The sequence below is a fragment of the Harpia harpyja genome, chromosome 5 (genome assembly GCF_026419915.1).
Source record: "Harpia harpyja isolate bHarHar1 chromosome 5, bHarHar1 primary haplotype, whole genome shotgun sequence".
In the NCBI taxonomy this organism is placed as follows: domain Eukaryota; kingdom Metazoa; phylum Chordata; class Aves; order Accipitriformes; family Accipitridae; genus Harpia; species Harpia harpyja.
This window is the reverse complement of record NC_068944.1, coordinates 27,402,234-27,463,181: the sequence shown is the minus strand read 5'-3', so window position 1 is coordinate 27,463,181 and position 60,948 is coordinate 27,402,234. Positions and strand designations below refer to the sequence as shown.

The 60,948-nt window shown below is 37.3% G+C and overlaps 1 protein-coding gene across 2 annotated transcripts; it reads right to left on the bottom strand.

Annotated features, from left to right (window-relative positions):
• Positions 1-1,324: 1,324 nt before the first annotated feature.
• RBBP8 (RB binding protein 8, endonuclease) lies at positions 1,325-40,501 on the bottom strand. Of its 2 annotated transcripts, none has more exons than XM_052788323.1 (19): positions 40,004-40,501; positions 36,415-36,639; positions 31,157-31,199; positions 26,462-26,557; positions 24,397-24,509; positions 22,554-22,629; positions 19,267-19,436; positions 17,748-17,849; positions 16,579-16,676; positions 15,801-15,928; positions 13,971-14,856; positions 13,760-13,886; positions 12,545-12,642; positions 11,624-11,738; positions 10,552-10,722; positions 9,863-9,932; positions 8,769-8,865; positions 4,513-4,654; positions 1,325-1,944 (listed from the first exon to the last, which is right to left on the bottom strand). In XM_052788323.1, exons 2-19 carry the CDS (start codon positions 36,524-36,526, stop codon positions 1,862-1,864), a joined length of 2,727 nt encoding a protein of 908 aa, XP_052644283.1. In that variant the 5' UTR covers positions 36,527-36,639; positions 40,004-40,501; the 3' UTR covers positions 1,325-1,861. The 2 variants fall into 2 exon arrangements, with proteins under 2 accessions (XP_052644283.1, XP_052644282.1); XM_052788322.1 differs by having other exon boundaries at positions 1,325-1,924.
• Between the last annotated feature and the right edge of the window lie 20,447 nt (positions 40,502-60,948).

The following is a 60,948-nucleotide window of genomic DNA, read 5'->3' as shown; positions in this document are numbered from 1 at the left end:
GTAAAGGTTCTCCCTAGTTAAAAGCAACCTCCTACCTTTCTTTGTCAAAACCTTTTTTTTTGATGGATAAATATTTATTCAGAGCATGTAATAGTTGTCTTAAAATGATTTCCAAGATACTTACAAGAATTCCACCTTTTTGGCAGCACCTGTTAATTTTCTTCAAAGTTTTCTAATTTTCAGGAAACTAGGCTTACCTTGGCATGGATTCTTTGACTACCTGCTCCAAGAAATGAAGGTTTACAGTGTGTAAACATTTATTGACAGCATGTGTTAGTATATATGGGAATGACTAAAGATTTCCATTGTTATTTAGCTTTATGCCTTTGCTATATCCCTGTGAAATGCTAAAGCAAATCAAACAACTAAGCAGGTAGGATGAGGACAGTGCCTAGTGATACACCTTCTTCTATATTTCTGCAAGCCTGTGATTTCAACCTAAGAGGATTTTGTGTTACTTAGTTTTACAGTTAAATTAATCAATTTTTTTTAGTTTTTTTTTTAGGCATATGCCATAACCTCTCCACCAGCAGAACCCACCACCACTCCTATATAACTACACCTGGAGTTAAACGGTCCTATCCACCAAGTTTTTAAATACGTACTTTTTTATACACACACACACACACATATAAAATACAAGAATAGAAAGTACAGATACTTTTTTTATAGATCTAAAAATATAAATATATAAAAATGTATGTATATAAATATTGTATATAAAATATTTTTTTATATATATAAGAAAGTATTTGTACTTTCTATTCTTTTATTTTGGTTTAAGGCATTTAGATAATTGCTTGCTTTATGATCCCCTTTTAAAGAGAATTCTCACTGCTTGAGCCTAATTCAGACTGTACACTGTCTGAACATTTTATTCTATTCTAGAATGCTACTTTACTCCTAAGTATCTTATAGTGATCTTTGGCCTGCCTACCTATGTAAAAGCATTACCCTGTCTCTGTGATACTGTATGCCCTTACTCTCCAAGCGCAAGTATGAAACTATATCCCCTGCTACAAAAAATTAATTTAAAATATCTCTGGAGAATCCTTCATAATCTAGTGAAGAGCAATGGTCATCACCTAGGAGAACTCTGTGCATAGCTGTCATTCAAATTGAGAAATAACAATGTCTATCTCATTATCAATAAATGAGGCATAGATATATAAACAGATCCAAATTAAGAAAAAAAAAAAGAAATATTGGATATTCTTATTTAAATGCTGAGGAAAATGTGGTGCTATACATTTAACACCAAAATTTAAGAAAGACACTTAGACTACATGGTTTTCATACCTCCAAACTATTAACAGTAGATATGTTTCACATTTAATACAGCTTTATTACAATTAGATATAACTATTATTGCCAAAAGAGAAAGGCTATGTAAAAAAATCCAGTGCAAAATAGAAGCACCCTACAAAATCTGCATTTCTGATCCCACTGACAGGCATTTAGACCTTGCAAGAACAACTGATTTCAGTGACTTCAAAGCAGTTACTCACCAACACAAAGCTTAGACAGGATTTGCTGGAATTTTAGCTGTGGACTTCAAAGAAAAAAAATGGGAGACTCATTGTCTGACAGGTGCAAAAATTAATACAAAATGTATTAACACAATATGAAACAAACATACATTAAATAGTTTTGTTTCCTGGTACATCAGATTTTCAAATGAATTTTATAAAATTTACATATTTAATGAAACTATCTATCATTGTGGAAAACACAGTTCTTTATTTCAAGTTTATATTATATTAACTATAAATATCTAAGAACAGGAAAGATACTCTTCAAGTTGGTGTGCCTTACTTCCCCATCCTTTATGTCTTCTGCTCTTTGCCTTTTGGAGAAAACATTACAGCATAAGGCTGCCGTCTTTTTGGACGCTGACAGGGAGCAAGGTCCTCTTTAATATATCCTTAGAAGAATAAGAAAAATCTGAGGTAAGAAATACAATACAAAGACATGCATACCTTTAGTTTCATTTTTGTTTACCCTCAAAAAAAAAAACTTCTGAATTTTTTTGCCTTTCATGGCAACTGGCTCTCTACTTGACAAAAAGTTAGAGATCCCAGGGCACAATATCATTCATGAAAACAATCAGCTGCTTTCTAGTAGATGACTGCATAGTAATGCAATTCAGACAGATAATACTGAAGAGGAGAATGGAAACTATGAATTGTTCAATCTATTCAAAACAAAATTGCATTTTTCATTGTCTTTTCTACAGAAGATTTTACATAAGAGTAACAAAGTATGTAAGTACTGCAGTTTCAGTTGACAAATAAAAATAACTTTAAAAATTTTATTTCCTAGTCATACAGAAGGAACTTCAGGCACATGTGCTTTGTGGGTCTAAATAGTACAACCCTCTGTTTTGATGGCATTCTTAAAGACTCGTCCATCTGGAAAAAAGCCAAACATGAACCTATGGATCAAACACACCTTGAAAGCTCTCTGATAAAAAAAGTGTATACAAAATTTCTGTAACATGCTCAACTTAGCTAACACTGATAATAAGCAGACATTTTATGCAAATCAGTTACAGCACCTGGCTTTTGTCAAACCCTTACTGTTTATCAGCACTAACATCCACTGAAGTGAGAGTATTAGGTTCCTACTTTATAGTTGGAAAATGCTGTCTATGCGACTCAGTTATTTAAAAAACCCAACATGAATCACAATTGGTTCAAGATACCAATAAGAAGTAGAAAATACATCCTTTGTACCCCACTACTTCGGAGTGATAGCTGCAATTGCTCATCATGGGAACTCTCGTGTTTTGGTGTTGTTGCTGCGCTCTTGTATAATATAGCTTTTTACCAAGGGCTGATCTAAAGTCTGCCTCTGATATGCTGCTGAGGACTATTAACAACTGAACAGCTCTTACTCTAGCAGAACAAGGAGATAGCCAAGAAGCTAATTTTAATGAGGTTCCAAGCAGATTCCAAATGGGTAGTTACAGACAATCTCCCTAACAGGATATCTTGATCACCTGAAGTTATAAATGGACATGCCTAGTTTAGCCCAGCTTTCTCATTGGCTGGAACATGTAAGAGGCAACCAGGCTGGAAGAGGAAGGACTATGATTTGTTCATCTGAAAGATAATGATGAAGAACCAAAGGCGGTTCTAGAGTGGCAAGAACTCTCTCTCATTACTTAAGGTAAAGGAGGAATGGACTAGCCTCAGCCAAGCCCTGTCTAACTGGATACACAAGAGAGGAAAGAGAGTACTCACAAAGGAAGCGGTGATTCAGCAGCATTCCTGAGGTGCTGGCTAGCTGGACTGAGAGATTCACTTTTCCTTAAGTGATACCAGAGAAAAATTGATGGACCCCCCCACCTCCATCTTCCTGCAGCCTAACCAAGCCCAAGGAAGCTTAACAGCCTGCAAATTCTGTGACTAGCTTAACCCTTTGCAGTGGATATTTAAGAAGGGGGAACTTGACTAGGGCTTCAAGAGCAAATTTGACATTTGTCCCCTGCAATGGGAGGAAGCTTAAAGTTCTGAACACCATGTTTGAAATACACACATTTCTTGGAAATACAGCTTCAAATTTAAATGAATTCGACTCAGTGTATCTTGATTAAGCAGTATGATTTGCACTACAGAAGTTATGTAAGTCCCTAAAAATCAAGGCTCCCTGTTCTGAAATATTAAGGATAATAGTGCAACACTATCACACAAGAACACATACACATCTCTGGCTACGTTTTCCTATGCCTGACCTGAAACTGTTACAAGAACAGATAAAAATAAATGAACATTAATGCTTCACAGCTAATAACATATGCACAAATAAAGATCTAAGAGAGTTCATATAGGGCTCCTTACCTCAGTTTTACCACTTCTGAAAAAATGTACATATAGTACACTACAAACTCACCATGTTTTAACATCATTAGTAAAAACTCATTTTTATACCAAGCTCTGGGATTTAGAAGAATTATTTAGGAAAGAACAATCTTCTGTGTGAAGAGAAATAAAAAAAAAAACCCCCAAACCAGCTTTTGAGTGTCACTAACAAGTAGGGTATAGGTATTAAAAAACTATTTAATCACGCCCTCAACATTTCCATTATCATGTGGTATTATGGAGCTCTAAAGATGCAGACAAAGGACATCAACAGTTCTGCCTGTCTCTCCTCAGTAAGTACAATCTCTCAGCCTTTGCCTCTGAAAATGTTGACCCAATTCTTGCTTTGGTTCAAAGACATGTAGGGTTTTAATTAAGTTCTATGAAAATCCCCATTATTTCTGCCTTCTTTACCTAGGCTCTAAGAAAGTTTCCATATATTCCCTTCTTAGTAGTACAGGAGCTGCTAAAAGACAATATTTATTCAAAATAGTGGCTGCTGCTAAGTAAACAGACCTCAACAAGACTGGGTGAGAAAGGTTGCTTTATGAACTAGAGATAATTTCATGGAACCATTTCGGGGCGGGGGGGGGGTGGTGGGGTGGAAATCAGCTTTAAAAAGTGCTTTGTAAGCCTTATTTGCACAAACCTCTTTCCACACAAGTTTGGGTGGAAGGAAATCCAACCTCCCAGAAATTTTCAGGAGTCTTTGGAGGAATGTAGCGAAATCTGTGTCTTGAACAGGAAGCTAGTTTCTTTTCTCGCTCTTCTTCTGGAATGTCTGCATAATACTGTATGTTAGGAAAAACAATAAAAAATACAAGTTAACAAATTCATTCATATAGAGCAACTGCTTTACACAATGACATTGTCAATCACTGTTTATTAACACAGTTGTCTAAAAATAATGGTAAGGATAACTAAGAGTAGAAATTTGTTATCCAAATGACAAACACCTGGCTATTACCCTAAAAGCTTACTGAATTTACAGATTAAGTATAACATTATGGTGGCAAATTTGTTAGCTTTATATCTTTTAACATACCATAGGTACAAGGTTTAGGCATGTGTACAATTACTTATGTCAACAGTTTTACTGACTGATTTTACAAAGCTAAGTAACACAGGTGTTGAAATAGATGGGAATTTTCTAATAAACTAAGTTTCAGCTTGTATTTACAAACAAAATAGAAAAGTGAAAAAACACTACAAAATCCATGCTGCAGAATTATTTGCAGTGTCTAAATTTACAGCAGTAACAGCAAACAAGTCAAAATGCTTCCTACTTTATTACCCTCAAATTAGGAGTAAATAAAGAGCTAGTCCAACTAGCTTACTGACACGGGGACTCCAGAAACTATCTGACAGCTGGGCATTCTCTAGACTATACAGTAAATTGGCTAGCTACTCTTTCATCACTGTCAGCTGTACTGGAGGCTGCAACAAGAAAAGTATATACACTCTCCAAACTTTTTTGCTGGGTGTTCCCATGTGCAGCATCATAGAAAGATAGGGTTTTTTCATGCAGTTTTCTACTCTTTTAGTTTGTGATTCTAGTTAGCGTCTCCTAAAAATAGCAATCTGACAGATATCACGAGTGTCAAAATATTTTCAAAGTGAATGTACTGTTTGGTTCAAGTGGCAAGCCAACAGTCAGTCTGGATTGCACAAGAAACCTGACCTTCATAAAACTGGTAAAACAATTCTGCTGAAACGATAGTGTTACAATTCAAACAGGCAAACTAAAGCTTAAAACCTCATTCAATCAGCTGGAAAGTGATCTAGACTGGGGAAATCAGGAAATGAACAGAATACCTCTGTCAATAGAGATTACTTCCTGTCCCCATCTACTGGTAGGATTTCACAAAACCTACTTACTTGGAATCATAAAGTACACTAATAAATTCCTTTTTTCCTACTAGAAGGCAGAAAAAGTATAAAATAGGCATAAAAATCCTCCTCAAAAAAATAATGAGATATAAATATTGATTGTACAGAAAAGAATAATCACAGCTCTGAAAACGTCAGTGACAAAACTGCATGAACTAGGAAAAGTAGACTTGTTTCATTTTGTGATTCTGTAGTCTGTGGGAACTGCAACTCTGCCTGAAACTGAGGTACATTTTCTCCCACCTCCCCAAATCGATTCAGATTTCTTGCTGTTCTATAAAGTGTGACCCCAGAACATATTTTGCTCTCAAAGCCCTTATTAGTACAGGAATCTGATCTAGTAACGTCGGTCTTCTGGTCAAGAACAGAGATTCAGGTTGTTAGCACTTGTACCCAAAATTCCAGATTACTGGTCTGTCTACTACAAAGTCCTGGTACACAGGATAGAATAAAGCGCTAGTTCCATAGATAATATTCAGGAGTGGTTATGAGCCCCTAGTAAAAGGTTCTTCAAAACATATTGTGTATAAGACCAGGATACACCCACACTCTTGACAGCAGAACCCCTTTCAGTCACTGATTTTGGAGACACTTAGTTTGAAAATGTTTGCCACTGTTTTATACAATATCCCTTAAACAGGAAAAAACCTATGCCAAGACCAGAATGTAAGTGGATATCAGTAGCTTGGCGATTGAGTCAGGTAGAGTAGGGCCACTTATGCAGCTGGACTTCAGAGACCCAGCTGGAAAAATGGTCTGTGTCATTCGGTTAAAGATCTAGAGACTGATGAAGGAAGAGGAACAGGTAATTATCAACTAGCACACATAATTTTCACTGATAAAAGTTAAGAAATGACATGGTGTTTTAAGTCAACAAAATTAATTATAAGAATTCTACAGTATCTGTGTAAACCAAATAGATTAATAGCTGAGTCTTATTTTGGGATAATTAGCAGTGCACCTGACGTTTGTCCTTTAAATAGCTTGGAATTTTAGAAATCAACCTACTAAAAGTTTGCAGTGTGCTGCATTTTTTTTTGGAATTAAAATGTTTATGATTGGTGAGGAATATTTATGGATCAAAATGATCCATAAAAACAGTAGTTTTGTAGGAACAGAAAATAAAACCACCAATCAATAATCAAGCTAAGTATGTATTCAAAAGAAATTAGAAAGTAATTTTTTTTAATTTTGTCTTGTTTAGAAATCTATTAGGGTTGACAAAAAAATGAGAAAGTTACATATATGTCTGCTAAACAGCAAAAAGAACTCAGCTGTTTTCTAGATTGATCTCACTATCCATAGCATTTTCAACCCACACAAAACATTCAAACTAGGCTTTTCCATGTGTGAAAAGATATGCAAAATCTCGTCCTGCAGTGTCTTCACTGTAAAACAATTGTTTACAGAACTCTACAATTTCCAGTTTCAAAAAGAGAACAAACCCTTAAAATGTTCCTCTCATTAGTTTAGCATGAAGTTACTTACAGAGTAATTTCTGTAATCTAAACGTATAGAAAAACATCTGACTGATTCTCCTACTTACCTAAAGTGTAGCTGGACTTAATAACCACACTAACAAACGTTACTTTTACAAACTACCAGTAACTCCTGCATACAAGCTTTCTTTGATGGCATTGTGAAGTCGTAACAAACCAAAACAAGACCTCTTATCAAATGTTCTACACTGTAAAGTGAATGAGATAGTTCCACAAAGTTTTAAGATAAGGACTTATAAAGGACTTCAATATCAGTCTGCTACAGCATGTGCACAAGTTAAATCTCACATCTTCTCAGAAAAACAGGTAACTCTCCCCACTCATACTGCTTGCAGCACATGGCCAGAAACAATTTACTGATTTCTACCCATTCCCTAAATATTTCCTTAGACTTTGGGGAATATTCAAACCCATATGACTAATAAGTAAGCCAAGACTTTTTAAAAAAAAGCATCATTTATGCTTTGTGTAATACTCCCTTCTTCCATAGGCATTTCATTCAAAGCTAGTTTTATTATGGTGCAATGACACAGCCAAGCATTCCAAGACACTCATCTCTAGTGGCATAGACTTAAAAAAAACCCCAAACCAAAACCAACAACAACCCCAAACTTTTCTCAAGTTTAATGTAGAAACCTAATATTGTAAAATTGGAGCTGTAAATGTTTCCAAACACCATAGTTACCCCTCTAACTTGGCAGAGAGTAGCAAGAACTGAATTTGCTGAGAGAAGATCTGTAGCTTACAGAGACAGGAAACTAAAACACTTAACACATGGCTTTTGGGCCAAGAAATAGACTGAAGGTTTGTGTTTTCTTGGTTTTGTTTTTTTTCCCCAACATCTTGTTTTCTTTCAAACTCTAAGTCAAACATATTTTTGAAAATGATATTTATAGTTGACTGTAAAACTTAATTATTTGTATTTAATGAGTTTTACCAAAGCTATTTTTCAGGAATGTCTTTTTGTTAAAAATATACTGTAATAAATTTCTACAGCTAAGTAAATGTGACTTGACTATAAAGTGAATAGCAGGAGAATCTATGAAAAATGTTGGTTCTATATAGGTGTGGAAATTAAGTGAAAAGGTTCCAGAGAATCCATCATTATTCAGTCATTAATCCACACTTCTGGTGAGTCATAATATATTAGATCATCACCTAATTAACTCCAGCCTGAAAGTCTATTAATGACCAAATGAAATATTTTCTTATTACACATGTAATTACTTCAATATTTTATCTCTATACCAAGTATCTGAAAGCAGTTCAGTAATTGAAAAGGGAGGAAAAAACGTGTAACGTGAAACCTAAAATTTCATACTTTTTAACCTGATAACGTAAACATTTTTGCATGCATTTGCACATATATACACATTGGCACCTACGCTGGTACAATTATCTGAAAACGCAGACACCCCAGAAAATGAAAAAAAACCAAACCCCAAATCAAGAGATTTTAGAGAGAGATACACACACGTATATACAGATACACACTAGATTTTAAAGCACTACTTACTATTTCACATTCCTTACAAGTATGGCCAGGCAATTTTCTTCTTTCTTCTTTTTTTCGAATAACCTCAATATGAGGAAAATCTAACACAGTACTCTTTCTGAAAAACAAAAATGTTTTCACACGATAGTATATTTATTTCTTCTACATGTCTGGAAATTTCCAGATTTTAGAACACAATGTAGGAGAGTCTCAAGAAAAGAAAAAGTATCAGAAAATGCCTGCAAAACCCAATCATACTGCATTTCATAGCTGAATAGGACATTTTTGTAACTGAACCAGTTCAAGAATTTTTAAAATGTAATATGATCTTTTACATAACCAGAGATGTGCATCTCATTATTATGGCTTTTCACAGTGTGAAAGTAATTACTAGATCAATACTACTCAAATATAGATCTTCTGTACAATATTTATTTTGTCCGAGACAGTTGTGCTTGCACCGATTTCTGCAAGAAGAACATATGCTGGGGTTCAAGAATAAAACAGATTCCTTTCAACTTATTTGTTCACAAAACACTAAACAAGTTTTATTCTACAAAGAAAACATATGCTGAGGTAAAAAATAAGCTAACAACTATTTAACTGAAGGGCTTGGTATCATTATGAAATGAAGATTCAGACTACCAATGATGACTACACAGAAAGGCAATAGAGGAAGCACCAAGAGGTACAGTTGTTAAACATTACTCATTTATTGCCTAGAGGAAGGGGCAAAAACAGCAGAGAAGGAAAGGTTTTTATTTGTACAAGCAACCCATAGGCTCTTTGCTCATAAACTCATGCATGACCACATGCCTATAAGAAAAACAACATGGATTACAAAATACTGCATTCAATAAATTTATAAAAAGCAGAAGAGGCAATCCCTTCTCTTCCGCAAATGTGATAGATGGGCATCTCAATGTGTTTATCTTTTTTTACCCCCTACCCCAGCTTTTATCTAAGGCTTTTATCTAATTTAGTAGATCTTTTACCTGTGCATCTTCAGCCGCTAGGATGTTATGCACAAGCACACTTATTTTATGCAAGAACAAGTTCCCTATAGGGAGGATATAAAGAGCCTTAAAATGCCTATACAAAACAAACTAAATTACCTTTCATCACTTTTGAAATATGGCTCCACAAAAGCCTTCTGCTTGGCTTTATCTTGTTTATCCTCATGTTCTGTAAATATATCCATAAAATGAAAAATTACATGTCATATAACGTTAACAGACTGCCTGGAGAAACATCTGTGAAATTATTAGCCAGCTATTAAGAAACACAAAAATGCCATGTACATTCAGTCTGAGACAACAGATTCAAACAGATACTAAAAATAATATAGAATTGATTGAACCAGTGATTAAAAAGCATTACTGGAATAGAAGGAAAACAGCAGCGAGACAAGTAAAAAAAATAAGCAGAATAGCAAAGAAAAGGTTGCTTAAAATACAAAATACTGCGAAATCTTTGATAGAACCTAGGATAGGGAGAAGAAAGGAAGCACATAATCTGCAGCCAAAAACTGGTGTTTCCTCTAAGAGTGACTTTGCTGTACAGCTCCTATGCCAACTTCCATTACACATCCCATATTTGTGTGGTGGCTATATAAATGAACTACCAAAATAATTTTCATATTGGTTTATGTTATGTCCTTACAATGAATAAATTTTCCCATGAATTTATGAAAAATGAACTGATGGTTTATTTGGCATATTTGTTCCTAGAGAGCAGAGCTTGATTTCAAATCAACTTTTGTAGTTTAAACAGGCTAATAAAGACAAAACAGATTATATCCCACTCTTTAGTTTCTTGCTTGCTGCTGTTATTCCCTTATCCTGCTCTTCATCATGAAGAGTTTCTTTTTCAGCACATGCAGAAGGACTATCTTCTGGTAGGCAGGATTCATATTCTTCATGGGTTGTCCGATCAAACATCTCTGTTAAGGTATCATTAATTGTTTTTTCTCCTCCTATTATAAAAAGCATAATGAACATCCAAATCAGTCTCTCAACAGTTCAAGTCAAGAAAGTGCTCTTTGACTGAATGTGTATCAAAAGAACTAACATTTACTTCCTGCTCCAGTACCGATTAACTCAACAGCAGCTATACATTTATTCTTTCTGCAACCTCTCTGTCAGTCTTTCAAATGTGGCCAATGCTCATTTATTTATCATAAAAGATACCTTGATCTCATTTCTAAAATTTGATTAATTGCTAAATCACTTTGATGTACCTCTAATGTTAATACTGGACACATGAAATTTTTGTTCTTGTAATTATGGAGTTACCCAAGCAAAAGGAAATACTTTCTGCGGGTAGGAGATAAACTACGGAAATGTGATCAAGTTGCAACAGCTTAAAAAAATAAACCACACTGTTAAAAGTCACTGCCCTGCAGCCATGATTCACCACATACCATACATTAAATATGATATAAACACATTTGGATTTATTTTAAATATACTAGTTCTATTTATACGTCATTAAAAATGAAATTAGTCTTCCCATAGAAAGTCTGATATGATTACAGAGCAAACTTTCAGAGCTGTTTGTTATAAGAGTGATTGTTGCAGGTGAGATCAGAACTATTATATGGTTAAGTCTTTAACTTTTTAAGCACTGTAAAAGCATAGCTACTGGTTCTATCTCAACACAAATCCTACAATTTTCTTAATCTAAATTAAAAAAAACCTCAACAACAACCACTGATTCTACTAGGAGACAGACTGATCTTTGTAACCTACAAAAATACATCAGTGCTTTTTTATTGCAAACCATTTTCTACCATCTATTCATACAGGGAAAAAAAATGCCCTTTACTCTTTCTTCCCCCCCCCCCCCAAAAGCAAACCATGGGGGGGGGAACTTACTTGGACTGCTTTCCTGATTTTGCTCTTGATTTTTCATTTTTAATAGCACACTTTCACCAACATATGTATAATCTGTATCAACAACTTCTCCTCCAACTCTTGACTGAGCACCACCCTAAATAGAAAAAGCAAACATGACAATTGGACTCAGAAGCAACTGGTGTAGTCAGTGTCATTGCTGTATATCTGAAACACTTTCACAACAGTTACTGGCATCTTTTTGGACATTTTCTGTCATTATTTTTTTCTGCAGTAAAGTCTGCATGATAAAAATGTAAAATCTAGGTAAGAGAATAACTTGTTTTGAAATTCAAATGTGGAGCATTTATGTGGTGGATTACAGTACTTGATGGGCAAGAAATGCCTTGAAAGTTTTCATGTTAAATTCTACAAAGATAAAAAGTAACAATGAAACATACAGAAATTAAAAACTGGTCAAATTCATAGATTTTAAGATAGTGTTTAAGTGAGACATAGACTTCAGGAAAATTCTCAGAGATCCTAATAACCAACCTGCATCCAACTCAAAGAAAGCTAACAGTCATTATCTGCACATTTTCCATTACTTAACATAAAGAGATATCACAGTGAACATTTTTACAGGAAAAATTATGATATTTAGAACAATTTTTTTTTTGTCTTAAAAGAAACCCAAAACCACCCCCAAAACACATCAGTTTCATACTGAGTAGCCACCTGGCTGAATTTATCAAATGCAACTAGACGGTGGAAATGTTTTAGGATGACTGTAGTATACTATGCATAAATAAACATTTCAGGAGCACAAACAAATATCAAATGAGCTGAATTTAGATTTTTGTTAGAAAATTGTTTTGGTCTGCCCAGAATAAAGTTCATGATACTACCTTTGTAGGCTTTTTTCAGTACCATAGAACATGCAGACTTGCTATACAAGTTTACCTTTGTATCAATCACAGTAATGTCCATTTTGTACTGTGAAAGGTCAGCTCCTGGGTCTATACTCCACTGAAGGTTTTCTAAAGCTTTATCTTTCAGTTCTGGATGCAGAGAATATAAGAAAAAAGACAAATAATCAGAATCAAATTCTCCTAACAGCATCCTATAGTGTGTAAATTACAAGCCAGCTTTCCTTTCATCAATTCATCTTTGGGATTAGGGATTGATTTTTCTCAAACAATAAACATGCTCATTTGGCGTAAAGCATATTTTGTCTGAAGAGTTAGAAATAGATCTTTAAGTTTTTTGTCATATTCAGGGAGCACACCACTCCTTTGTGTTTGTATGAGGTATGCAACACATAAAATACTCTTGCAGGTAAAATCTCTGTACTGTGTAAATCAGGTAGTATTAATACTGGATAGAAGACATCAGACCGACAAGAATACAAAAGTCAGGCCTTAGAATACAAAAGAGTACAAAAGCGTCCAGTCATTGTTCCAGACATGCCTCTTGATTTATCTGTGAAGTAGAGGTTTAGATTCCAAGCTACATGGCCACACCAACTACAGATATTTTTATAAATTCATAATACGAGTATTTCTAAATGCAGCGTGACAACTCAGCTAAGGAGCACAGAAGCAGTGATTCTACAATCCCAGTTAAAAAAAAAAATGTCTTCAAACTGGGACCACTTAATAGGAAAGAAGATATAACTTCTAGGAGAGTATTTGGCAGCATCTGTTCATTACCATTAAAGGCACAAATTTCTTAAACAGGTCATCAGGAATAATGAAAAATATTAACAAAATGGTTTATTCTTACACTAAAGTACAGTTTTCAAGCATTTGATATAGATAGTTTAAACTCACACTTCCTGAGATTTTATTTCAGTATCTGTTATTCACATGCAGCAGTAAACAACAATGCTAAATAAATGAAAAAGAACAAGATTCCTTGCCTGTTGAGTTTACAGCTGAATGCCAATGATATATTTCTTATATAGCGGCAAAAGAATGTCAGGAAGATACAGACTGAAAATGGGGGAGAAGGGCAGGGGTAATCTTTAGAAGTCCTGAATAGAATGAGACTGAGTTAGAAGCAGAACAGAGAAAGTGATTAAAGTGGGAGAAAAGAAGATATGAAAAATTCTATTCAACCATAGCACAGGCTGGGGGGAGTAGCGGGGCAATAAAAGGAACATTTTAATCAAGTTACCTTGCTCATTTTGCAGTGCTTTATTTTTTGATAGTCTACAAGGGTTTGGTTGAAGTACAGATGCTGGTTCAGACTCTCCATGTCCTGTCCTTGTTTTCTTTCTATTTGGTACATGGCCACTGGCAATCTAACAACATATTGCAATTTTACTATTTTCCAAAACTTAAATATAATATTTTAAAGGAGAAGAAAAAAAGTCAGAAAAGCATACCTTCACATCATCAAAAAGTTGCTCTGTCTCTGCAGAACTTGGCAGTGGTGCAATTTTGAAGGGAGGAACTTCTTCTTTCATTTGGATATGGTTTTTCTTATCTGGGAATGTTTTTCCCAGCATTGCCTCTTGTACATAGGATTCCTCTTGTAAATCTCTGCCAAACAAACAGCTCTCATTGTTGGCATTTTGAATGGATGATGAACTTTCAGGAATGGGCTTCCCTAGCTGTGAAAAAATGTCATGCAGTGTCACCTGTTTCAGTCTATTTTTACAGGTCTCCTCACTTCCTTGTTTTTTCTCTTGACAACGAACTCCAGAGAAGCGATCAGACAGATCCAAGGGCTTATCAACTGTATGCTCCCCATTAGTATGCTGAACATCTGATCGAAATGGCATTGAGTTCTCTTTGTTGAAGGATGTTTTTTCACAGCTAATTGCATGCTCATCTTCAGCTTTCTTTCTCTTAGCACACCTGCCTTCTAGCTGCTTCTGGTGTACGAGAAGGAAATCACTCTTGATCACTTCATTTTTAGCTGCACAAGTGTTTCCAACACAGGTTACAGACTCATTAGTATTCTTTTTCACAACCATTTGCCTATTGATAGAGGCCTGGCTAATAACTGAGTTGATTTCCGTTCCAAGATTCAGTGGTGCAACAAAAGCAACATCTTCAGATTTTGATCTACTTTTATGAGATCTGGAACTGGAAGGATTGTTGAAGAGGTTAGTTTTGAGATTAGGCTTCAATCCTGAATCTAAAATACAAGGGGCATGACTTGTACTTGAGTTGTTCTTCATACTGCTAGAAGCTCCAAAAATGGGAGAAGCTACCCTAGAATCCCAGTCAACATGTGGTGGAGTGTTCCGAGATGGATCTGAAAGACTGAATACAATGAGAGATGAGATATTTTTCTGGTGTGCACAGGGGGCTGGGAGGAAAGAAAGGGATATACAAAAATTATGTTTCCTACCAGTTATCTGCTTTAAAGCTGTCAGAATTGCTAGTATTAACTCAAAACAGAAGGAAAAAGAAAAGGAAAATTTTTGGTCTAGGAGTAACTACTGTTGCACTTAGAGCTGTAAAAGGCAAACAAAACACAGACCTCATTCTTCCCTTTAGTATGGTGTGAAATTCATATTCAACTGAGAACCAAGGACAGAACTAAGCCTACCTAGGAATCTCTTCTACCAAAGGACTCCCCACCTTTCAGTGCAGTGAAATGGAAGCGAGAATGGTTGCGATAGCAGTCTATCTAGGTTCTTGCATAGATCTCATAACCATGATAACAGATTCTCAAAGCTTCTGCAAGTGAAGGAAAAATGTGCAAGCTTCTTTCAGGTACTCTGTTTTTTACTTGTCACCAATAAAACATACATTTAAGATGACAAAAAGGGGCAAAAAAAAATTCAGTTTAGACCACAACATCCTGAGGAGAGTGGGAAGGGCAACAGTCAATCGGTATGACATCTAGTCAGCAGAAATGGTTTATGATCATTTTCCTACCCCAGCTCCTGGCCCCTTACGCCTAGGTTTATGGGCCTCAGAAGATACCTTGCAATAACAAGTTATCAGTGAGGGAAGGACTGTGTACATAGAAAGCCCAAATCAGAAGCTGGAGAATGAAGTAAAAGTCCACAGTTTTGCATTCTATCAGTTCCTTTGCTTCTAATGTTATTTACTTGAAAGAAACCCATATAATATGAAAATATTTATTTCTGTGTCTGTACCTTCAAAGCAAACTGCTGTAAGGTTTTAAATTCTACTAAAACCAGAACTTCATATAAGCCTGCTTAAAACAATATTATTACAACCAAGTGGAAACACACCCTAAATTGTTGTCATCATTTCTTGATTCAGAAGCTGGATGTTTTCTTGAGTCTTCAGACTGCATGCTCTCTGGGGCCTGGCTCATAACAGTATTGGTACGGGGAGGACTCAGTACACTCTGGGACTCCTTGCAAGCGGTGAAGGAAAACAGAGGAAGTGTGAGAAGCTGTTAGAATTCAAAATCAGAAATATGCTAGGTTTGCACATGAATACTTTGAAAACCCATTCAAACTGAACCACTCAAAACTCTGAAAAATAATAAAAGTTAAAAGAGAGATGAAATTTTGACCAGCAACTTTAAAGAAAGCATACGGAAATTAAAAAATTTCATCATTCAAATGCACACGCAAAAAAAATTGTCTGCACACTATCATTTTCACTGTAGTTACCAAGTAAAAACATCAAATAATCTCACGTGAGTCACCAAACAGGCTCATCACCAAATAATCTTTTTTAGCATATTAGACTTGATTACTCCACAAAGCGAGTCTTGGCAGACCCAAGAATTTAGTCCACTGTCTTAGTCAAACTTGAAAGATGTATACACAGCAGGAACTGTGCCCCTACCCTCCTCCCCAACCCCCCAGACAGGTCAGCAGAGTTATATCTCTTCTTGCTAGTGCAATTCTGTAATGAGTAAGCAAAAGCAAACCAAAGTGAGCTTACTGGAACTCGGAATACTTTCGCAGAACTTTAATTCAAAAGAGAAAAATACTGTTTTCGAAAACAATGGGCACAAAAAGCTGATTATGTAAGAAATTTGTGAATACTACTTACAGATTCCTCTTGAACAGCAAGTCCAATTGTTTCTGCCACGACTGCAGCCAAGTTAAAAGATGGCTTTGGAACAGGATAGCCTCCCATCCTTGGTTTATCTTTATGAGTAGAAAGAAGCTCATAATAAGTTACATATACATTATAGTATCTTACTCCACTCACACAGAACTAAAAAGATCACAAATTAAAACTGGTAATTATGGAAATAATTTGACCTGTGTCAGATAAAAATCCTATCTAGAAGTGGTAAGTGGAGAAGGGGGGCAAGAGAAGAATTTCTGATAAGAGCAATTGCTGTACCATCACAGAGAAATATGTTTCCAATTTGAATACAGTTCCCCAAAATTAAAATACAAAGACAAGTCAATGTAAAAGTTGATTTTCAAACTCCCAGTCCAGGGCATGAATAGCCTGAGAAAAGCATGTAGAACAGTGATGTCTATTTATAGTAAAATGCTTGTGTTGCATATTTCCTAGGTGACACTTATTCTTCCTGTGTCTTTATTAGGAAAACAAATAGATGAGTTTCCCTTCTTTCAGGGGTTTAACATTACTCAGTTGATTGAACTGGGCCAAGGTAGTATGATGGGAAAGTACAAGAATTACAACCACCACAACCCTGACTTGCACAAATGATTCCAAGATACGGATTCTCACAGTCATTTATAGTTAAATACTTCACAGAAAAAAAATCAAGGACACAGAAAGTTCTTGTCAAAGAACTGTTTATGGAGAAGGACTTAAGACTTAAAGACTTGTAGCAATTCACAATTGCAAAAAAGGGAATAATTAACAGAAGCACTTCTAAATGTTACATATTCATGTCGGACAGGAAGTGCAATTCTCAGAATATTTTATCTCCTGTACAGTTGGAAAACCAGATATAAGACAATTGGATAAGTTGCCTAAACTATAAGATACCTGCCGTAAGAGCTGCACTGAGCTTCTTTCTATTTCTTGACTCTAAGCCCTGATGCTAGGCTTAGAATCAGGCAGACAGGCATTACAAGATAGGCATTTCAGTAGCTATTATGTGATTAAACATAATATCATTTTTCTGGCTCCTTTGTTTAAAGAGATGAACCCTCAGTTGTTGATGAACCCTCAGTTTTACAATATTTTTGCCTTATTTTGAATGGAATTAGAACTAAATCTATTAATACACTTACTTAGTACAGGGGACAGCTGTGGATCACAGGTGTCTGCCACTAGTATCTCTTCTCCGTGGTGACTGTTCACTTGTGTGGAATACAGTGGAATTTTTCCAAAGTCTAGATGTAGAAACATTTTCACATGGTGAAATCAGGTATCCCGTTGTGATAATTTTGTGTAGATACAGACCATGATCTGATATTAAAAGCACTTGAACGTGAGTTTCAATATGTCAGAAGATCCAGTAATCTAAGCACATCTGATTATTTTTATTCTGAGATATCACTGTGACAAATTAGTCACAAATATTTCATATTAATCCTTTCTCTCACAAATATGAGCCCAGCCAGTCAGCCGTAAAACAATACTGACACATAATTACATCACTTTCTACACTGACCACAGAAAAAGTATGTATTCAACCTATATTTGACCTGTTAATATGGCAACAAAACTATTAAAGAGTAAAGCATGCAAGGGGATAATTTTCTGCATCAGCTAAGGTAATGAAAAGGTGAAAAACCTGAGATTTGAATCATGACCAACTTTGTGCCATGTAGTCCTTTCTACACCATTTCTTACATATTTAACTTTGGTTTAATTTAGTAGCTCAATTTTTTTATTCAGAAAATGGAGAGAAGTAGGTATGTTTAGAAAGGAAAAACTATCCACAGCACTAAGATTACATATGCAAAATAAAGGGTGTGAATAACCAACCCACCCTCTTCACCCCACAGTTGTGCTATTTTTATTCTTGGGAAGAGGCTTTTTAGTCAAGACTCAAAATTTAGATATATTCATATATTATTTAAAATACATTTTTTTTATTCCACAAGATAAATTAACACATTAAGAGCACCTGGATTGTTTATCATATTTCCTGTGTATCATTAAAATACAAGCACAAAGTCCCTTATTTCACAAAAATATTTTTTATAGTTAAATTACATTAGAGCTATTTCTATGACATTACAGAACAAAGTTTGGAAACTAAATGCGTGCAATACTTTTGGACTTAGACACAAAACAAATGCAAACAGTGAGTGTATCAGTACTAGAAAAAGGAACATCATGTAGCTGCTAGAATTAGATATCAATCGGTTTCAGTAATATTACTTTAATTGCAGAGTAATTGCTGAATGTGGCAAAACATTTATTTCACTCTCCACTAGGTGGTGACATAGCTGTATGCACAAGTCAAACCCTAACGTTTCTCAGTTTGTTTGCAGTTACAGAAGAGATATGGGTTGGAAAACTGTGCATTTGCATGTGTATGTGGATGAAGAAAAGTAGGAGGTTGAGATAAGCTTTGAGCATATCACTGATATAACAGTTACTGCTAAAGACATTTTTCCCCTGATAAGTATTATGGCATAAATGGAAAAAAGCCAAACCAGAAAACCCACAAGACTTTTTTTTTTTTTTTTTTTTTTTAGTTTTCAGCCTTTGCAATCAAACTTATACATCACCTTTTTCTTTAGCCCTTAAAAATATATTTTAAAATTAATTTTAAAAAATAAAATACAATACTCTTACCACTGTTGCTTTCCGCAAGTTCCAAATCTGGGTGTGTATGTTCCGTGTATCGGATATGCCTATTCTCTTTTTTTCTTCTCAGACGATTAACCACAGAAAATGAAGAAGTCAGAACCGGAGAATCTGGAATGACTCCTTCTTCTAATTCCAATGCTTGTTGCTTTTGCTCCCTGGAGACCAAATTAGGTGGTCAAATAAAACCCCAAGTCAGCAAGATGAAGAGCTTTCATTTCAGCAAGCAGGACAATCAGATGGTTCAAGAAAGTAATAATTTAGAAAATACAGCCATCTCAATAACATCACAGTGTAAAAAAAGTAATACTAGAACCTAGTTTTTAGATACATCTAGCAACAAATTCACAATTGCTCCATCAAGCCTCAGAACCGCATACAAACCTAGCTCTTCACATTTGAAGTCAACATTTAACTACTGCACTATGGAAGACTTTTCCCCTGGAAGAAACTAGAGACTGTAGAGTTCTAGCTTGTCCTTTAAAGCATGTGCTACTTGAATGAAAGAATGCTGAAATGGATGGACTAGTGTCTCTCTCCCTGTATGGAAGTCCCTGCATACCCCAAGAATTCTCTCTTAAATACAGAACAAAAGGTTTTGGACAATTTAAATAGTAATGATCAGCATTACATTCAAAGCAATCCCTCTCCAGAGCATTGGATGTTACCTCTTATTCACCTCACAAAGGTCTTCAGAGAGGAGTGTAAAAAGCAATGTAAACCATGTAAAACAAGTAATGCAAAACACAACATGAGTTATGAAGTTTATTTTCTCTCACACTGTCAGCTCTAACAGCATGTTGCAGAGTCAGCATATAAAAATTAGTGTAACAAATAACCATGCCTTTTCTCTGTGAAAACTCTATCTAGACATAGCAAGGAAAAACCAACAAAAAAGCATTAATTTCAGTTCTTTTAACTTAAATACGGTTTGTTTAGTACTTAATGAGGACATTGCTACCTGTCATATGGTGATGGTAGTGAGAAATGGAAGAGGCAGTAAAAGAAAAACACAATGAAATCTAACTTGGCCTGCTTGGTCATCTTTCTGCAGTAGCACTTTTCCTTATGACTCTCAAGAGAAAACATGGACCAAAAGATCATTTCCTAACTACAAAGAGAAGGATGTAAGGTTTTGATCTAAGGGAGGAAGAGGAAATATGGATATATTTCTGCTTGCACTGAAATGAACCACAAGATCTTATATAAACTTATATAAAATAAGTTAATGGAAAACTGTAGAAAGCTGCCTGGCTTGAGACAACAAGCATTTTTGCAGTTAGGCTTTTTACCATGACTAACTTTGAACACTTAATGACAAACATTGATGCACTGATGCTCTGAAGTCTTGATGAATCTTATTGTGTGACTCTCTTCTAGCACATTTACAAAGAAAGCACCATAACTGGAAAACTGTGTCATGTACAAACAATATCTTAAGAAACAAATCAAAACAAACAGCAAAACAATATGTTCATCCAGTTACATGGCACATGTGGTCTTGTATGACAAATGAGCCAACTATAACTATATTTTTCTGTACCTTACTTCTATACAAACCAAGAGGTAGTTCCTACATACCACCACAAGAAACTATCAAATGAAGAAGCTGCTATATATACTATACATCATAAATAGGCAATAAATAATTTCTGAACCATGGAAACATTTATCTGAGACTCTGGAAAAGGTTTTTGCAGAAATTTCCTTGCTGTTTCCATACACAGATAATGAAATCCTAATCTAATAAAGGATCAGTTAATACAGTTCTTCCAAAATTTCATTGATTTCACTTTTATAGAGGATTCTTAGATTTTTTCCGAAAATATTAAACCTTGGTAACTAAACACAGAACATTACAAAAAAATTAATTTCATGTCATGCACCAGAAACAATCTGTTACCTTGCACCTATGCAATGATGTTATATTGATCTAAGTTGTTCATTCTAAATAAAGTAACATGACTGCAGTTCAACTGAAACAACCAAATGCAGTGGCTATATTACAAACAGCAGGACCATCCTTGTTAATTACTGTTTATCCACTCAACTCTGCATTCATTTAAACGACCACCTAACATGCAGAGCAAATAACTTAGTGTTACATTGGTCATTCTCAACTTTCCCACAGTGGCCAGAGATTTTTACTGGAAGCTAAATTGCAAGACTGGGGATCAAACTAATAAATTTGGATGGATCTGTCTGGTGTCAATTTTTTTAATGTCACTTCCTAATTTCTGTCAAGCTGCATAGGAGGACCATTATTGAGAAGCAATTATACATAGGGAAGCATATAGAAATTTGTTATTACTTGGTATTAAAAAGGAGTACTCCTAGGGTCATGAAATATGTTACTCTGAGAAGATGAAATGCATACAGAAAAAGAAAGGATGATTAAGGTGCAAATGATGGGAGACAAACCAAGAAATACAAAGCAATAGGACCACAGACATTTTGAACTGAACTCTAAGTTGTTTTACTCCTCTAACAAAGTTACTTTCTGACAAAGACAAGAAAAAATTACATGCAGAAAAAGCCTACACAAGTCCACACAACCTGTCCCATTCCCCCCATGCATGTACTTGTTCACAGATAGGCAAAACTGAGGTAAGCTTCAGATGATGTCAGACCATAGCTATACAAGCAAGGAATACTATCTCTGCCTTGCACAGTACACCATATTTGCATATTAACCACAACATTATATGGCACATTCTTGCTATCATATCAGATTACAATTTGACAGTCAATTTGTAGCTCATTATTTTTATGGTTTTCTTTTGAAATTGATTATGTTTTTGTCTTTTAAAAACTGTAAAATTATCATAAATTTATTTAAAAAATTTACTGCAAGATCCTGAGACTTTTTGACTAGCTGAGAAACTGCTTTCCTAAAGTCTTAACCTAGGAGGAAAGAATTGGTAAAGAGTCAACAGAGGAATAAAAGAATGAGACTTAAGACTTTGCTACGCACTGTTACCAGAATAATCTTGAACACTCATGAAGTCAAACAGAATTTATATGACAAATTTATCTCTCTCAGTTTAAAAAAAGAAAGATGCACACAGTTAAAAGAAAGTAAAAAATCTGCACAATAAAAAAATGCTAGTTTTATGTTGTTGTAGTGGCAGTAGACTATCTTTTCACACTCTATTAAAGAAGAGGAAACTCAAGTTTAAAGACTTAAAAGCTGATATTTATATTCCCAGACATTACTACTGAGGAACTGGGGGGGGGGGGGGGGGGAAGAATATCCAAAAAACCTCAAAACTTACTCCAACTCCTTCTGTAATTGCTGAAACTGTTCAGTTATCTTTTTATTTTCATCCTGCAAGTTGTTTTTTTCATTCACTGCAATATATAGGGGAAAAAAAAGACAGAAAAAAAAAATCAATGCATACATATTAACATCATATCAAATTTTGTCAGGTCCTTTAAGGAAACAGAACCAATTCTAAAACATAATACCATAGACCCTTTCTGTAGCTTACCAAAATGAATTTTCAAGCTAGTCATTAAAAAAGTTGTAAAATGATGTTAGAAAAGGCAAAGGTGTCACAATTACTGGATCATAATATTAGCTTTACACAATCATTAATTACTTTTGTCCATGTACATACAAGTGAAACTGTGTTGTAAAGATGAATGAACTGCTCACTCAGCTCCATGGACAAAATTGCTTCCTTAGGTTGAAGGCAGCTTATGAAGTATAAAGTAATTAGAATTCAGTTTTAGCCACCGAAGCGAGCAGCTAATTCGAGAGAACGGAAAAAAACCCAATTTCTTAAAAATCAGTTAAATATTTGGGAATTTAAGAGAGACCAGTCAGAAATTTTTGATTTTACTTTTCTTAATTTCCAATTCATTCTGCCTGTACTTCACACAAGTTTACTGCATCACCTTCAGCCTTTTTTCCACGCTGCCTCAAACTAATGTAGTGATAGCTCCCAACTTTTCTGTTCACCTTTAGTTTTTATTTTCTTGTTCTTATTTTTTTGTTGTATATTTTACCTCTGGATTATTCTTCACTGACCTTTTTTGCTGGTTGCAGGAAACACATGAATTGTCGTATAGACCTCAATCCAAACCCATGGAAGACTACTGTTCTGTCAGATAATGTTCAAGAAGATTTGTACCTAATAGGTCTCACCTTGATTTTGAAGGCTCAGAGCTTTATTTAAAGATTGGTTGTACCCTGTTGTTTATCACTAAACTGAAGGATTCAGAATATTTTTATATAAATATCCAATATTAAAAGTCCTTGAAAAATTGATTTATTTTATATTAGTACAGAATCTAATATTTCTATAATTTAATTAAGCACTGAAAAGCTACTTTTTGTGTCTGGCATTTCCCAGATTTTAAATGTCACTGAATGTCTGCTTATTCTTGATCAAGCAAGACAACTAAATGAAACAAAATAATTATTAATGGTAAAGATACCATTAACATTTGAAAATCCTGTCCTGTATTATTTAGCATTTTATACAACCAATCTTTCCAAACTCTCTTTATGAAGAGATTTGTTGTGTCCTGCCTTCATGTCACATAGAACAAACAGTTTATTTTTCCTGTCCCATATGTACTACTTCCTGATTTCAAAATGAACTGGCTACAAGCTGCCTGGTGTAAAGCAATTCGTTTGTGGCTTCAGAGGGTTATGTGAAGGTTATGGGCTCACTGCAGTTAAAAACTCCAAGACCAGCTAGAGGACACAAGCTGGACCCAGGTAACTTCTGTCTGAACTTGCTACTTTGTTATCACCAGTTACTTTTGAAGTCAGGGTTTCCTTAGGAAAGCTGGCAATCAGTCCTTCTGTGCCTTAGCTGTAGGAATAAACAGAAGCAGCCACATTTTATCTAACATAGCTACTTCACACTGTAAGATTTTCCACCTCAGTTCACTTTCAGCATCAGCACTTAAATCTAAGAAGGTGGGTCAAATGACTAGTAATTCGTATGTTACATATTTTCAGACTGTAGAGTTGAGTATCCCCCAACTTAACTTCTTGGGCTTACTAAACACACCATATATAAATTATATCAAGTTACAGGAAGTCATGAAGAACTAGTTTACAAAATAGTATGTTTTGTCTTCAGACTTGTGGATAAAACTCACTAAGCTCAGTGATAAGTTTAAGATTCTGCTGCCGGATATTTTCAAACTCTTGCTGCTTCTTTCTCATATGTTCTTCAGTTACAGCACAACGATCACATAATCCTGCTCTTAATCTACAACAGAAGTAAGAGAAAAAAGTCCCTCTGTTAAGAAAATATTGCCATACATGAAGGAGATATCCATACTTAACTGGTCTTTTGAACAATGAAAACCAGAAAATTTCTGACAACTATGCAGAACACCACTAAGTACTGTGGTTCTATATGTTGACATAGCAACATTTTGAGATTTCTGAACAATCTAATACCACACGTACTAACGTTTGTATAAATGACTGTAGGTACTGGATACTTCTAAAGTAACATGCATTACTTAATAAAGTGGAGCATGCTACGCACCTTGCCACTGAAAGCCTTTGTGAGGTATCGTACTAAGAACGCTGTCAGATATAAATTGCCATTCGTTATGAGTAAAGTTCATTCAAGCAAACACTAATAAGCAAATCATTTCGGTAAATACAATTACTACTTCATCTAAGAAGGATATATCATTGTCATTGAGCAAAGCAATCAAATAAAAAGGACAAACAGTGAGTTCGCTCTGTAACAAATACCAAGCAAATGTGAAATCCTTTATCTTTACCTAGACATGCATAATTAGAAGTGGATCCAAAAGTCCACGTGAGGCACTGCCTCCACTGTCCCTAATGGTTTAAATCAGCTGTTTAAAGCATATCTGCTGTCAGAAAAAGACTTGTTATGATAACTCCATCTTACTTGACACATTCATTCATGCAATGAAATGTGTGTTCATTTTACCGATGATAACTGAAGTGTATTTATTTCTGGTACACAGCAAAAAGCTAACAGTATTACCAAAGTGAAAACCAGACTCTCTTTTGCCTGCTAAATAAGAGACCAATTAGTTAAGAGCTCTGCATTGCTGCTGCTTGCACATTAAGTATTAAACATACACCTAAGTTTCTAATTCCACAGTTGAATATTGGAAGTAAAATCCATTTTGGTTTATGGGTATTTTAATATTGTGGAATGATGGAAAGAGTAAAATACTGAAATGCCTCTTCATACTACCTTATCTGACTGTGTAATAAACACAGTATTAAACCACTTTAAATAGCTTTTTTGTTTTCCGCAGTGTGAGTACTTCATCTGCTAAAGGATTAGAAAAGTCGATGCACTCTGCAAATGTGTCTCTACCTACGTGGTGTGAAAGTGTATTACCTGCACAGTTACAAGTTTATCCCTAATGTCTTTCACACAGAAAGAGTTGAAAGCAAAATTTGAGTATCATAGTTCTAAAATTTGAGGTAACAAAGGAATGTGGGAAAATAATTTACTACTTAATGATCTCCTGTTACTAGAAAGCTTCTGAGAGCCTATTAGCAGCAAATTTAACATACACTTTCCAAAAGAGCTATCATTTTTAAAGAAAAATAATGCACTGTAATTTCATGTCCATTGGTTTTGTTTTGCTATACCAGATCAAACAGGAACAAATAAGGGAAGGCAGAATGGGTCAAAAGGTGATCAGAATGTCTAAGTCCAAAAGAAGGTAAAAAGACAGAACCTGTGATTAAATTTAGGTAAAATGGACAACTGGTAAAAAAAGATCCCCTCAAATCTGAAATATATCTTAGTGAGTTATTTCATGAGTTTCAAAGTATATTATATAGTTTGCCCTTGGTTTTTGTACTTGTATGACGTCTCAATTGATACCAAATTTACCTCTACAAAAATGGATGGAAAAGAATGTGCTTTAAAATGGCTGTCTGCCTCCCAAGCTGATCTATTTAACTTCTATTTATTTTAACTGAACTAAGCAAGCTAAGCATTTAAAAAAAACCAAAATACAAAAATTTAACTCAGAAGAATCTAAATTCTACACTTTTCTTTAAAACACACTATTTGTGTTGTATTAGAAAAGGACTGGTTTACTAAAAAAAAATAAAAATGAACCAACAAAAAACCCCAACTTGCAAAGTATCCAGAGCTACTCTGTAAGAGCAAAACACAGCAAACCCAAAAGCTAAAAGACACTACTTCACCTGTCTTCTAAAACCTTGATAGTGTCATGAAGTGCTTTTTGCTGTTCTCTGAGCTGTTGGTTCTTGGTATAAAACTCTTCAAGCCTCTCCGCATCCCTAAAATCAAATAGAGAAAAAATCAGTTCTAGCTTTAAATTACAGCTATTAGTTTTTCAATAGAGAATTCTCTCTGGCATGTTTCTTTCATATTCTTGGGAAATGTGATTATCATCAGCACAAATATTAAGTTGAAGATAAATGAAGCAAGTGTTTCTGACGAATGGTAATTTAGAAATGTCTGAGTTAGGAAAGGAGCAGTTAGTTTCTAATTCATATTACAGTTGAGCTTCTGTTGATAAATCTGGTTTTTGCTCAGGACAAAAATTAGAGTTGATGACAGTCAAGGCATAAAAGCTAGTAGTATTCAAGCAACAATTTCAGGGAACATAAGCTCAAGCATTTCTCTTATTTTACTGTGTTGCCAAGCTGTTGGGAACCTAATTGGGGGCTTTCACAATCAGGTCATTTTGGTCTTGTCATAGTGCTTCTGGCAGTGTGGCAAACCACATTAGGTTTGTAAAGCTCTGACCCATTAGAGGTTTAGTTCCTCAAGAAGTAATTCTGAGAGTCTATATAACATGGATTCCCATAATATGAATACAAAGAGAACAGAACTCTCTTCCCCAAAACCTCAGAAACAGAAGATCTTGGGGAAAATACCTTCTCTAAAAGCCAGGACTATTTAATTAACAAAGAACATTTCCACCTCAAAAGAGCTAAGGAAAAGCAGTGACATTAACTTCCCAGTTTTAGCTCCCTCTTCAAGATGCAAACAAGGTATGAGGAACAAGCACACAATTTTTTTCTACAAGGAAATTTACTTTCAGTAAAAGCTAAGCAGCTGAATCTATGTAACATGACAACGACTAACTTCTGAGAATTCATTCCCAGCTCTTCTCTTTACCATGGAATCCTTTGTATATTTCATGAAAGCAGGTGTTTGTTTTCAGTTTGCCTGAGATGGATTATTTGAGGAAGCCATGAAATTGGCTCACAAAAAGCTGCTAAGCACACACACAACAGGAAATGAAAACATATGTACTAACTTGTTGATACAATTCTTCTACACAGACACACTTTTAAATTGGCACTATCCCTTTAAGATATGTTAGTCAAACACATTTTCGTATTGCTGGTAGTAGAGTAATACAACAATCATGGGTCATAAAGTGAATGGGACAGCCGGAAGCTTCCGCAGTGTACAATCACAGACATATTTTGTTAATTCTGAAATTTAAGTACAGATATTTTATTTTTCTATACTACCATCCAGACCAATGTTGTCCTTTTCAGCTGCAAATACAACATATAAAACAGTTACATGGAAACAGTATGAGGGACCATTTAAGACTTGTACCTTCACTTGGGGAGGACAAAGTGTTAAATTTCTGTTACCTCAGTTCAGTAAAAAAATACAGCCAGGCCATGGCAAAAGTCTGACAAAAGCAGTCCGTATTTTTCTGATGTTTATGGAATAAAAAAATCTCATTGTTTTCAGTTTATGCAACTTACAGAAGGCCTAAACCATCAAATTTTAAAATCTTTTCTCAAGCTACCTTTAAGTCATTCTATGGCATTATTTGTTAAAAAAAAAAAAAAAAAAAAAAATAAAGACGACATTAATACACACTAATACTCCATGCCTTCCACCTAAACCCTGTAAAACGTCACACTAAGATGTGACAGAAGGAACTAGGCTTTTTTTTTTTTTTTTTTTTTTAAGAATTCCAGTGCACCTGATAAAACATGACAGACATTTTTGGCTATGAAGGCACTCTGCATAATGAACAGTCTCTGACTTAGCATTTACAAGTCATTAGCTCCAATGCTGAAGTGGGATACAAAATAAGGCACTCATTGTCAGTTGATTACCAAGTCTGAAACACTAAACCTCAGGTATTCAGATGTACCAAGGAGAACAAGACCTCCTATGTAAGATTACTGTATCTACAATGTGGTAATTGTAGAAAGATTCCAACAAACAATAATCAAACCATTCGGTATGCGTTCAGTCACATCACTAGTAATACTCATCATCTAGAAAATTAACCAATCAATTTAAGATTTCAGAACATGGAAGCAACTCATGATACACCAGGTTAAGTTAACAATAACTTAATTTCATCCTTTTAGATTAAAAATGAAATAACTACTTAATTTGTGAATTATACATAAGAAATAACAAAATGTTAAATTGATTTTTTTCCAGGAAAGAAAGTGGAAAGCCATCCAATAACCTAATATAATGTCACCTACTAACATAAATATATTCCTCGTGATACTGCAGTATCAATCTTAACATTCAGAAAGCATATATTTAAAGTATGAACAACACACATGCTATTTGGATTTTAATGAAAGATATGACAACATTCCATGATGCAACCTGAACTCAAAATCTTGATAAAGGTCATATGAATTTGTGTCTCCAATTGACTAAAAATTCACTGACAGACCAAATAAGCAACTGGACTCTATTGCCACTTTTTTTTTTTTTTTAATAATTTGTGAACTCTTAGACACAATTAAACAGCAGCTGCAAATAGTATATACTGTGTTCTACTAGTGTTGGAGATTGAACAAGAAGCCCTATAAAAGCTGACAAATCTTGATCCTGAGGAGCAGGTGCATATGCCGGGGAACAGGGAGTTAGCCACACAGGTACTCTTGGGACTGTAAACCCTGCTGCAGGTTTGGTGAATTGCTTGGTAAATGCAGGGAATCCTGATGGTACCAGAATAAGGTGGATGCTGTTGCGGAAGTGATTAATCCTTCCCCTTGTGATTCTGTCCTGAACTGTTCCTTCAGCTGCCACTGCTATCTTCTAGCAGCTTCTCTGCAGCCTTTAATCCTCAGAAAGTGCAAAGAAAACACTTGCACCTGCTCTGCAAGCACCAGAGTGACATCGTGCAGACAAAAGTCAAAACCATAGACAATTATCTATAGCCTTCAGAGATGAGATCTGTATGAGTGCAGCTGAAATGTGAGAAAACACAATGCTGCACAGGCTCAAAGTGCTACTGTGGATTATCAAATGCCAGCAGGATGGGCAATATTTAACTGAAATAAGCAAACCAAAAGTTCAGAGGATGGTTGAGCACTACAAAGGATAAACAAAATCCAAAAAGATATCTAGGGAAGAGAGCATCACACAACTGAAGGCAATTTCTTCCAAAAGCCTAGTGAAAAGAAACAAGAATGATCTTCCTGGAAGTGAGACACAGTTATAATTACAGAAGAACAGTTATAATAAAAGTAGACAGCAAGTTAAGTATGTATTGTAGTACAATCAAATTATACTAGAAAAGCCAGTATCGTTATAAGATGCATTTACATACCTCATGTTACAGGAAAAGGAAAGATGGATTCCACTAGAGGGAATTTACTCCTATGGAAAGAACACCTTTGTTTCCCTCCCAACCAGAAATATAAGCACATCAGGGAGTTTAGACAATAACTGTCAAAAATGCTTGAGAGTTGCTTGAGTTCCTTACTATTGTACAAAAAAGCACATAATGACCTAACTTTTCTAGACTAGGGGAGGGTTATTTCCTGCTTATGCAATTTGAAAAATGCAACTAAAAAAGAGAAAACTAAAAAACTTAACAGGAATTAATGAGGAAGAAAACTGACTAGATGATGATACAAATGTTAATTCTGAAGAAAGCACAAACTATGCTGGAGAGCACTGGGGCTACACTTTAAAACTAAGATTGTATATCTTTGACTTCAGATTGAAATGCTGGGAATGCAAATATGGAGTATTTTTGCTAATTTTAAGGAGAGTTTGATTTCTTTAACATATCTAATACAATTATATGTTTTCCAAAGTGGAAGAAGAACAAGTAATTTATTTTTATTCCTCCTACACAGCACTTTATAAAGTGCAACTCATAATACAGGTCATATGTAATATTAACATAATATTAGTGTAATTAAACCTGAAGTAAAAATTTAAATAATCACATTAGCATATCTCATAATTTAATTAAATATGGCTTTAGTCAGCAGAAGGAAAATAAAAGCTGATTTAATGCTGTAAATATATATTGTGATTCTACTGTACATGTAAATCAGATTTTTTCCCCAAATTGCTTCTAATGAACAGAACTAAAAATTAGTAGCAAATAATGACTGCAAAAGAAGTTACATATGTCTTAAAATATAAGAATTGAGTGAAAATTAGCAAGTTTATTACCAGAATCTTTACTGAATGATTGAAAGCTGAGTTAAGGCACAACACCTGATACTAAAGGCAAACATGCAGCAAAAAAAAAAAATTCTAAAAAAAGTTGGCATGTTGTTTTGTCACTTACTTCTCTTTTACAGATTTGACCTCAATTTTAAAATGTCTCCCTAATTATATTTCATATTAGAAATGTCAACATCTTGATAGGCATCCTAGAAATACTGTAAATAAGGTGGCCTTACAAGTCATTTGTTCAAGTAAGGCAAACCTAGTGTTCAGGTTACACACCCTATAAAGAGTTACTTATATCTTTAAATTACTTCAGCTGATTTATTAAAGTAAGCAGAGTTTTGTAGATGTCTGAAGGAAGAATCCACGAAACTTTAATTGATATTACAAGAATTATGGCTCGTTAATGGTACTCAGACTCTCCTTCAATAAATTAGATCATTAGGATGAGTACTTACAAGCATCTTTCCTTTTTCAACTTAGATATTTTCAGCTGTAAGCCTGAAAAGTGGAAAGAAGAAAATACATGTTATAGAATTTTGATTAAAAAAAAAAGAATGAAACAATAAACTGACTGTCCTTTTGCCAACAACATCTGCAAAAGAGAAAAAAAATGTCACTAATTTGGAGAGAAAATGGTTCATTCTGGATTTCTTGAGTATGTTCTACAGGATCTTGGAAACAAATATTGCTATTATGATCTCTGGGAAATAGGGACTTCTTAAGCAAACATGCAGATTGCCACTTCAACAGGTATAAAAGCACCTTTGTAAAGAACCACACATGAATACCAAGCACTGTCAATATATTTTCATTGACTATGCCTACAGAAGTAGCATAAAATATGTTCTGTATACACATAAATGCATAATACTACACTTGAAATGTAGCATCCAACCACTGAACTGAAACATGTATTACAATGTATACGCGTAAAGGAAACCTTAAAAATACATGATTCAAGGCTTTAAAGCACAAAAGGACAACACACTCTATTGGCGGTATGCTACCAGACCCTCTCACCCAAAGCTTCTTTGGAACATGTTACGGTGAACTTAGGAATGATATTTCATCTGGGGCCCTTCTCCCACTCCTAAACATACGTTCTGTGCAGAAGTAAAAAGGTTTGCAACTAGAACCATGCTCTCGGCAGGAGTGGCCAGCTGACAGCCCAGGGGCTAGACAGCAGTCCAGCCAATCTGCTTGCAAGGTTTTGGGTGCATGTGTATGTGCACAGGGGCAGGAAGACAAAAGGTGCTTTAAGTACGGCACAGCTTAAGAAGTGAGATGCAGTGCTATGGAAGTTTATGTGTTACTACCTACACACAAGCTGGCCATTCCAGAAATAATCAGAGTCCAACAATACAACATTTTCTTAAATACAAATCCAATAGAAATTTTCATGACATCAGAAAGTAATGTAACAATTTTTTCCCAACGCCATATTTTCTTCAAACTATGCAAAGTTGTGAGCAACTTCAGGTTGATTATAAGATGTCTTGTGAGCTTTCTTGCAAAAGTATTAGTCATTTAGGATAATAGGATAAACTTACAAAACCAGAACGCTTTTAAGAAAACTTCTGACAATTCTGAATTTAAACCAAAACACATACCAGATATTACATCTTACTATAAAAAATGTAGGTTAAGGCAGCTAATAGACTTCTTTTTTCTCTCCCCTACCATACTCAACTGGGAACAGCTCAAAGGGGAAAACTACTTGCTTGAGAAGGTTCACTCTTCCGGCCACTTAAAATGTTAAGTCAGGCCAGCTAGCACCTCAGTGAACCCATGTCACAGACTGCTACAAGATGCCAGTGAGACAATGAGATAAAAATGCACAGAGACTACTTTTTAAAGTTCTTAGGAAATATAGCAAGATTTTTTTTATCTTTAAGTGTTCAACACCTGTGAGATGTTATGTTCTATCATGCAGATCAGCATAGAAAGAGGGTTTATTTTTTTAAGTAGTTGCTATTCATCAAGTCAATTAGGCATCTGCAATTAGAACCCCTATAAAGCGTGCTTTAATGCTGCTCCACACCCATCGGAAGGAATGAAGCTGCACAACAATGCACCTCCTGTATGAACAGGTAGTCTGTTCAGCAAGTATTTAGGATTGTAACATTGGCAACCTGAGCCACAAATTGAAGAGGCAGCGCTCAAAAGGCCCAATACCGTACTACAGGTAACACTATCTCCCCTCTCACCTGAATTCAGGAGGAACCAAACTAGTTACTTAAAGGTTGCATTTTTTCTTAATTCAAATGACTGCAATGAGAAGGCAGGAAACCAGTTTGTTACATTTATCCAAGAGCATTGAATTACTACATCGGGTGTAATCTCTTCCTTTTGCTTTTCCAGAGTGCTGGGGGCTTTTAAGCATACTCATTTAAAGAGCTTTGCTTTTTCAGATTTCCTTATTTAACACTCTCGTGAGCATATAAACTTACGTGGAACTACACTATGTACATTCCCAATTCAATTTTATCGTTTATACAATATTTCTATGGAATAGACAAGCTGCAGGCTATATAAATCTGCGTTACCTAAAGCTCATAAGTGCTTTATTAAATGACACACTGTCCCCATTAAAGTGATGGAGACTTTCTTTGAACTATCATCAGGCAGATTAATTAAACACACAACACTATTTTATGAAACTTGCAACTTGATTAGACTATGTACCTGTAACGTCTCAATTAATGGCTATGACAATTTCTGTTCTGATGAATGTTCAAATGCATTAAATCCACTTTCTTAAAACTGACAGTGCCTGGAAGACTGCAGAATCTCTTATCGCTTAAGTTTTCTCAGAACGGGTTGGACAAGCTTCCCTCAGCAATGACACAGACATAATCCTACCTTAAGGCTATAGAGATGGACTAGATGACCTCCTAAGATCCCTTCCAGCCCTGTTTTCTATAATTATTTACTTTTGAGGAGCTTCCAGCAATTTCCTTTCCTACAGCAATCTATCGATGAATTTGCTTTCCTCATAATTTTCTCTCTCTCTGTGACTACAGTTTTTTCCCTATTGGTATCTTCTGCTTTTCATAGGTAAGGAATAATTGAAAAAAAACCTCTCCTCACATTTCTATGCTAAAATACGTTTCTTTTTAGTATCGAGCTTTAGACTTGAATTCATCCTCAGGAACCATGTTGGTAAGACCAACATGCAGCAAGTATCCATACAATTCTTTTGAGCTAGATGCAAGTATTAACACCTGCAGAAATTAGTCACTTTATAAACAGCATTATTAAATTCCTTTCTAATTTGTGAGCACTATGCAAGTATACCACACATTCTACGGGTAGGAGATAAAAGTAAACATAGTTTTAATGACCATTATTCTGAGTTGCTGAGCACTTCTGAATTCCGTGAAAAAATCAACTGACATTGACCATGCCCAACATCTTTTGAAACTGGGTTGTAGGAATCCTACCCATTGTCACATAATGAATTTGAGAGAAAGCGATAGCTAGTTTGTCTGAAGAGGGCTAAAATTTCAAATTTTTTGCAAGTGATCAGTTTAAAAGAATAAGAAGCTGGGTTTGTTTAGCTAACATGGTGGAAAAATACACCATTTACAATATAGTAATATAAAAATTCAATAAAATCAATTTCAAACTGTGAGTTTGAAGTATTCTCTAGTCTATATTCTACAGATATATAAATATTATAACTTGTACAATATGCCTGATCATTTGAAGCTCATGTGTCATAAATCCTACTTTTCATGGATTTGTAACAAATAATAAGAATTCCACCATTACACTGTTCACTACCGTGTGCATTGTACACGCAAAAAGCTTTTTCTCTAACTATTAACTTTCCCTTAATCCACCTTCCACCATCTTTAAAATAATTTTTTGCTGACATTTAGATTGGAAACTCATGAGTCAATTTTAATTCTTATTTATAGACTTCAGAAACAAGCAAAGTCCAGGCAAGCCTGTGTTTGATGTTTCTAAAATATCTTCCAGTACCATTTTCTATAAGAGGATCCCCACCTTTTGAAAAAATTAACTATCCTTCAGGCATGTCTTTGATGTTATCATGGAAGACCTAATTTTACCTAACACGGTGCGGGACATACTGACAAAGGGCTAGGCATGAAAAAGACTGCCTAGTGGCAAAATTATCTGGCCACACCCAGCATGCATTCTAAAGAGTATCTTCACTTGCATAAAGAAAACCAAAACTTTAAAATCACGTGCTGCACATCCTAAGAAACTAGAGAAGGGGTCACTTAACATTACCCTCTACATTAGAGCTTTTTGTTTGTTCAGTTTTTGTTGTTCAGACATGCCATAGATTGCCAGATCCCATTCTGTCAGTACTTCCACATTTATCTGCAGATGACATCACACCCACTCTGAAAAGAACCATCAAGAATTAAAAAAACAAAAAAGGTCATAAAAAATAAGTAAGAATTTTTTTGTGTTTTGGGGCACAATATAAAATTATATTTCATATGGTAACACATAGTTTTTTTAATGTAACAAAATGTTACTATCTGGTACATCTTTTCTTTCAGTTGCCAAACTGATAGAAGTTTTTTTGTTTGGTTGATGTTTTTTAAAAATTACTAACACAAAGTGTCAAGGCCCAGTGTTGCAAATTGTTGAGTCAAGGGTTTCAGTGGGAGGTATGAAACATCTATACATTATAAAACAATCACCCACAGTTTTTGGAATTAAGAAGTGATGATATAACTGGACCTACATGGACAGACCTGGAACTGTTTTGAGGCTGGTGGAAACAACCAAGGCCACTGGAATGGTCTGGCTACAAAGATCCACTTGCATGACTAAAGTTCTTAATTCACAAAAACTCGTCTGCTTTTATTCCAGCCTAATATAAATACTATAAATACTATTTCATGCATAAGGATATGCTTGTTGGAAGATTCAGTCAAATACTGTTCTAATTCCATCCAAAAGAATGGATTGTGTGACTCGAGATTAGCAGACCAAAATTTTAACTTCTTATGAAGTATTTTTAGCAAAACATTTTATGAATACTACTTGTAAAACAATATTATAAGAATATAAATACATAGTGTAATAATTCATCTTTACTTTGAGTGTTATTAATTTCCTGCACTACTGAAGAACAAATGGACACTAACAGTCAATCCATAGTAAAATTGGTATCACAGGTCACAAAACTTAACATAAGAATAAGCGGCTCAATTATAAATTTTGTTGAGAAGATTTGGAACACTAAAAACTGAAGAAATACTTTTCAGTAATATTAATCTGCAGTGGTATTTTACACAAGTTAGGGGAAATAAACAATGCAAACCATATTAATGTATCCGATCCCAATGACTAAACCCAAAGGCAAAAGAAAAAAGCAAAAAATTCCACTGAATAACTTGATTTGGAAACTTTGAATCATAATCCATTAAAGGTAAAGTAATATTTAAATAACTTCCTAAGCAAACACAGATCCCATGTAACATTGTGTTACTTTTTCTTCACTGACCTAGCAAATCATTTATACTTGTTGACAGTTTAAATCTAATCCTGTTAAGCCAGGCTTAGGTGGTCAATCTGTAAGGATCATTTGTAATCCTCCAGTCCAACTTCCCACATAACATAAGACATTAAAAATCTATATAGTCCATGCAGATGGAGTGGTACTCTGGTTCAAAGATTTTCTGTGGTAACAGCCAGCCTTCTGTGAACCCAAACTTTAACAATTTACCTTGTACTTCTTTATCATGACATTCTTTCAGTTTGGACCACAATTCCTTGAAGAAATCTCCTGTAGGTTCTGCAGAACTAGGGCTCCCACAGCTTCCTCCAGATGCATTCATCTTGCCTTTTTCTGCTCCTAACTTCTTTGACTTATTCGCAGAACTGGCTCACTCTCACAGTTTAAGTTTTAAATTACATACTTATGAAACTGTTTCTGAAGACAGGTGTATGCCTGCAATGACAGATTGACAACAATTACATTTGCATTTATCAGAGTGTAACTTGCAGCCATGGACGAAATACATAGCTTACTGCCTATCCTTGCCGAGCTGTACTGTATACTGACAGCCCCCCTGAAAGTGTGGAAGATGCTAAGTATTTTGCTAAAAGTAGTTATAAACTAACAGAATTCCCCCCCCCCTTAAACAGCTATAAACTTAAAATTAGATTAAGATGCTTAGAAGTCTGTCTTCTTTTCCTATGTAATGCTACAGTTAAACAGAATTCCTGCTTGCCAAAAGTAACCCATGCTTCCAAAATCTGGCTGTCAGCAAAAGCATTTGTCAGAAGTTTTATCAGAGATGTGTTTGTATATATACATCTTTTACATAAACATGGATTCAAATGACACCCTTCTGCAAAAAAAAGCTCATATTCCCTTGAAGTCTTCGTGATTCTACATTGAAATGATTCCCACTCCCTGATGAAAAGGAAATAGGAGAGTAATCTCAAAATTTATAAACCTCCAAAACATTAGTATTTGACAAGAACTATCAGACAGCTCTGTCTTAAAAGCCAGACTGCCTACACAACTCCAAACAATCTTACCCATAATTCTTATTTGTTTTAAAGGGTTTCTTAGCACAGATGATGCCCTCAGGTAAACTGCAGGGGAAGCATGGTACTCAGATCTGGGTCTGAGCCAAGGTAAGGTTCAATTCTATCGGCACTGGATGTCCAATATTGAAATATTCATGTAACCTCCCTGTCCTTCAGTTCCCTGTGTATGAAACTGGACATTCTAAATTTTCCCCATTTTTATGTGGTCAATTTTAAACAAACACTTTTGAACAGGTACTGTTTCATTACCAGGTGGACACAGCTATCTCTATTACTCTGTAATACAAATTTCAATAAGAAAAAAAACCCTCAGGTATGTTGTACTATTCCTGAAGGAGCAGCCTGAGCAAGCAAACCACAATGTCTATATAGACAAATAAAATGAGCAATTGGCTCTCTAATTTTTGAGGCACAAGTTATAGTTGTAGTTCAGATGACAGAAGGTCTACAATCAGTCAAGAAGCTGCATTGCCTATCTTAAGAGCCTTCAAGCAACTTAGAATATCTGAATGCAGCTACTGGTTTAGCTGGTCCCCTAGATTCACCATAATAAAATGTTCAGTCCAGTGGTCAGTGACCTAGTTTAAGGCCCGGAGGCCTTGGTTCCAGTCTCCTTTCTCATATCTCTGTGCAGTCTTAAGCAAGTCACTTTTCTTTCAGTCTGGCTGTCTTTAAAATAGAATAAAAATAATGAATAAATGGAACAAAGCATTATTCTCAACAACACAGGAACACTTGAACTGTATGTTTTCTACAGTATAAGAGTATGTCCTGGTTTTGGCTGGGATAGAGTTAATTTTCTTTCTAGTAGCTGGTATAGTGTTATGTTTTGGATTTAGTATGAGAAGAATGTTGATAACACACTAATGTTTTCAGTTGTTGCTAAGTAATGTTTAGACTAAGTCAAGGGTTTTTCAGCTTCTCATGCCCAGCAAGCAAGAAGGCTGGAGGGACACAAGAAGTTGGGAGGGGACACAGCCATGGCAGCTGACCCAAACTGGCCAAAGGGGTATTCCATACCGTGTGGTGTCATGCCCAGTATATAAACTGGGGGGAGTTGGCTGGGAGGGCCAGATCGCTGCTCAGAAACTAACTGGGCATCAGTCAGCGAGTGCTGAGCAATTGCACTGTGCATCACTTGTTTTGTATATTCCAATCCTTTTATTATTATTGTCATTTTATCATTATTGTTGTTATTATCATGATTAGTTTCTTCCTTTCTGTTCTATTAAATTGTTCTTATCTCAACCCAGGAGTTTTACCTTTTTTTTCCCCCCAATTCTCTCCCCATCCCACTGTGGGGGGGGGGAAGTGAGTGAGCGGCTGCATGGTGCTTAGTTACTGCCTGGGGTTAAACGACAACAGGATACTTAAAACACTACAGTAGTGGAGCTGACAACACTCAGTAATCATTAATTAGGTAGCTCCATATTTGCTTTAACGTGCTGTGCTCATAGAAAATTCAGCGCCCATTTCAGTACCTGGTTTCAAGTTAGCAAATGTTCTTATATTAAGAGAAGTCCTTAATTGAAGATAAAATTACCTTTTCAAATTAGCAATGCCTACAATTCTTCAGCGGAAGTTGAACAGTAATCTGCTTGCATCTTTGCAGCTGAAATGCTCCACTTTGTGTGCAGTCACATTAAGCCATCTTACAATGCTTCTTTGTGGAACCGATTGCCTAGCGACATTAGGAATGTCTTCTAAACTCTTATTTTTCTACCTTCAACAACAGATATTTCAGAAACCATCTTTTTCTCTGTCAAGTGTTAGGGCAGTGAAATCAACAAACTTGCTCTCACTTACTGTCTTAGATGTATGTCAGATGAATCATTTTCAAGAAAAAGGCGTCTGACTCTAGAATTAGTAAAGGCTGTCCCTAGTGCTTTTATTTTGTTTTTTTTTTTTCCCCAAAGATGACTGTAAGAAAAAAAAAATGCACAAAACTTGCTCAGAGTTTCTGCAAATGATTAGTAGTACAGTCACTGAATACAAACAGGGAAAAAGAGAGCAACGTGTTTTCCCAAGCTTCACCTGCTTCAAGATCCCCAAATGATGCACTGCTTTCTGCAGGTGTTCAACCTGTCTTCAAATAGAGGGTCCCCAACAAGTGTTCAAGTAGAGCCTTTAACAGGTCTGGGCAGTGGCACAGGTGTAAAAGGCGTTTAGAGATGTCAGCTTCTTAGCGTACTCTCTGGTCCTAAGAAAGGACTTTCCCATCCTTAGGGAAAAAAACGCCTGAGCTAGATGTACAGACGCTTGCAGGCAGGGAGAGAACTGAAAGCTGCCTGAGGGGGAAGGAAGTACAATGCCAACCCCTCTCCCGAATATCCTGCTGCTGCTGTACGCAGGTAGGGAGCAGGGCCACTCTCTCAGACGGGGCTTTGCTCCTATCCTCCTGACTAACCCTTTCACAGAACAACCTAAACATTTCTATTTTCCTCTTCGTCCAACCACCAACTCCCTCCGGCATCGTAAGACTTTGCACAGCTTCATAAACGACTGCTTTCCTACACACGCCTTCATCAGCACTGGCAGTTAGCACCGATAAAGCACAGAAGCTTTTTATCTGTATTTATACTTCGCTGACAGGAACACATTGCCTCTCTGTGATTCTGGAGAGCACAAAGCTTCCTGAACCCCTGACGCCCCTGAGCACCAGCTGCTCCTACAAACTCAACTCTCCTGTACCTCCCAGCGGTGATTTTTTTTTTTTCCCCCTTCCCCTCTGCACAAACACTATAGAGAAAACTCACTCGTAAGACACGCCGGGGTGCTCTGAGAAATCCTGCCATGACCAGCGCCTGAGAGCTTGCCGGGCGGGAGCCAGCACCCGCGCCTCAGCCGCCCCAGTTTCCCGCCAGGCTTGTGTCACGCCCAGGAGTCTGGACGGCAAAGGAGGGGTCGGGCATGTCCCACACGCCCCTTCTCCCGACCGGCCCAAGGCCGGCCGGAGCCTCCGAAACGGGGAGAGCGGGCAAGCGCTGCCCGCTCCCCCGCCGGGGCCTCCCGGCAGAAGGAGGGCCAGTGCTTGCAACGTGCCCCGCGGGAACCCAAGGGGACTCGGGGCCGGGAGGGAGGCCCCGCTGGCGGCGGGGAGCTGTGGCCGAGCCCGTCCCCGGAGCGGAGCGGGAGCCGCACGCTCGCGGCCGTTACCAGGCGGCGGCGGTGAGGAGAGCGCGCGCCGTTACCTGGTTGGCTCCCGGCAGCTCCGCGCGAAACGGCGGGAAAAGGGAAAGCCGGGGCCGAGCGCCTTTCCTGCGGAGGGAGGTGGGGTCCGGGCAGCTCTCGCGAGGCTTCCGCACTGCTCTCGCGAGAGCGGGGCTGTGAGGGGCTGCCCTCCCACCCGGCCGTGGGGTAGCCGCCGCGGGGCGGGGCGCCCGGCGTTCAGGTCCCACGGGCCCCACCGTTTCAGGCATCCATCGCGCCCGACGGGCGTTGTCCCAGCCCTCTCCTCCTCGGCCTGTGGCTGGCCTGGCGTTTGGGGTTTCCACAGAGCAGCCAGAAGAAAGCCAAGGGGATGAGCCAGGCCTTGGCAGATGCCGCGGTTAAGCACGGCAGCAGGCACAAAACACTATGGAAAAGCAAGGGGGTGCGTGAGAGCTTGCATTAGAACAAGTGCTGCCCGTACAGGCATAGCTTACCTGAAAGAAATTCTTGCTGGTTTAGGTGTAAAGATCTGCGGGATATACCACTGTGGCAGCAGTGGCCTTGCTAGCATTCAGGTTATGCTGCCAAACCTACCTTTTCGGCAGGATTTGTAGTCTGCCGATTGCTGGGGTTTACACACAGAAAGTGTACTTGCGATGCTTCCCCACCTCCTCTCCCCCTTCCCCGCCCCCCCCTTCTTGATCTTAACAGATGCCATGGGCTTGTCATTTAGCGTGCAGCAGAACAGCCTAGAGCATATTTTAATGTTTTATGTGAGTATGAAAACGGGTAGGCTCATATAATTAGTATGGCATAAGGCAGCTGAACTTTTGTGTCACTTTTGAGATTTTTGCCGATGTGATTTTTTTTCCCAAATTGCAGCTCAATGTTCTTTCATTCATTGGGACCAACCCTTCTGTCTGCCGTGAGATAAACCCCTTGATTTTTAGTTTGTAGTTCTCCTTAGTAATGAAATAGAAACAAAACACAGCTTTTCACTACTACTGTTCTGCCTTCACACGATTGCACTGGACTGTTTTGGTGAGTGTAGGAAGCTTGCAGACACAGCTTAGTGGCATGGTTAGAAGACACATGGCGATCAGTTTGCAAGGGCCAGTGCTGCAAACACATACATTGTAAATTATTAATAGCTGTATGAAAACAGTTAGGTGTTCGGGTATTTAATAATTGTTAGTAGCTTTTCCATCTTACTCTTGTTACATTACTCAGATCACTCGTCTCCAGAAAGTATCATAAATATGGAGCTACAGCATAAATAAAACTGGATCTGAAACACTATTTCAACATTTCTGAAGTATTTTGAAACACTGTCAGACAGGAGTCCAAGATGACCTGTGATTAAGCAGGCTTTAAATCTGTTGTTCACCTTTGTTGAAAATACTCTTGGTTTCCCATCAAATATATACCTTGAATTTTTAAGTACTTTGAAAAATCTTGTAGTTAACTTTTCTGCTCATTCCTCACCATTGTTTAACCACTTATTTTTTAACTAAAATAAAATGAATCCCATGTTCAGTAGCTCAGCAGCATATTACTTACATTGTAAGTTTGATCCATGATCATATCAGTACACATATGGCAGAACTAAAATTAGCTACATCTTATGGAAGAAATGGTCATAATACGTTGTGATAGACACTCCAGTCATCTTAAATAATGCTTGTTGGCAGCTTTTTATTCTGCTTTGAAACTATTATAATCTAAAAGTTTGTGATGTAGGAAGGTAGTAATTTCCTCAAAGTTAAGAGAAACAGATATCTCATATATACGCACAGATCTGATAAGTAGCAATAAAATAGCCCTCTTGCTGATTGTTCAGGTATTTTACCATAAACTGGACCTTTCTTTCTAGTTATAGGAAGCACTCTGGAAAATATTTGTGTCATCCATTTTATTTCCCAATAAACTGTGTGAGCAGTTTATTCTCATACTCTCTTATGTTGAACTTTACAGCAAAATAAATTCATTAACTTCCACAGTGTTATTCTTATCTATTTAACAATAAGTGATAATGGATTAAGACCAGCTGTTGAACTTCACCTTTATCTCCCTTCCAGATTTATTTGATTTTATGTATTCCATAATCATATATTTGGCCACCAATTACTGAATAGATCCTTGGCTCTAGAAAAATACTGAAGAGTCTGATATTCCACATTCACTTATATTGGATGTCTTAAGCTGACTAGTCTAACTGGAACTGCATCTCATTCATCTCATAAGAGTAAACACACACACCTAGACAATAAAACTGTGGGAAAAATGCTTCACCATTGTTGCGTTTGAACAGATACGAAACTTTCAATGGTGTCATGGCTCATGTCCAGATTTCAGAATAACCCTTGATATGGCACATTAAGCTGGGTGACAGAATACTTATCCATAAGCAACCCTGCAAAAAGAGAATCTAACTTAATCCTAGCCCATTTTAGACCTGGCTGGTCTGAAATGTTTAATCTGACAGTATGTGAAACTGTTGATTTTCAGTTACGCTTTATTGGTAATGCCTTCCTTCTTGATGACTGGCCTGTTTACCAGCAAATCAACTAGTGACTGAATTTCTATTGTAAGAGTACTGCAATGTTGCAGCACAGATAAAATAAAAAATATCCTTTCATTCACACACCACCACACCACCACCCCTTTTTTTGTGGGGTAGTACAGAGGCTGCATCAGTGTTTCTAACCATTCAGGTAGCGGAAGATGACCTAGCTCACTGCATATGCATACAGAATAGGGTTAAAAAAGACTAGCAGAAAGCTTACATTTTTTGCTTCTATTACCTTAAATTCCAATGTAAATATTAAAACCAGCTTTGAATTCCACTGGGGAACTGCAATTTAAATGTTTTAAATGCTTTAAACACAATGGTAAATATCTCACTCTTTTCCTGTATATATAAGTAGATATACATATATATAAAATAGTGAAGTCGTTATTTATTTGCATGAGATTTAGTAGATTGCACATATACATACATGGACAGTGTTCTTACAACCTTCTTGACTTGCAGATCTGCACTGAGGGATAAATACATTGCTTAACTCTCTATAGTCATGTTCATTTAATGAACTTTATGTTGCAGTTGCCAATAAGGACATCAAAGGAGCCCAACTTCAGATGCAGCAAATAAGAGCATGTGCCACAGTTCAGCTGCTGCCTAAATGGGATTTGAACTGGGAGTGTAGGAGCTGGCAGTCTTCTGAATGGTATGATTTCTTACAGCTGGGAGGGTGCACAGAGCACACCACTGCTGTCTGGCACAGGTAGTTAGTTGCTTTCTCTGGAAAAATAGGGAGGAGCCACTTCATCACCCCCACTAGTTGAATTTGATTGTTCTCAAGCTGCTTGCGTAGCCACTTTGAAATTGAGCCAAGATCAAATTCCCTGATGCCAGTAACATTGTTCACTTTAAGAAACCCTCTTCTTTGAAGTGCTTTCACTGCTCCTCATCTGTAGTCAGAAACAGCCAGGATTTATTAAACTGAAACTCTCAGGTCTTTTAGAGAGCCTTGATGGAGAAAAAAAAAAAGAGCAACCTGAGGGATGCTGTTGCAGGACCCCAGTGCAGTGTTCCTCAGACTCTAAGCAGCAGCACCTGTTTGTGTTAGCTGCATGCGGAAATGTTTTGCTCCTACTGATGTTTCTCAGGTTAACATGAATAGTCTGAGTAGTTATGCGTATTTATCTCAGCTTTGGAAGGCTGTTTCAGGCTTGGAAGGCTGAAGTAAAAGTTTATAGGTCTGTGTACAAAATCATGCCACCTACCTTTCACTGTAGTGAACGACAAGAATTCTGGACAGGAAAACAAGCAAAAGAGAAACAACGTATAGGAAATAATATTTTACTTACCTTTTGAGAAAAAAATCACCAAACAATAGCCCCTGCCCTTCCTGCCCCCTAAAAAAAGCAGCTGAGGAAAACCCAAATAAAACAGAACACATAAACTGTAGAGAGAGAGGATGGCAAGCAGGATTTTGAAAAAACTGATTTATTTGGTTTGAATTTTTAAAATGTGCTATGTTAAAATCCCATAGCTTTAGAAATCAAAGCTCTCTTCTAGCATTTTATAGACTCTACAGAGAGTCCCTGTGCAAACCATACAGTTCAGCCAGCTATAATTTTTTCTTTTGAAAATGGTTTATTCCTCAGCAAGTTTTCCTTCAGTATTTGATAGCAAAATCAACAGAGATGATAAAAATTAAATGTTTTTTCCTGATTAATATTATTAGCTTCCGTGAGAGTACAAAACTTTCCCTATGTTCTTTTCTGTTTTCCCACACTTTGAAGAAAAAGTTTTAAACACAGATACAATGCTGCTAATGAGAAGGTCATTTCAATCTGCTTTTCACTGAGTTTTTAAGCTGCTCAGGAGGCCTTTTTATTGGCACTCTACCAAAGAGTACTAATGTTCATTTTTGCATCAACCTGGAAATAGCTGACAGTAAACACCTCCATAAATGAAGCTTCCTGTTGTGTGACTACCATAAAGTCTTGCATAATCCTGTATAGATATTTTTGTATCTAGTGGTTTATATCCACTGGGGACTCTTGATTTTTATTTTTTTTTTAACATCATGAAAGAGAATAGTAATTGTTTCACTTAAAGATAGACAAAATTAAGATTTCAAGGGAGATGGAAGTAGCTATGTGAGGGTTTTCAAAAATGTAGTTACACAGATGGTGAGAAGATTCACATTTACTTAGGTTAAAGAGTTATTTTGTCCTAACAGGCATGACAAAACCTGTCTTCATTCCTTTCTATTCAGCTCAGCAAGTACTTCTGTGCTCCAGTAGTTAATCAGTTACCAGATTCCACAGCTTTTGTTTTCATGCTCTTTAATTTTTCTTATTTGACACAGAACCTGTGAATGGATTCAGTTGCAGATACAGGTACAACTTTCAGGTCTGCCTACTCTTTATGATTAGGACTGCTTTTTGTTACCATTGCCACCACCGTTATTCATTCTAAAAAGGTAAATTTCTAATAAGTATACGGAAAGAAAGCAGTAAGAATGACAAGTACGTTTCCTATCTTACCATGAAGCCAATTCTGAATATGTAAATCTAGGTTTAATTAACTCACTTCATAAAATTGAAGAATTAAAAAAGTTAGTCTGGCAAGAATTAGTAACCACACATCTTACTGTAATGGCACTATACCTTGTCAATGACAGTGCTGTTACGAGACAAAGATTATAAAAACACTGTATAAAAGAGAAGACCAATAGGCAATACTTAAGTGACCTGCTCAAAATACTAAGTCATTGGCAGTGGAGTTTCTGTCTCTCACTCCTGTGCTTAGTTCATTGAACTGTCTCTCCAGTAGATACTCTTGCAGACAGAGCATATGATGTTCAGCTGCACGCAGAAGGGTCAAAAAGCTGCACTCACAAAAATCCTGTCAACAAGCACCATAGAGACTGGCAGTACTAAGACACATTAAGGAGATAGCCATTATACCACTTCAAGCATAAGAGAAATTTTTGCTTAAGGTTATATTAAATTAATTTTAAAGAAAGACTTTCAAAACTCACCCTTCTGTTTGAATTGTGAAAAGTTCTGTTCTTGATCGGGGTGATAAATATTTACTATTGACTTCCCCTCCAGCTATAAACCTCAAGTGTAAGTAAGATGAGGAAGCCACTGTGGACCACACTAGAGAATGCCGAGAGGAGATCTGCTGCACCTAAGATATATACAATGTGCAATGGATAACCTAATATGCCTTTCATTTAACTGGCTGGGCAGGTTTCTGCATTCTGGAGTGCATGGAATCATACCAGAATTTGTTGGCATAACAGGCCTGTCAGACCGGTTCCTGGGGCGCCCAGGAACCTGCCCAACCAGTCTGCATCAAAGGCCAGCCCAACATGCTGCAGCTCAGCTCAGCTCAGGGAGGCTTCATACAAGGTGAATTATTCACGCCTCTGTCAACTCCCAACACACTACTCAGAGAGAATGATGTAGCCTCCAGCAAAATAATTTACTGAGGGGTGGGGGAGTGATACATCCTTGTTAAGTGTAGCAAGATCTTATTGTTATAAATTTTCTTTCATTTTATATGCAGATGCACTGGGCTAGAGGTCTTGCCCAGCATAAGTACAAAGAGAAACAGGAAAGAAAATACCTTTTTTTAATAACACTAACCGTACAGACTTATTATAATCAAATAACACCAAATCTTTAGTGTAACCAGCTAAACCCCCCCCCCCAAATTATGCTCTAATTCAGATTTATTTCCAGTCCTGCTCTAAGTGTTTAAGTATACCTACCATATATATAGGATTCAGCTTTGTTACGTGTGGGAGACAGGACATTGGGAGCTTGCACACAGAATATCCACCTTGTGACTTCGGTGGAGCTCTAGGTCCATGCAGGCTCACCCTGAATTACTGCACAGGACATTTCAAGGTGAAACAGGTCAGAGAACATGGAGTGTACGGGGCATGCTTCCATAACTGTGAGGAACTACTTGTAAGGCAACACCCTGCTTCTCCAAAGGATGCAGCAGCTGCCTGGTTAGAATAGTACATGGGCTGCAACAGCAGCTGTGCTGCTTCTTGTTCATGGCTGGGGGGCAAGAATACTTGCACATCAGTCCTGCATATAGCATAGTTATTCAAGCTGTAGGGAGAGATCAGGATATGCCCTGACAGAAGCCTGCATCTGTGTAAACTTATTACTTTTTTTTTCAAATACACATATAGACCATAATTTTCAGATCTCCTGCTGTGATTGTCAGAGATGTTGACTAAAATCAGTAGGAGCTGTAGAAGTTTAACATTTCTGGAAATGTGATCATGGGTACATACAATCAGTCTGCTAAACCTATGCTTAGGCAGGTGCCTTTTATTTTTTATTCACGCACCTAAATTTAAACACTCAGGCTTGAAAAAATTGGCTCTGTTGAATGTTGTCAAAGGCTTTGAGTAGCTGTAGAAATCTGTGTTTGTTCATAAAATGATCCCATGGTGGTATAATTTATCATTTTTTAGATATTCTTTTCTTACCCATTTTAATAGTTTCTAGACAACTAGTGGTCGGAACGGGAAGTTACTGTCAAACTCAACCAGCGTTGTGCAACATGGGCAGTTTTTTCATCATTGACCAGAATATGTAAAAGAAGAAATGCTGATATTTGAATATACTCTACTCATATTATTTTACTCAAGGAAAGTAACCCTTCCTATAAGACTACATCTTATGACAGCCTTGAAAGGAAGGCTTATTTCTGAAGAAGGCAACTGGATTACTAACTGAGCTGCAATGACAGATGTATGCTGTTTGTGCTTGCAGTCACACCACCTTAGGCTATGATTTCATACAGCTAAGCAGGGCTGGGCTTGGTCAGTACTTGGATAAGAGATTTACAAAAAGTCCACTGCAGGAAGTGGTTTTGGTGATTCAGTAGGCTATACTGAATAATTGGGCATCAGTGCCAAATGTGATGGAGACATTGGGTTCTGGATATGCCACAGTCTTGGTGCCATATAAAACTGAAGTTTTTAAAGACTCCAAAGCCCTTTCCACAAGCACTACATCTTGAACTGTAAATCCCTGTCTGATATGAATGTACTGTGTCTGCCTACACTTTGGTTTTAAGTGTCACATAACTGGATAAACTGCGTAACTGATTAACACAGGTAAATTACTACCAAAACAGCTGTTGGACTATACAATGTGGAAAAGGTTCTGCTTGCATAATAGACTTAAGGAAGGCTGGTGTGCTTCAAAGCTGATCTACTCCTTCCAGCTATGTCAGCTGGTCTCATAAAAGATACTGTCTGAAATTTTACGTCCTGCATCCTGAGCTCATCATGGCAACACCAGGGCTGAGGAAAGAACATTTTGACCATTTTTAAATGGATAGAAAAAATGCTGGCTTTCTTGACACCTTTTCTCCAGATTAAACCTGGAACCTTATAGTGAATTTGATGGTGGGCCTTTAAAAGACATTGGGCTTGCCATTTAACAGTTTACTGGAGTATGAAAAGGATAGGGATAAAAGGGATCTTTTTACTATCTCTTCTTTGACTTGATAGCTTAAAGAAGAGTTTGAACACCTTTTCTCCTTTCCAGCCTCTTGCTCCCCAAACCAAAACCGTGTACACACCTTATAGATTCAGCAGGGGCTTCTCATCAGTAGGGGCTTTTCATGTAGGGTTGCTGGCAGGGCTGAGACCTTAAATTAGGCTTTTATAGTCACTTCCACAAGTTACAGAAATTTAATTTTTCATAAGTAAAAAACCAAAGGTAAAGGACAAAGAAGTCATTGTATGTATCAATACATTTTTGGATAAACATCACTTGACTGTTTTCTCAGCCTTGTAACTCATGACAGTTCTAAAAATACATATACCACAGAAATAAATATTGTAGTATCAGACTTGTTCAGAGTAATCTGTGAGAGACATTGCTTTTCCTCCTAAAGAAGGCAGTATAATTATCTGAAATACTGAATCCTGTCTTATTTCAAATATGATTTGCAATAAAGGGATCTTACAGATGAATGCTCTTTCTAATCAAATCTATTATTAAATGCTTTTCCAATTGAGAATAAGTTATAAGTTGTTTGTAATCTCTAGCTTCAGTCAAGAAAAGTCACATAATGCTTATCTGTAAACTCTTCCAATTTATACAATGTTCACATAAAATCTTCTTCAGGAGAAGAGGCTCAGAGAGGTGTAATTCTGAAAAGTAAGACAATCTAAATGGTGCAGGCTTCAACTTGTTCTTATAGTGAAGGTATGCACAAACATTCATGTCTACAAGTATTCATTACAGAGAGTTTACAACATACCTCCCCGTAGCTATCAAAAGCTGCTCAATACCTTCACAAACAAATTCAGATAACACACATGCCCCCACACCCCTGTCAGAGTTAGGTAATCTCTCTCTCCTCTTGACTGGTTGTGTAGCAGGGTAAGAACAGGGAGAATGTTGGTTCGTTAAGGGCATATTGAAAAATGGGCCAAGTCCTACCTTGGATAGGGAAGGGAGGTAGCAGCAGTTAATTTCTGACCTAGAGGCTAGCTAGAGAAAAACGCCTCCAAGTGAGCCAAAGGATGCAACCTAAAGCATTTTTGATGCTTTTCTGAGCAAGAACAGGTTTAGAATTTGTTGCAACTAATTTGCTGCTGATGACAATTTCTCATTTACCTCAGCTGAGACAGCAGGGCTGGGTGCTAGCAAGATATCAAAAAAAATTACAAGACAACTATCACTATTCTCACTACAAGACTAAGCCTGATATAAAAGCTTGGCTATTTTTCTCTGAGAGGAAAAAGCTTTGAAATATTATTCTTCTTGGTGTCAGTCTACCTCTTTTTCCACAATTCTCAAGACCGTCTATAACAGTTGGTCCAATTCAGTAATTCAAGAAGGGAAATCAGTTTTGTGAACTTTTGGCCTTAGAGAGGTCTCACTATGGGCTGCAATGCTGCAGGAATGTTGTGAGGAAATGTAAGAGAAGAATTAATTCCTAGGAAATTCCAACATTCCCTTCTGCTCTCGGAAAGGAGAAGGGAAAGAAAGGAAATACAAACTGAAAGTAGCTGAAGCACCTCAGTCCATTACACTGGAATGATTACTCTGGAACGAGATTGCACAAATGGCTAGAACCTCCATTTTTGTCTAATTCAAAGAAGTCCTCCCTACCTATAGTCCTTTCCAGCACTCTCTCATATAGAGAGTGATTGGTTATTAGTTATTTCAGAAAAGAGTGCCCCAGACTAAAGTATCAACCTCCCTTGTCATTGGATTTTCTTCTTGTCTATTGTCTGTATTTGACTAGGTTTGAATTATTATTATGAAGCATTGCAGCTTGTCCTCTTACAGACATTTAGGAATACTTTGCCTTTTTTGTGGAGATTAATCTTTACAGAAGAGTGAGTATTTGCTATGAAGAGTGTTAAAAGTGTTAAAAGCAGGAACCAAAAGTGGCATTGCTGTAATTGTTTGGGGGTCTGAATAATAAATATTTTTCTGTTATTTGTCATCTTTTTCAGATGATACTGTATTAAGCAACAGGCTTCCTATGTGGAGACATGGAAGCATGGGATATCAGGGACCTCACAGTTATCTTTTCCCATGCTGAAATTAGATATTTTATTTCTCCATTTTGTCTTCTACCTCTTCCGGTTTTTTTAGACGCGAGAACTACTTTCCCACCTCATGGTGATTTAGCTTGTACTTACAGCCTCTTCTGCAGTCCTTTTTGTCAAAGACCTTGGAAAATCCAAGTAAATTATCTACTACTCATTTATCTGCTGTTTTACTAATACAACAGATAGTTTTAATAAGGAGCTACAGTTTTCTATTGCAGGAGGTTTGCTGAAATGTCCTTAGCATATTAGGTTTCTCTTTGTGTTTCACATTGCTAAATGTAATAATAGTTTAAATCAAGCTGTTACTGAAGAAAGACTCACTAGAATTTCCCAAGATTATTCACCAAGTCTATCTAAAAAAAAAAAAAAGTATTTTTTGCTTTCTGGTTCTCCGAGTATTAGTGAAGAATTATATTTTTGGTTTGAAACTTGATACTAGTGAGAAAATATCTTTTGTTAGAAACTTAAAATGCCACTTTGTTATTAAGCATCTTCAGAATTCAGAACATCGAGAGAAACCCAACTGCTCTTACATTCTGTTACTTCATTCAGCAGTTTTTTGTTGCAGCATTTTCTCTTCCAATACCTAAAGCTTTGTTGGTCTTTCATATTTCTTGTACTTAGAAACAGCAAGAGCAGGAGACTATTGGGAAAATACTAGATGGAAGTAAATGTAGGTTCCAGCTTTCCAAAAGAAAAGCAGACTTTTGCAATTAATATCTTTCAGGTAAAATTCTGAACTTCTGAAGTTAGAAGGAGCGTTGCTAATGACTTTACAGAAGCCAGATTTTTAATCTTCTTATGCTACCTTTCTTGTATGATAAAATAATCAAACAATCTTTTGAAAAAATTATCATTCCAGTATGTTTCTGGCTTAGGCTGTTAAGGGAGCTACTTGCTTTTTGAAGCAAGGGGGAAAGATAAACTTGAGCAGCCATTTCCCCTGTGGTGCTAGTCAGTACATCAGTACACAGAAAACAGGACCATGCTTTATTGTGACCCGAGAATCCATTCCAGGCCTTGCATGATAAAAGCAGCAAATCAAGACATAGACCCATCAAGCCTCCAGCTTTGACCTCCAGCCTGTGACTTGAACCATAAGTATGTTTGTATCAGTTCAGCGCATCATCCAGCAGATCACTAGTTGGCTGTAATCTAGTGACCATCTACCTATGGTGAATTTGATTCTGTGGGAGAGGTCTAGCAGCATCCTGTTGCAATAAGCAGCAAAGCATACTGCTTAACAATGCCTTGTGCTCAGATAAACAAACTCATTAAGTGGCAGACTCCCCAGCTGCATTGTAGGGGTTTTCCATCGTGCCTCTTGCCTGCCAAGTAACACCATTTGTCATCTGTGTCCTTTTGTCTTGAAATGGGTTGAGGTACTGTGTTGCATGTCAGAAAAGAGGAATCATAAGAACATTTTTAATGAAATGTACTTCATCGTATTTCGTTCTTTTGCTTCCTTAGTGACAGCACTTCTAAGGCTAAATGACAGTAATTTGTCAAGGGCTACTAAAGTATATCTAGAATATATAGAATAAGACCAGTCTTGCTTCATCACTCTAACTCCAAAATTGCTTATTTGCTTTTTAATCCACTTTGCAAGCTACAACATATTGAAATTGCAAGGCGCTATGAGAACGGATGCTGAATATGACGTTAACTGCTCTTGTTTCAAAAGCAGTCACCCTCAGAACAATCTAGTAACCTATAGAAAACCCGGGGAGACTGGTGTTTATATAGTTCTTATGTCTGATTCCTTAACAATGTTCTGTGTTTCTTATGGATATCCATAATTAGAAAGAAATTGATTCTTTTCTAATATTTCTTTTATTTGCTCTTTGTATGAAGAGAAACGACCTTTGACTTCTGAGACCCCCTTTTTTGGTCTTATTTGTCATTGTTTCTTATGTTAAATTCAATTTTGTGACCTCTAACAGGTATCCACTGTCCCCACTTAAGTGTCTGAGCAGTTATTTATGTCTTGGCTTGATCACACTGAACTAAATTAATTTCTGTTAAAATTAATGTAACTAACAGGGAAATGAATTGGGCCTACTTGTTTAATCTGATCTCCTCCTCTCCCTGTCTCATTTCTTCAACTTTTGTCATCTATGGCCAGTTGTTTATACTCAGCAACTGCAACAGAGTCATATCGTCATTGCTTAACCTGTTGTCAGCTCTCTCAGGACTGTAAAAGGAAAAAGTTCGCATCAGTATGGCAGCATTATTGAAATGGGATGAATAGAGAAATACATTCAGTATTTCTTCTTTATCCTATTTAAAATATAGATTAGCTACCTTCTGGGCAATCCCAGGAGGAGGTAGCTTCTGGCAGAGGGAGGGAAAGAGCAGTGGGAGGTGGGAGAAGGTGTGGTAATGCCTTCCTTCAGCACAGCTCTCTGCAGAGCTTCTGTCCACCTTCCTCTGAGACACGCAGCTGGAGCCCTGACTCTCACAAATGGCAAAGCAGCTGTCACTCCCCTTCTTGCTTTACTCAGAAGCCAAGTTTGCCATTGTGCCCCCATTGTGCCAATGAAAGTGTTTGTGGGTTTTCTTGGTGGAGGGCATCAGTGAAATAATCTGGTTAAAAAATTCTATACTTTAGCAAAAGGAACTTTTAAACCAAAATTATTAAATTAATATAATAGCACAGCCCCACAAATCCTGTATTAGGGTAGCTGAAGTACTGGCAAACCTTGACAGGGTGGGCAAAAGTGATGGGCCCACAGGATTATTTTTTAAACAAAACTTATGTTTCATTTTAAAGCAAAGCCATCAGTGGTAAAATGTCGGAGGGGACATATGCTCAGACCTTTTCAATATATGAAAGGGATCGAACTTTTAGGAAACTAGTACATGCACAGTAACGAAAATCTTATTTAACATGATATGAAAGCTGTTCAGGCCTTAGTTTCATTAGGTAATTGTATAATGGACTTACAGCTACAATGTAAGCACATTACTGCACTAATTCTAGAAATGACACAATACATTTTCCTCATTCCCAACTTGTTTATCACTGAAGAGATGGGATCAGCTAAAAAAACCCAAACAAACACAGAAAAGGTAATTGTGATTTAACAATGTCTTTTGTGTTAGATTTATTTTCCTCCCTCAGGAAAGCTGTATAGCTAAAACATAAACTGTTCACCTGCACGGGAAAGATTTAAACTTTGAAGTGATTCTTCATTATATGATGCCGGTCAAGTTTCTTTTTGCACTGTGGTTACTGTGCTGTGCATAACACCACAGTATTTTCAATGCTCTAGTGATCAAAAAAAGAAGTACAATGCAGACACAATATAAGTATTGTTGTTTCTGTAAGTACTTATAAGCTTCTGAAAATTCCAAGGGAAGTCGGAATTTGCCTTAAGGAAAGCATATTTTTTCTGGTACTTCCATAAGCTCCTGACAGAAGGTGGTTGTGTCAGGACTGATGGCTCAGGTGGCCTTTATCTGAGCCTCCAGCAGAGGCGAGACCAGAATCCAGCTAGTTAGCTCATCAGGATTCTGAATCATGCTGTCTGAGAAAACAGATACTACAGGATTTCAGTGTAGAAGGACTTTTTAAATGATTCAGCTAAGCTAGACCAAATTCTTCTGCAGCCACTTACATTGATTTCCATTCCTAATCAGCTAAGCCAAGCCAGGAAGTCTAGTTTGGATGTGAACTTCAGTGATCAGACAACTTTCTGGATTTGCTCAGTGCAATCAGTTTAAAATCTCGCCTTTCATCAGTGTGTCTGACATAGGAAGATTAGAGAGAAGTAAGCTAAGGCATGAATTTACAGCGCTACAGGTACTTTGCCCTAGTTCCTTCTGAACTAACACTTGTGATAACTGTAAGTGTATCCTACTTTCAAAGTGGACTAACTAGTGAGCTCTGATGGCATTCCCTAGTCCACTTGGCAGTGGTTACCTTGTATAGCTGAGACCTAAATTAATCTATTGAAACTTGCTCATATCCCATGTGCGAGATTCATTTGTATTCTTCCATGGTTAGCACAAAGCGGGCAGAAATATCAGCAAGCCTGACCTGGAGCATCTCCTCTAAAACTGGTGCTTGTACAAATAATGTGTGTGAATGAATTAGATGCTTTGTAATTCAGGTATCTAAAAGGGACATTCCTTCCACCTGTGGAAGTTCTCCCAGTATTTTCTTCTGTAGGAAATAAATCATTTTTTAACAGATGCTTTTTTGAAAGTAAAATAATTGGAAATTGATCTAGAGTAATAAAAATGGATCTACTTATACAGTGTGGAGGCCTTGAGTGTTTCTATTTGCAAATCAGCAGTGTGGTTTTCTTCTTATGTAAGCATCTAGAAATGAAAAATCGGAACACGCTGGTGAAGCCATTCTTTCTTTGGCCCAACACTGAGAAAAATAACTGATGCACCCTCTAGAATTAACAAAACCACATTTATAAGGACACCCCACGTCCCTGCTCCCGCCCCCCCCCCCCCCCCCCTTTCCCCAGCCCTGACAATCTATTTCTAGCCAAAACTAACTGGGTAACCATCACTCTCCTTACCTGGCCAAACACAGACTCTCCACCTACGTTCTTATAACTGGGCTGACTCATACACAGTCAGGACCAGACAGTATGCTCTGGAAAATGGTGGCAAATAGGAACCTAAAAGACAGCAAAGAATACTGTCTAACAAACCCCTTTTGAATTCAGTAAATTAAAATGTGTGAGCTAAATGAAAATCTGAGAAAACACCTTCCCCTACCCCAGGCAATTTAAAGTACGTATGGCATAGTGAACAAACAGTGTATATGTACTTCCAGTCATATATTTTTTCTGACACTCATGTCTGTAGTTCACTCCTGGTTCATATTCAAGCAAATACAGGAATATGATTAATTCTAAGAACAAATACCAGGCACTCATATTTGAGTTATGCTTTAAAAGGCACCGAAAAAACAAGCATAAAGTGTTAAACCACATCTGAGGTATTGATCTAGGTTCTGCTACCATTTAAGCATACTTCCTCATTATATATTAAGGTACAAAATATTTCACTAATGAAGGGCATAAAATTATTTTCCAGCCTGAAATGGATCATCTCAGTGTAGGTGAGGGAAGAATTTGTCCTGTGTGCTTTCTCCTTTCATTGATTTGTTGCTCTTTAGGTTTTGTGTTTAGGATTCTTCAAAGAATTGTCTCTGTTTATTCTGGGGAGGCACACAGAACCAAGGGATGATATAGGTTCCCGTGGTTTATAAACTGGGCTGGCAAGGATCCTGCTGCCTAAATGTCTGTGCTGGAAGGGCCAGGGAGTGCTTGTTGCCCATACAGACAATTGCTGCTTCCCCTGTGCAGCCAGATACATAGCTGCACCTCAGTAAAGGCCAAGGAAATAGATGCATGGTCGCTATTTTGGGGTGAGAGCAGAGGGGAGAGAGGGGTTATATCTTCTTGCAGGAACAATCGCTGCTTCCACTTTCTTCACTGCAGCAGCAGTGGGTGAACCCTCAACTCTTGAGTTTTGTCAGCACATGTGAGTTACTTTATCCTCTTTTTTAGGGTGCCAAGATCCAATCTTCCCTACATGCTGAGAAGCCCTGGGACAGCCCAGTGTCAGCAATGCTGGTTTCTAAGAATTCGGCACACTTATATACTTACTGCTCAGATGATATCTTTGTTGTTTTTCCAATCATGTCTGCGTTTTATATTTTAAACACAAAGCAGGACAAGGATTAATATAAGTGGAATGTGCGTACTGGAACATGGCCTATTTGTTACAGGAAACTATTGTCACGCGTTACTGACAACCTGACATAGGCTCGATTGTCTGAATTGCAGCATAAAACGGGAAACTTACCTTTGAGGAAATATAAACCATTTATCAATGGCTAATCTCCAGGTTGTTTTCTTAATGTCAGTGAGAAACAATAATTCAGTGACAGAAAGAAGTTGGGTTTTTTTGTCATATGTACTCTACCTGGGTCACCAGTAATACCAGGTGGATTTTCTTCAGAAAATAACTTTTTCCATTTTTTGTGTCAGTCGTAGGCATTTACAATGCTAGGCCAGAGGAATAGCACCAAGAAAAGACATTCTGGTCTCAGTGAATTTCATAGCACATGGGGTTGATTTCAACTGGTACTGGAATTGGTTTAAAAACTGAAAATGGTCACATTGGTTTCCCCTCTCTCCTTTCTGAAAGTTTCTAGATCATGTTTGGCACATTCTTGGGCTGTGAAAAAAGTTAAAACTCAAGCATGCCCTGGCTCCCCACCACCTTGTTGGCTTAAAAACTAGGCAGGATCTGGCCCAACCTCTGTCATTTAGATCGAAATGCCCTTTTTAACATAAGAAGTTTATTGGTGGTACAAAAGTTACCGCACTGAATTGCCTTGCAAATTTTCTTTTAAGGAACACCAGAATTACTGAGAATTCAAATAATACTTAGCTTCAGTAAAACCGTGGGAGTTTCTCTCTGCCATAGGCATGACATAAAGGTTAGACTGAGCCCCTGGGGGTAAGGGATATCAGGAATGATCAAGGGCTGGAAAGCTGGACGGGGTGCTATGTTTTGTTTTGCTCAGGGCTTATGACAGTCATATTAGACCTCTGCTTGGAGGCTTGGCATGCTCTCTTTTTTAGCTGGCCTAATGAAATAATCCACCTCTTCTTCTGGACGCATATCTATGTGTTGTAGGAACACAGGGAGCATAGACAGTGCTGAAAATTGCACAGGGGATCACAGAGCACACTCCAAAGCACTTGGCTGATGAGCTGCAGCCTATACGGCAGCACTGTGTGCTGTAGCTGTTGACAAGTGTTGAGGCCAGGGTTGGAAAAGGCAGCAGCTGACACCCATGGTAGTATTCAGGGTGTGAATAGGAAGGAGGGCATGGGAACAGCAGGGATGACAGCTGACACAGCAACAGAAGTATGAATCAGGGTGCAGGAAGGGGGAAGGAATTTGGACAAGAACACAGACAATTTGGATTTGAGTTCAAAAGTTTTCTTTTTGTGAAAGTAAATGCCTGCTGCATCTAAATATACTCACTCTCAGGGGCATTTATACAGTTACTCAACTGCTTATGAAGCAGTTCACCGGTACTGGTCAGAAACAAGCTGCATATTCATTTTCTAAAGAGAAATTAATCTTGTTTCTGTGTTGGAAGTGGTTAGCACCTTTGCTAAGCCTATTGCAATCTTCAGAGAAACCAGACCATTCCAACATCTGAAAACAGTAACTTGAATGTTTCCAATCATCAGCATTTTCAGCAGTATCAATCAAGCAGCATGCTTAAGAAATCAAGAAAACATCTTTATCCAAGCAACATTTTCCTGTTTCTGTTCTGATTCAGATTTTCTTCTGATTCAACTCTAGAATAATTACATTATGGCAATTGTTAGAAAGGTTGGAAGAGTTAAACCAGGGTGAATATGGCCCTTTTGTTTGTGCTATCTGTACTTTTTGTACTCTAAAGCTCAGGGTGACACTTGATATTGTACTTAGTCAAAGCCTTTCAAGCAGTGCTCTCTGTATCAGATTAATGATGCTCTGAGTTACACAGGCAGCAAATCAACCAAATCAATACACATACAATAGTTCAGGTGGCTTTTTGTCAAAAGAATGAAGGACTTGCTGTGACAACAACACCGGAAAGATAGAAATATGTGGGCAGATGGCAGTAGGGCCTCGTTTGGACAAGTGAACAGCCTGAACTAGTGTCATCTCACCTGGCATGTGACCTGAGAGAATTTGGCTCTGACTTCTTTCCTCCCTTTTGCATGGCCCTTTGTTCATTGTCTTTCAGCAGTGACTGATGTTTGAAATCCATATGCTACTGCTGTGTATAGAGCTCTAGCACCAGAGGAAAGCAACCTGAGCTTTAGAGACACTTTAAAAGCAAAAGGACATAGTATCTATCTTGGGATGACCATTTAGGCTGGTCTTTTTATAAAGTTTTGTCCCTGAGAACATGGCAGTTTCCTAATTTTGATCAGCCATTACCAAGGTATTACCTTTATTTTGAGGGATCACTCAGCTCAGCTGGGACCTCTGCACTTCCATCAGGGAGGCTAGCCATCTCAATACCTAAGTACAAATTGATGTGTGAAATGCTTTTCAAAAAAATCCTGATGCTAGGAGAAAAAAAAGAGATAAAACTACCCATTTTTATGTAAATGTTTGGGTCAGAACAGGAGGAAGGAGTCTGTTGGTAGCCTAAGGAATTTGCCTCTGCAGGGTCAGACTACAAACCTTCCAGAGAAATTCCAATGAGATTGTTGTTACAAATGCTAAATCGTCTTTTCTGTTTCTTTTATTTATTTATTTATTTATTTATTAGGGTATCTGGTTTTATCATGCAGGAAGATCAAAAGACATATAAGCACCATGGAAGAGCTAGGAAAAGATGCAAGCGCAGAGAACTTGGCAAAAGACTACCAGGTGAGTGACCTCGGGGAGGCTGAGCTGACTTGTGGCTGGGTCTGAGATTCCAGGGTTAAATCAAGTGAGTTACTTGCACTGGCCACTTAGGAAAGGCAGATGCACAACAAATGGAATTTTATTTCTGTGCTTCTTGTCCCCCTGTAACTGGAAGACAGCTAATAGCAGGAATGCTGTTGCCTCAGATCACTGCCAGAGGAGACGATTGCTTAAGGCAAGCAGAGTGTGCGTGAGGAAAGACGTTGGCTTCCTGTTCCGTAGTACTTTCCCTGATGTGTTACACAGCATGACAAATAGAACAACACTTCCATGATGTTTATATGTTTTATAATACATGCTAGCAGTAGAATCAAGGCCAAGTGCCAAGATAGTTAATTAATTCCACTTTCCTGAATTACCCATGAGGTTTAAGTTATGTATGGCAATTATCTCCTTTAAACTGTTAAGTGTGCAGAAAGTGGTTATTGCCTGCTGTCTTTCTACCTGCACCATGGCAGGGACAGTGAACCTTGCTGTGCGTTTGCTCGGGCAGTGACACAGAAGTGCCACGCGCCTTCCTGCTGCTGTTAGAGCCATGATGAGCGGCGCTGGCGGCCCTGTGGTGCTGGGCTGCGTGCATGCACGCAGCTGCCAGCACCTCACTGCCTGAGGAGTTCCCATTCCAGGAGATGAGGCAGAAAAGGGTAAGGCACTGGTGTATCATCATCATGGCTGTTATATGGAGGAAGAGAAGAGACAGAAGGAGATGAAGTGGCAGGCCCAAGGTCGCCCAGAGGAGCTGGAGTCACTGTAATGAACTGAATCCCCCATTTAACCTACATGTCCATCCCAGGACCTTCCCACAGAGCTCCATGCTAAATCACACAAATCTTACAGATTTTTTTTACAGTTTAGTTTCCTCACGCTGCTAAAACAATGCCAGTCCCTGGCCATGCTTGCTCCATGTAACTTCAAGGGCTCTGGCAACTTGAGCAAACAAGGAAAACCACAATCAAAGGGCAAAACATGCTACTCCTTGCTTGGACTTCTAGTCTTTTTCTTTCTGCTGAAGGTGCCTGGTTGCTTTTTAATTATCTTAATCTGATTAGCCTTCACCGGACCTGTTGTGTGATAATGAACCCAAACTTAAACCTAACAGTCTGAGGCTGCTGTGTGACTCTCTAGGATGATATAGTACCTCCCAGTCTGCTTGCAGGACACATTAGAGGGCCTCTGTAACAAAGCTGGTAGACTTAAGTGGTTCTGGTGTTTTATGTCAACAAATTACCACGTCCTCCGGTGGGTCCCATGGCCCTGACAGCTCCCTAAGCCATGTGTGCAAACTTCACTGCATTTGGCCAATGTACTTGAGTCTGCTTTGGGCTGCACAGTTTGCTTCAGTGGTTCTTTCCTGGGCTTCCTGGCATGCTTTGAGATACAGCTCTCTGTCAGTTTATGGGATGATATTTAATAGCTAGACCACCATCCATCACAGCAATCCATAGTGAGTAGGCAAAACCAGAGGACAGTGTACAAGCAGGTGATGAATTTCAGCTCCTTCCCAGAGAGCCGGGCAGGGAGGATGGGGTGTTCTCCAGATCACAGCTTTCCCTGCTGGTCTGGAGAGCCATGGCAAAGTGCAGTGATAGGAATCCAGCTCAAAGCTTATAAAGCTGGGGTCCCTGGAGGGGGATGTTACTATAAAAATGCCCACTTCTAGCCTACTAGGAAAATAAAATAGTTAATCGTGAAAAATTTGGGTGTTTTTACAATTGCATTTAAAACCCTAAGGGAGCCTGTAATGGGCTAAATGGACTGCTTAGAGAAAAACCCTCATGTTTCCCTCTTTTTTGTGTGTGTTTTAATTTACTGTGTGTAGCTGCCATTATCCATAAACCAAAACTTATGACTCTGTTACAACAGGAGAAAAGAACACTTTATTGTCTGCTGTTGGCAGATCACCCAAAGTCCCCTCCCAACTTAACAAGCGTTAAGCTTCAATAAGACACAAGACACTTCAG

Bases quoted from the DNA above. Each gene is read 5' to 3' on its own strand.
- RBBP8 (XM_052788322.1), bottom strand. From the start codon at position 36,526: ATGAATGCATCTGGAGGAAGCTGTGGGAGCCCTAGTTCTGCAGAACCT. The intron at 13,887-13,970 runs GTATGCTTTTCT...ATATGTTGTTAG, and splicing joins AACTTTTTGATGATGTGAAG to ATTGCCAGTGGCCATGTACC. The intron at 8,866-9,862 runs GTAATTTAGTTT...TTTGTTTTTCAG, and splicing joins TATTTCAAAAGTGATGAAAG to AAAGAGTACTGTGTTAGATT.